Source organism: Pinus tabuliformis, chromosome 4_2 (assembly GCF_031772625.1).
Source record: "Pinus tabuliformis cultivar Carrire ecotype Pingquan chromosome 4_2, CPIR1, whole genome shotgun sequence".
NCBI classification, from domain to species: domain Eukaryota; kingdom Viridiplantae; phylum Streptophyta; class Pinopsida; order Pinales; family Pinaceae; genus Pinus; species Pinus tabuliformis.
The window spans coordinates 1,018,027,950-1,018,100,038 of record NC_142304.1 but is presented as its reverse complement, the minus strand read 5'-3'; the positions used below and the strand labels follow the sequence as shown (position 1 = coordinate 1,018,100,038).

The 72,089-nt window shown below is 38.2% G+C and overlaps 1 pseudogene; it reads left to right on the top strand.

Moving 5' to 3' along the window:
* Positions 1-48,293: 48,293 nt before the first annotated feature.
* LOC149173078 (aspartate aminotransferase, cytoplasmic-like) lies at positions 48,294-70,693 on the top strand (annotated as a pseudogene).
* The last annotated feature ends 1,396 nt before the right edge of the window (positions 70,694-72,089 follow it).

The window sequence follows — 72,089 nt, the reverse complement described above, 5'->3', positions numbered from 1 at the left end:
TACTTCCTAAATCAATCAACACTATTACCTTTTTCTTCTTGATTTGTCCTTCTATCTTGATGGTTTGAGGAGTGGTAATTCCCGCCAATGCATTACAAGATATGGTCGGATTCATTTCTTATTTATCTAGGCTTTGTTCCTAGAGTATATCCTCTTCTTTTGACCTTTCTTGCTCCTTTTCTTCTTCCTCTACGCAATCTATGTAGAATAATTTCTTCTCAGCACACTTATGACCTTTAGTGTATTTGCTATCACAACTGTAACAAAGCCCTTTTGTTATTTTTTCTTCCAATTGTTGTGGTGTCAACCTTATAGGTTGTGGAAGACTAGGGGCAACCACACTTCCATCTTTATAGCTGTGAGTGGTATGCTTCTTGGTTGCCATAATTTTGCTTCCCATTTTTCTTGCTAACCTGAATGCCTTCTCTAATGAATCAAGTTCCCAAAGGTGAACATCATGTTGGATATTACCCTTTAAAGTCCCTATGAACACATCAATCATATGCTCCTCTGGAATACTTTTTACCCTTATGTTCAATTTTTGGAAATCCCCAATGTGCTCCATTATTGAACCCTTTTGTTTGAGACTTATCAATTGGCTAAAAAAAGTGTTGCTTTTTGTATCCCCATAATGTGCTATCAATTATTCTGTAAAAATTTCCCAAGTGATAATTTGTTTATGAGAGCAAAGCCATTGATAACATACAAACTAATTTGGTTCCAAATATAAAGTTGCAATACGTACCTTTTGTGTGTTTTTCACATTATTGAGATCAAAAAATTGCTCCATTTGTAATATCCATGTTGCGGGATCCTTGCCATCAAACTTCCTCATATCAATTTTTGGAATATGGTGGGTCTTCAATCACACATTAGAGTCTAAGAAATCATGATTAACATTTCTTTTTTTCGCATCATGAGTTTCCTTCACTATCTTTTCACCATTAGTAAGTATTTCTTGTAGAAAATTTGTCAAATCTGTCTTCAAATCTGCCATGCTTATCTTCACATTTGTGTTCAAATCTATCTCCAAGTTGTCCATCTTAGCTTCCATGTCATTCATCTTAGCTTCCACGCCATTTATCTTAGCTTCTGTTAGCTTTTGTGAGAGTGACATTTGTTGCACTTGTTCTTGTAATTTTGATATATCATGTAGCATTTCTTCCTCTTCTTCATGAGTCATGCTAGAGCTTTCAAGTTGCTTACTAGGTGTTTGAATTGTCTTTCCTTGAGGCATTAGTTACTGATAATAATGCTCTACTATGCCCTTTGAATTCCTTCAAAATAAATTTTCAAACCAAGCTTAAGTAGAAATTTAAAAAATCTATACACCTTTTTTCACTTTATAGGAGCTCAATATTTCCTCTAACGTATCTCTGTACTTTCTGATCATAAATTTCTCAAATTGTGACCTGCAATATCCCTCTATGTCCTCTTTCCAATGCCACTAGTCTGATCCAAATTGGATTCTCCAAGGAAGAGTTATGTGAAATCTCCCACAGTGACTTGATTATAGACTAGTTCAGTTGAGCGAACTTGTACGACATGCCACGAGTCACTGTTTCGATCTATGGCTCTGAAAAATATCTAGAAGAAACTAAAGTTTGTCCTCTTTCTGTAACTTCTTACGAAATTTCAATCTGATGCTCAGAGAAACAGTTATGATGATTTTCCCCAAGTCACCTGTTTGGAATGTAATTCAGGAATCTGCAAAAAGACCAAATTCATTAGATCATATCTCCGCAAATATAACACGAAAAGCTCTGAAATTTGGACCTGAGGTTCAGCGTGATGTCTTCTCAAATGGGTTTGGTTTTTATCTTCTGAAACATCGCAGAAAAAAATTTATAGTGAAAATTCCACGATGACCTATTTGGAGCAGCGAAACCCTAGAATCCAAGGCTCTGATACCAAATGTTATGAAACCAGCTCAAGAAAAGATAGAAAAGATAGATCGACGCCTTAGAATTCAGCCTCTTTGAGGGGGAAACCTCCTTTACATTACATAAATGAACAATTTTTGGATGATTCAAATGATAAAACCTCCTTTCTATATATAGGAGTCCAAGGAGCCACAATATAGCCCAGCTGACCTAACAATAATAATATAAAGCCACAAAAATAACAATAGAGGGATTCTACGGGGCACACTAATAACAATATGGGGATAATAGGGGCACAACAATATTAATAAGGGATGCAACTACAATAGTAATGGGATAATCACTAGTATTATAGGGACCCAGCAGAGAATATGAGAGATTTAGGATAGTTGAGAGATTCAGGGATTTGAGAATTAATTGTAAAACTCAGATTAGGAGTTAGTTCATGATTTTGAGGATTGGAGATGACCCTTAAGGATGAGGAAAAGATTTTAGGATTTTGTTGAAGAGTTTATGGATCTAAACAAGGAATTGGTTTTAGAATTCCTTTGTATAAATGTAAGCCTAAAAGGCATAATTAGAGGTCAGAAAAGAGAAGAGAGGTTGGATAGGTTAGATAATTAGTGTGACTTTAAGCCTATGGGAAGATTGTAATAGAGGCCACTAACATTAAAAGATCAGGCCTGATAGAGAAATTGTGTAAATGTGTTTATATATATACATAGATTGATTCAAAACTATATAAGTGTGTGATTTGAATATGGAATGATAAATTTTGTGTGTATTATAGATTCTGTATAACATATGTATGCAGGCAGAGTTCGGCGAGCACAAAGAGGAGAATGGGACAGCAGATTGTAATGGAACTTTGAAACTGTTAGAGGAACCAAATTATTGTTATGGAGGGACTGTATTAAATAACATGCGAAGTTAAGCTCAGAAGGGAGTCGCGCAGTGGAACAGCGAAGGATGAAGGACCATGAAGTAACCCAAGCCACAGAGAACCATTGAAGAAATATCATAAAACCCAATTAAAAAGGATGAGTGAAGAAGCGAAGTATTAATGCTCAGGGGCCATTGGATTTATCAGATCAATGGATGAGATCAAGTCGCATGGAATGGAGTTATGAATATCGCATGGCAACTTATCAAGTAAGTGAATGAATCGGTTGTAAGTGAATGGTTATTGCGATATGCAAGACCATCACTGACTATTGGATCGAGTGATTGGATCGTTGTTAAACCCCGCATCGCAATGTTTTATTAGTGAGTGAATTAACTTCGGGCCTCAAGTAAGTGCGATATGTGATACGCGATGTCCGATGCGATCGACGATTAGATCGTATTGCAATATTCCATAAGAGATGGACCTTAACCCTTAACAATTTTGATATGTTGCATTGCGATGGGCGATGTCAAGCAGGCCGAGAAGGGATTATGATATGCGATGTGAGCGGACCCGAGAAGGTATGGACACAGTTTTATTGTATTTGGAATCCGGGTTGTTAATCGCATATCTAGAGAATGTATAAAGGTCATGGAACAGTGGAAAGTGTTATCGCTTCCCGCAAATTGGGATTTCCAATGCCAAGTTCTTAAGTTCTTGGAATCCTGCATTTGCAATTGTGATTACGGTGAAGGAAGGCCTTAATAAATATGAAAAGGTGAGGAAAAGCGAAAAAGGTGAATTTATGTATGATTTATGTGATTTCTATTATAAAAGGTACGCAATATAAATAGCACCAATAGAAGGCTTGTATGTTTAAGTCCGTAAATATACAATGAATAAGAGTGGGTTGGTTATATATGTGCGGGCTCAAAGTATAGAAGGTTTATGAGGTGAATAGAGTCCCGATGAATGGAGATGGATGAAGGGTAGACTGTGTTTAGTTAATAAATCACCGTTGTAGAGATTAGATAAAGGGGGCCTTAAAGCATTAAGAATTGAATATTTGACTCGGCAGAGAGTTGAATTTCCTGGGTCAAATCACGATATATGCATTTGACAGGCATACTATGGGTATACGTGGGTTTCCCTGCATCACATTGGTTCAATAGGAATGGGTTTTTCTTCTTCTTCTTCCGCTATAGGTTCTTCAAATATGTCACATTTCTCACTAAGGGTTCCTCCAGTTCACAGCCACCGAGGAAGAGAGAAGGTTGGCTGTTGGATGCAGTGGGGGTATTTGGCAAGAATTTTCCTAAATCTTCCCTACTCCTACGAGGCATGAAAGGAAATGTTTTTGGGTTGGTTTTTGGGAGATTTTTTGGCAAGAATGTACTTTGCAGAAATGAAATTGTTGATTGAATGAAAACTACTGACAGAAAGAAACTACTTGCTTAATTGAAATTCTACTTGCAGAATGGAAAGGAAAGCAGACAATGACAACTAAAAGAAATGAAGATACTAGATTAATTTTGTATAAATAAACTAATGGCAGAAGATTGGAGACTAGAAATAGAAGAAAAGAAAGAAGTACTCACATTCTACTCTGACACCTCCCCAGCAGCGGTGCCAAAAAGTGATGAACGCCAGTATTGTAGCAAGGATGCTGCAACTCCTGGGCTACCAACATTACTTATCAACTTGGGGTTCGTACAAACTTCGAGGTGACAGTGCTATATGCACAAGTAGAAGTGAAGGTCCTGCCTATTGTCACTTGTTCATCTGGCAAGAGACCCCAGGGGTTCCAAGCCAAACTTCTATAGAATCAGAAGAAGCTTCATTCTTTTATGGAAGAAAAGAAAATCTATTCTAAGAGAGCTACTGTACTACAGTAATGAAGAAAATAACATGTAATGCTAATATCACACCATATCCTATTTAACAATTTAAATAGCTATGCTAAGCAGAATTGTTAAATCAAGACTAACCTAATGCTACTATCTAAGTTGCAAAAGTAAAGAGAATCAAACTAAAATAATGAATAAGAAAAAAACTAAACTAAATATGTTTTCACTTTTTTGGTTTTTTTTGGTAAAATCAAGCATGCAAGGAGTTAAGCGGAGGAGCAATAGAATATTGAAATCAGTGAAGGGAGGACGTAATGAAGCAACAGGGCATAGGAACCGTTGGATTGATTCAGGAACGTTATTAATGGGAGATGAGTGACGAAAATCTTATTGCAGAAGATTACATGAATAGATGGATGAATAAGACTAACGAAAGATGAATGGCAAAGATCTTATCACGAGAGGATAAGTGAATAGATGGACGAACAAGACTATCAGAAGATGAATGGTAGAGATGTTATCACGAGAGATTTAGTTAATAGATGAACAAACAAGGTGAACGAAAGATGAGCGGCAGAGATCTTATCGTGGGCGACTTATTGAATATATGAACAAATAGGACTAACGACAGATGAGCGGAAAAGATCTTATCGCATAGGTTAAGTGAATAGATGGATGAACAGGGTTAAACGGGAGATGAATGGTAGATATCTTATCGCAGAGATGAAGTGAATATATGGGTGGATCACATCAAGTCATGTGGTGACAGAAGGGTAAAAAACGTATGAAATGATGGATCAGGTTTCCGTAGGTGGTAAGAACTTTCTCGCTCGCCCTCAAGGCTGTAAGCGAAATTCAAAAATTTTGTGTGAATAGCCTAAGTGGGTGACACGTAGCATGAGAAAACCACTTTTCTCACGTGCTCTTGGGCGGATATCGGCCATGAAAGAATCTGCGCGAGATTGCATGATAGCCGTTGGATTGGGCGGGGTTGATCAACGGTGGAGATCAGCCAAGATAGTTGGAAATCAGGTGACGTGATAGTCGTTGGATCGAGGGTGTGATAGATGAACGGTGGAGATTTGGAGCACATAGAGTAGGTGGAAGAATTCACGATAGTCATTGGACCAAGCTAGACAAATCGACGATGGAGATATGGAGCACATAAAATCAAGCTTTGAAATGAACTAGACGGTGATTTTTCATGTTTTCTGTGGATCAAACGGTAAGGAGATCTACAAGTATAATCTTCTTAAGACGTGATTTATTGGCTCCCGCTTAAGTATTTTTTACTTAAGGAAATGAGAATATGAGTGAGTTATATTACAGAAAGAGAGTGATTGAAGATGATAATGATGAAATGAACCAAGTACTAAATCAAGACAACAAACTCCAAAGCTCATGCGATAACTAGAAATCTGAAACACAACCTGTTAGGGTCCCACCCTAACCCCCTTATTTATGTCATGGGATCATGTCATAGTCAAGAGTCAATAAAGCCCATATTAATATTTGTAAGTGGTTAACCCGCAATTAATGACGGGACCACAGTTAGTTGCAAATGGGCCGTAGTATTAGATAGATGGTATTAATAAAACCCATGGTATTGGCCCGTGGTATTGCATGTATGAGTCATATATAAAGGATAGAGACTCCCTGCGAGGAGCATTGTGTCTTATTTTGTAGTCGAGCTCTGCTCTATTGGAGGTTGCCCCCTCGAAGAGGCAAGTGAACATTACTCTCTGAATAATAAAATCATTGCTATTCTGTGTTATGGGTATCTTTTCTTCGCATATTCTCTATTTGGGTATCATTTTGCAGGTTAAGAGCATAGCAATTGGTATCAGAGCACTTTCCAGGGCCGGTGGGATCTCCAATTCTTAGCAAAAAAAATTTTGGCTAGAGACGTGTTCCGACGTCTTTAAACCATGGGATCTATAGTTGAGCGCATAAACCTGCGGATTTGGGGAGGCATGCACGTAGGAAATACAAGAGGTGGTCACGTCTGTTGGACTCCCTTGTAACCCCTGTGGGTACCCCTTCGAGTAGTAGTGCATTAGACAGAACCGCGCACGGACTGTCTTCCACGTACCCTCTGGGTATATCGGAAGCCCCCTAGGCTCCCTTGCAACCTCACCATAGATAAACCGTCGGCCGTCTTGTGGCTACAGTACACCGAGAATAGCACTCGGAGAGATTACCCGCCCGTACGATAGGGAAGTCGGGTTGTACGGCTAAGGGTATGGTCGATCCTCCTTAGTTAGAGCCCTGAAACATTGGGCCGAGTACTACTGCCAGACCCTTATGTATATTGCGATCTGTAGCACCTGACACTCCTCACGACCATAGTTTCCTTTTCAATCGGGGGATCACACATCATCTATTCCCGATCCGCGTGTGCAAAGAGGTGCAGCAGCAGCAGACATCAATCCCGCAGATCCATCAGATCCGCCGCAGCAGTTGTTCAGCCATTCAGATCTCTCAAACCCACCAGATCGGAGTTGTCGTGAAGGGTTCCTGTACCAGGGTATAATTTTTGCAGGACTTTTGGCAGCATTGACATTTTGAGGATTTGGCGACTGCAGTATTGATCAAGAAGGAGTAAAACTCCGTTAGGAGTTTTCCGGAAAAAAAAAAAAAAAAAGTCTGAGATCTTCTAGGGCGCTTATTGGTGATCTAGCCCATCAGAATCAGGACGACGAGCTGAGCAAGGTGGTACCATTCAATTTATTAGTAAAAAATTTAGGCAGTCCCAATTTTTCATCAGGTTGGTGTATGGTAGAAACTAGAGCTCAAGCGATGGCCAATGAAAGGGTGGACAAACTTGAAGACACTGTGAACTCCATCCAAACTGCGATGAACTCCATCCAAACTGAGATTCGCGGACTAAGTCTCCAGATACAGCAATTCCTCCCGAAGGGCAAGGAGAAAGCCCACGAGGAGGCGTATAATGGCCATGAATACAATGAGCGTGAGTCTAGCCACTCTCCTCACGTCTGGCACACCCATCCACCACCCAGTCAGCGACCTCCCAAGTTGGATGTGCATAAATTTGACGGTTCTCACCCATTCGCATGGCTAGCACAAATGGAGCAGTATTTCAAATTGAATCATATCCCAGATGATGCTAATAAGCTTATGTTGGGGAGCATGTACTTAGACAATGAACGATGGCAATGGTGGGAATGGCATCAGCGTTGCAATGGACCTTTTAGGACCTGGACCCAATTTACCAAAGCTTTTCGAGATCGCTTTGAACAGGAAGACTCTTTTTTGGGTCGTCTCACTAAGCTCCGACAAACTGGTACAGTGGATGAATATATTAATGCTTTTGAAGCCTTAGCCTTCCGCACTAGGGGTCTCACAAATGAGTTCTACATGGAATGTTTTATCAGCGGTCTTAAAGAAGCCATCAAAGCTCAAGTTCTACTTCACCACCCTCCCACGTGGACAGAGGCTTGCCAGGTAGCTCGTAAGGTGGAACGTGCATTAGCAGCCCAATACAGTTGCCCAAATTTCCCCGCTAAAGGTCGTCCCCCACAAGCTCACAACACAACTCAAACACTTAAGGTCCAAAAGGTGTCACCTGTGGAAATGGCCGAAAGAAGGAAGCAAGGACTATGTTACTACTGTGATGAAAAATACGCCCCAGGTCATAAATGCAAGGAGCCCAAATTTTTTCAAATAGATGCCACTGACTACAGCTCAACAGAGGAAGATCCATCACTTGAGGAACATGAGGTGCTAGAAGAAGACAACCCAAAGGAGAATGTCTCTGACGAACCAGTTATTTCACTGCATGCGTTGGCAGGGATTTCTTCCCCTCAAACTCTCAAAATCTGGGGTTTTCTTAAACATCGCCCAGTAGTAGTCTTGATTGATAGTGGAAGTACCCATAATTTCATCCATCAAAAAATCGCAGAAGCAACGCATTGTTTTGTACGAGCAGTTTCTAACTTCCAAGTCCAAATTGCAGATGGGGGCACAATGAAATGTGAAGGCCGCTGTGAAAATGTCAAACTTCAAATGGGGGATTATCAGTTGAAAACCCACATGTTTGCCATACACATGGGGGGTTGCGACATTGTCCTCGACGCTGAATGGCTCCACACTCTTGGGCCAATCACAATGGATTTCCAAGAGTTATATATGAGTTTTAAGCAGAACAACTCCACACATACCCTCCGTGGACTCCAGGCAGGAGCCCCCTCTATCATCAGCTCGCATAGGATGGAAAAATTGTTAAAAAAGGGCCATCATCGAGTAGTAGCTCAATTTAATGCCATCCAGGTAGTCGAAACCATGTCTCTGCCAATTCATCAGGAGATGCAACAGATTTTAAATAACCATCAGACGGTCTTTGACAAGCCTAAGGAGCTTCCACCCTCGCGAGGGGAACATGATCATAACATCACCTTGGTTCCAGGAGCCCAACCCCCAAATGTGCAGCCATACAGATATCCGTTCACCCAAAAGAATGAAATAGAAAAAATCATCAAGGAACTGTTGGAAGCAGGTGTCATTCGTCCCAGCATTAGTCCTTATTCATCCCCAGTGGTCATGGTGCTCAAGAAAGATGGGCAGTGGCAGATGTGTCCCGACTTCAGGGCCCTCAATAAGTTGACAGTCAAAGATAAATTTCCCATCCCGGTGGTTGACGATTTGCTGGACGAACTCAATGGGGCTCAATTCTTCACTAAGTTGGATCTTCGCTCAGGCTACCACCAAATTTGCATGAAGGAAGTCGAAATTCCCAAGATGGCTTTCAGAACTCATGAAGGCCATTATGAGTTCCTGGTCATGCCATTTGGTCTTTGTAATGCCCCCTCTACTTTTCAGAGCCTTATGAATCACATTCTCAAACCATATTTCAGAAAATTTGTCCTTGTCTTCTTCGATGACATCCTCATCTATAGTGGCACTTGGGCTGCACATATTCAGCATGTAGATCTACTCTTGCAACTGCTCCGCAAGCATAATTTATTTGTCAAGATGCCCAAGTGTTCATTTGGCATGGAAGAAGTTGAGTATTTGGGCCACATTGTGGGGCGTGAAGGTGTCAAGGTGGACCCCAAAAAGATCTAGGCAATGCAAGAATGGCCTCAACCTAAGACCTTGAAGAGCTTGAGAGGATTTTTGGGTCTCACAGGCTATTATCGTAAATTTGTCCGCAACTATGGCCGCATAGCGAAACCCCTCACTCAACTCCTAAAGAAAAATTCCTTCTTCTGGAACGAGGAAGCACAACAGGCATTTACCGCTCTCAAAAACGCCATGTGTTCCACTCCATTCTTAGCACTACCTGACTTCACCAAATCCTTTGTCATTGAATGTGATGCTTCAGGTACAGGTATTGGGGCGGTGTTAATGCAGGAAGGGCGACCGTTGGCCTTCACAAGCCAACAACTCAGTGGGAGGAATCTGGGCCAATCTACCTACGAGAAGGAAATGATGGCCATATTACATGCAGTCGAGACCTGGCAACCTTACTTATTGGGGCGACGTTTCCAAATCCGCACAGATCATCACAGTCTTAAATATTTTTTGGAGCAACGCCTATCCTCCCCACAAAAAAATAAATGGTTAGCCAAAATGTTGGGATATGATTATGAGATCATTTACAAGAAAGGGAAAGACAATAGTGTAGCAGATGCATTATCTCGCCAATTTGAGGAGGAAAGTACTATGCTTGCAATTTCCCTCCCCATTCCAGACTGGATTGAAGAGGCTCGCAGGGAATGGTTTTCACACCCCGGGCTCTCCCAACTCATTTCTCAATTGCAGGTAGATCCTAATTCCACCAAGGGCTACTCATGGCAGAATGATATTCTTCGCTACAAGGACAGAGTCGTAATCTCACCAACATCCACCCTCAAAAGTCGCATTTTGGCAGAATTGCACTCATCTCCCATCGCAGGACATTCGGGCTTTCAGAAGACGTATGCTCGCACCAGAAGATCATTTTTTTGGACAGGCATGAAAAAGGACATCCTCACCTTCATAGCAGAATGTGATATCTGTCAACGCCACAAAGGGGAAAACGTCAACACACCAGGCACATTACAACCATTGCCCATTCCGGCATCAATTTGGACGGAGGTTTCTATGGATTTCATTACAGGTCTTCCAAAGTCAGGGAACAAGTCAGTCATCATGGTGGTGGTGGACCGACTGTCGAAGTATGCTCATTTCTGCGCCCTACCCCACCCGTTTACACCAACTTTGGTTGCTCAATCTTTCATGGATCAGATCTTCAAAATGCATGGCATGCCCACTTCTATTGTGTCCGACCGCGACCCGATCTTCACCAGTAATTTTTGGCAGGAACTCTTCATAATACAAGGCACTCAACTCAAAATCAGTACTTCATATCATCCGCAAACAGATGGTCAAACCGAAGCAGTCAACAAATGTCTGGAAACCTACCTTAGGTGTTTCACTTCAGAAAAGCAACACCTTTGGGTACAGTGGTTACCTCTGGCTGAATGGTGGTATAACACCAACTATCATGCCACCACCAAAATGACTCCCTATGAAGCAGTATACGGTCAACTTCCGCCTTCCCCTACTTCTTATCTCAAGGGGGTGCTCCAAAGTACAAGCAGTGGATCAACTACTACAACACCGCACAACCATGCTCGCCCATCTTAGAGAGAATCTTCATCAAGCTCAGAACCGCATGAAGCAACAGGTCGACTAGCATCGCTCAGAGCGCCAATTTCAACAAGGAGATCATGTCTTTTTGAGGCTGCAACCATATAAGCAAACATCACTCAAAGACAAGGGTTGTCAAAAGATCTCTCCAAAATTCTACGGACCATACCAAGTACTTCAGCGCATTGGAGAAGTGGCTTACAAGTTGGCTTTGCCACCTACGGCAAAAAATCCATCCAGTTTTCCATGTATCGTGCCTCAAGAAAGTGATTGGGAACAATTGCCGAGTTCAACCAGTCTACCTGAATTGGACGAAGAAGGGTCAATCTGGCTTCAACCCGAACAGGTTCTAGACACATGAGACAAGCACCTGCGCGGCCGCATGATTAAGGAAGTCCTCGTCAAATGGAAAGACACCTCTCTGGAATATGCAACTTGGGAACCAGCCACTATTCTTCAGCAGTTTCCGCAGCTTCAGCCTTGAGGACAAGGCTAGTCTTAAGGGGGAGGGCAAATTAGGGTCCCACCCTAACCCCCTTATTTATGTCATGGGATCACGTCATAGTCAAGAGTCAATAAAGCCCATATTAATATTTGTAAGTGGTTAACCCGCAATTAATGACGGGACCACAGTTAGTTGCAAATGGGCTGTAGTATTAGATAGATGGTATTAATAAAACCCACGGTATTGGCCCGTGGTATTGCATGTATGAGTCATATATAAAGGATAGAGACTCCCTGCGAGGAGCATTGTGTCTTATTTTGTAGTCGAGCTCTGCTCTATTGGAGGTTGCCCCCTCAAAGAGGCAAGTGAACATTACTCTCTGAATAATAAAATCATTGCTATTCTATGTTCTGGGTATCTTTTCTTCGCATATTCTGTATTTGGGTATCATTTTGCAGGTTAAGAGCATAACACAACCAATCTACTCTACACTGTTGTAATGAAAATGCAGCTACTTAAGAAAATGAACGATTAAACCATGGATCTATGCTAGCATACAGGTACAGTAAAGAGGAGCCTTAACTACTAGGGTTGGGCCCTAACCCAAGAGCTTCATCCCTCTGAGTTAACTCAATGTTGGGTTGAAACAAAACTCATTCTTATTATCAAAACAATGGATTACATCAAAAAACAGTCACAAGAATTGCACCTCGAAAATAAAGTAAAGTTTTACAATCAAAAGTATGAATCCTACTGAAGTCCTAGGCCTCTCTACTTATGCACCTGAAATCTCCAACGAATTCCTTGAAATTAGGGAGGCTCAGCTCCCAAACTCGAGATAACCGGTGCTTTGACTTTCACTTGCTCGGCTGCCTTCCAGTCCTCATGATTTGGTTGGTTGCACTTCAAGTTGATGAAGGAATATTTGAATGGAGGGGTAGTAAATGAGGAGAATTTACCTCCTATAATTCCTCTCTCTTGTCCTATTCGAGTTTTGACCAAGGTCTTTGCTAAAACTCCTTGCTTTTATCCTTTAATCCTGCATTACATGCACATTAGACCACAAAGCAAAATATCCAACTCTAACTCATCTCATAAGCAAAATATAATCAAAAGTATGCAATAAGTTGTGAGAATAGTTGGTTTGACTAAGATAGGAGGTGAATTAAGGCCCATATAATTACCAAATGATGAGGCTCATCAGCGATGGAATAGGAAATGCAAGGTCTAATATATTTTCCAACATCTCATTAGAATTTTGGACAATAAAGTACTTCTAGAGTACTACCACGGGTTTCTCCAAACCTAAGTGTCATGTGAACTGGCTATAATGCGACTTCCAAATTAACTTGATCACTCACTTGAAGGAATAAAATGGTGCGCTAGGTAGCATAACAAGATCTAAAATTAGAGCCCGTGCTTCACCAAGATTTCGGCTCAAATGGGTTTTGTTTTTAGCTTCTGAAACTTCGTAGCGAAAATGTTATAGCGAAAATTCCACGATGACCTGTTTGGAGCAGCGAAACCCTATAATCCAAGGCTTTGATACCAAATGTTATGAAACTAGCTCACAAAAGGATAGAAAAGATAGATCAACGCCTTAGAAATCAACCTCTTCAAGGGGGAAACCTCCTTTACATTACACAAATGAACAATTCTTGGATGATACAAATGACAAGACCTCCTTTCTATATATAGGAGTCTAAGGGGTCATAATATAATCAAAGCCGAGATAAGAATAATAATGTAAGGGCACAACAATAAGAACAGTGGGCTTCTATGGGGCACATTAATAATAATATGGGGACTACATGGGCACAACAATATAATAAGGGGGTTGCACTATTAACAATAAGGGGTTACACTAGTAGTATAGGGACCCAACATCAAGACGGGCAAGAGGAGGCTGTCTACAAAGATCTTGATGCTCTAGGGAAGGAGGCACTACTAGCTAACACAAAAATCTCATCCTTGGTGGAACCATCCAATGGTGTATGGTTGCGGGTTTGGTTTGGTCGACAGGCCTAACCACTTAAAAAGCTTAGCAAAGATTAGGTTCTTTTGTCTCCCATTGTCAATAATGAACTACATTGGAGAATCCTTTACCCACATCTGTGAGTGGAAGTGATGCTCCCCCTCCTATGCATATTCGGACCCAATATTTTGGACCTTGGTGGTGGAAACAGTGGCACTAAGTTATGCATCAATAATCTTCTTCACCTTCTCATTCCCCTTGTCAGGTTCTAGCTCAAATTCATAACACACATCTAAATCTAAAGCTCTTATCTCAACTACCAATGACTGCTTAGCGCAACACTCACTTGTGTTGTGGGTGGTGCTCTTGTGGAACTCACACCACTTTCTAGTGTCCCTATTTGCCTTCATGGTGCTATTATTTTCTTGTGGCTTCGATGGGTTGTCCTGGGTCACTCCACCTTGGCTCTATCCTTTTTTCGATGGTTTGGAGGTGCCTTTTCCTTGCTTCATATTTGTAGATCCAAAATCTCGATTCATTTGTTTAAATTTATGCTCGAAGCTCACATCATATTGGTATGTTGCACCAAGCAAGGATATGTCTAGGAACTCCTTTTTGACACATGGATGTATTCATGTATATAGCCATGATACTTCAGTATCAGATGTCACTCAAATCCTTGATACCAAACTTCATGCGTAGGGATGGAAAATGTTCGTGAATGTGCGTTATCTACTTATCTTCATATCCCTCAATAGGGTAATGTTGTTCCTTGATGACATGTTAGAAATAATTCAAAGAGGGTGGAACTAAAAATAGTGAGGGTTCCTCCTCATCTCTTTGCTAATAGTAAGTTTCCCACCAACCATTGACATGTGGGTGACTTTGAGGAGTGCAAAAGTAACATTTTCCCTATCAGAAAATTTATGGGCCAAACGTTATCCTTCCAGCATATTTAACAATTTATCTATGGCATCTGCATCTATATGGCCTTCAAATATAAAAATTTCAAAGTTCACTTATACCTTAAAAGGGGTGGCACCTCCGAAATGATTGTTGGATGAGGATGCTTTGTCTGATCATACCTGTCGAATGATCTAGGAAAATTTGTCCATAATATCATTCCTTTGTCACTTGAGGGATTCTTCGAGCAAAATTTTGGAAGGATCTCCTACTCCCTCTTCTTTCTTTTCTTCTTCTATGGGAGGCCATCACGGTTGGCAAGGTTGGTCTTACAAAGGCTCAACTAGTTCAAGTCCCAACTCCTTATACCCTGACCTCTTTAGGGACATGCATAGAAAGAAAAGAAAGAGAAAAGAGCTCTGATAACATTGATTTGGATTGATCAAGGAACAAAATGAAATAAAAAATTAAATAAAGACTAGATATATAATTAAACAAAACTTTAATTAATAAATAACTACTATTGGAAATTATATACATGTAGAGAAGAAACAAACTATCTCAGGTGATGGCATATTGTCTCTCAGAAAAGATGTGATAGCTATAGGCCCTTTGAAATGTGTTACAATGAGGCTCAAAGGCATTTTTATTGTCAATCAAAAATCGAAAAAGTATAAATATCCAATAACTTAACCCTACGAGATGAAGCACTAAAATCTTATGGGCCCCACCGGGGTTAGTTGGAATGTCAACTTCCCGACGTCGTAACTTTTGCATACAATTTCGATTTGGTGCACACAATACCTTGTTATAAGTATCTATTAGAGGAAAACAACTTTCAACTGCAAATGGATCTCGAAGTTCAAGACCCAAAAAATGGCTAAAAATAGAAAACTGTTGAAATAGGAAACTATGCCTGAAATTAAGAAACTAAAAGAAAACAACGTTGGGGGTCCAATTGGAATAGGTGGGTGGCCATCAATATCCACTTGGATCATCCTACTCTATCCCCTATCCATGGATACATGGAAATGCACTTCCCCTTCTCCTCTTCCATCTCAATGACCATATCCTTTATCCTAGGTGGAGGGCCTTCTCCATGTCACAATGCTCCACACCCAGTATAGGCACTCTTCCTCTATACCACTCTCTACTCTCTCTCACCCTCTATCTTTGTAGTGACCTAGATATTCTCTAGTTTTCATGCTTCAATTCCGCCTAACAAGCATCCTTTTGAATATTCTATCGGAGATCGACTTTATCATAATTCTCTACTTTCAGATGAACCACAAACATAATTGGTCCAACCGTGCAGAGTTACAACTGCATTTCTCACCTCACACACCCTTCGTTATGACATGGAGGTCTATGCCACTCCTAGACTAACCACGCCATTGGCACTTCTTCACCTTTCGAGGGATCTCCTTCCCCTATGAAATTACTCCTCTAACACTGAATGGACTACACCCCCCAAAAATGATCTATTTATTGGCATCCTTCCCTTCTATTCTCTGAACCCTTATCTCTTCGACTATGCACTTCATTGCTTCTCAATCTCTCTTCACACCCCTTGTCCCTTCTCTTCTTGAAGTCATCCCTTGTTTAGCCCCATTTGGTCTCCATATCATATATGGCTTTAACCAATCATGGTGACAGATTCTGGTGACATTACTCTGTTGTCACATAATAGCATTTTATTGCAAGTTAACAATGTCCTCAAATATCTGCCCCATGACTCCCTGAAAAAAATTATTTCCAATGCAATGAGGATTGGGTGAACTCTAGTGCAAATTCTACAATGTATCATTTTAGCATGCAAGTTAACCAAAAATGAAAAACTATAGATATGGAATTACTTACAGTATTTGATCCTCACAACAAATTTGGCATCCAATTGTAAGGTTCTGGTTGCATTCTCAATCCTCTTCATTCAACCAAGTATTTTCACTACTCTTACATGATTATAGGGAAATATGAAAAGAATATTTCATGGAAATGAGAAAATAGACATATTTATAACCAATCTTGTAGAGTAATATGTAAGTTCATGTTTTTCTCTACCTTGATTTATTATCATTTTTGGTCCAACCACCATTCAATTTCATCTTTCGTTAGCTCGTACATCACCAATTCTACTATATATGTTCAGGTCTTGGAAACATTATCATTTTTTTGCTCATAGGGGGAAGTTACCAAGGGTTCAAGAATGTGCCAAAGAAAACCCCTTATATACCAAAATTTTCAATGCTTGCAAGAAAATAAGGTATCGCCCAAGGTATGATAATGGGTTTGCAGAACCTTTAAAGGTTATCTAAGGAGACATAGAAAATGGAGACAACTCTGGCTCAAAGTAACCCAACCCAACTAAGTGCAATTTCCATATGTCACAGACAAATCCATTACACTGAAAGACATTCAAGAGCTCTTACTACACACATTGAATTATTTCCAAAATTTATAATATGAATTATTCATCCCTATTATATGGCCTAGATAGAATGCTAAACGTTCAATAGGCCTTCATGTCACCCACACATAACTAACTCTAACATAAAACTGTAAATGAGAGCATATCTCATTCATGTATATGGTGACATAGTTATTTACAACAAAAAAGTATCTATACAGAAACTTTACAAAAACCTCATGTAGACCCCAAAGTTCATTCAAAGATTTCACCATTGACATAAATAATTTAAATAAAATAACCATGAATCTATTGACAGTGTTGGACCCACAAACATGTTAGGGGATCTCTAAAATAAGAAGTCCCAACTAGATCTCATATTGTTTGGTGTAGGAGTCCCAACAGTGGGTCATACGGTATTTCCTTGACCACGTTTGCACATAAAGGCAAGTAGGATGTCTTCGTTTGTAGCAAGGGTGTGAGCAACACAACAAGCCAAGGAAGGTGTATGATGTGTTCTAACACACAGAAAGTGGAATGAGTGCACCCCTTGGAAACCTGCAAAAATACATGGCTTGGAAGGGAACACACGAGCAAAGATACATCACAAGCTGGAAGGCAGGTGAGCCAATGATCCAAAATGATGGTTAACAAACAACACATCCCAATAGGATTCATACATAGATATAAAGAAAGAGTCCATAAATACATGTGTATGCAAGAATCTAAATATATCATTAGAGTAACCAAGACAAATGAAATACAATAATAACATATGCATGAAATGTGCTAGCTCTGTTATATTAACAGTGAAAGATACAACCATAAATTACAAACATGGCCAACTACTAGTTCCACCAGCAGAACGTTACAGTCCCTACCGCCTGCTCCTCCAAAGAGATGTAGTATCATTGCAGTGTGGAGAAACCAAGGCTCGTTAAAATACAGTCCAAGCTTTCTCTAAGATACACCTATTAGAAGCTTGGCTCATAAAAGCCCGCATAATGAGTTATGAGGTTATATAAATATAAAAGGGTGGGATGATCCTTAACATTCCCCTTTGTGACTCTTCACCTACGCTCATGACTCTTCAACTACTACATGACTGTTACATTAGACTATCGACACATGGTATTTCACTTTTACAACATGTTACATTACAATCTACACATGTACCCATGTGAGACAGAATAGGCTTGAGTAAGCCATGCAAGACATCACTAAGACTCGGATAGTTGTGGGAAGACCAACTCTTTGACATCCTCGCAAAGATCGACGGTGGCAAACTCATTACAAGCTTGGTAGTCCATGATGGTTTCTGTGTACTATGTGGTGACATCCTTCTGGAAGTGAAATATTTTTAAATAATGAATCCATACAGGTGAGGATAGTTTTAGGTAGAGGAGGAATGACCTATTGTAGAGTTTTATGAACCAAACGTTTCGGACTACCAAGTGAGTCCATCATCAGGGGAGAATGCGTCAATAGATATTCTTAAAATCATAATGATGTATCCAAGAGCTATAATTAGGGTATATATATAAGTTATTAAACAAAAGAAATAAGAAAATAGGTCGGCTCTTTATCTTTTTATTTAATTAATTAATTAAATTATTTATTATTATTATTATTATTATTATTATTATTAATTAATTAATTAATTTATTTATTTATTCAAGGGGATAACTTAATCGAATAATTTTATTATCTATAGAATTAATTATTATGTTTATTAGTTCTATTTTAAATAATTGGTTCAATTGATTCATTAATTTGTTTAAATAATAAATTAATTTGTTGGATTAATCAAATTAATTAATTTAATTATTTATTCTTTATTAATATGTTTATTCATTTATTTACATTATTAATTTATTAATTTGATTAATCAATTCATTAATTAATAAGTTTACAGGGATAGATTAATTACTTATTTTTCTATTTCTTGAATTAATTATTAGGTTTAATAAATTTATGAAAAATTAATTTTTATTTTTTATTTTATTTTTATTTTTATTTTATTGATTAATTACTATGTTTTACTAATTAACTAATTTTTGATAGTTAATTAAACGAATAGATTAGTGAAATCTTGCCTATGTTGCATTCGGGTACACTGATTTGGCTCCTCTGTCCAACTCGTCTGATAACGTGTGCATGATATTCTTCAGTGAAAATGGACTAGCAACATACTGACGCATAGTGTTTGCGTTGATCTCCAAGTTTGTTCTGGTGGCTATGTGCATCAACTCGTTGAAGTACATATTTAGCTCCAAACGGACTTGGTTCTTTGTCTTCGCCTCGGTGAGTGTGATAATGGATGGGATTGCATGCATGTGCACAATGACATCCATTCTCTTGAACACCCGTGCATGTGATCGACAACACTACTCACCCGATCTTCTCTATGCCAGCTATTGGTATGGGTCTATAACTTGTATAGGTGTAATTTCACCAATTTGTTCATGTTACCCCTCCTACTATACTTTTTCCTGCTGTACTTCCTTCTCTTTGTTGCACAACTCCTATTCTACCCTTAGTTGTCATTTCAACTCCTACAACTCCTTCTGTATTTCCTCCATCCTCTGTTTCTCTCTTTTCCTTTGTGCAATCCTCCTTTTTCGTTGTCAACTCTTAGCCTCAATCTCCAAAGCTACTTTCATCATAAGTGTATCTACTTTAAACTCGCAAGTTTTCTCCACCCTTGTGTTGTCAACAACCTTCCTCTTGCCTTGGTCATGCACTGGTATGCTACCCTCTACTGATCTTGATGGTGCTGCTCTCTGCGATGCCATGACCATTTCATCTTGATATCCTTGTCTATGAATAACTTGGTGTCTTCATAGATAGGCAAGATCATAGACACTCGTTCAACTGCATCTCCAGTTGTGCTCTCAATTGTGTCCATTGACCTTGCTCCTTGGGAAGCCATGTACCTGTACTACTGAGAGGCATACAAACACCTGTGATACCTAGAGACATAGAAAAACTCATGGAAAGAAATATGTTAGTTGAAAACCAAAACAAAATAAAGGACTCACACACAACATACCTATGTGACTGTCTGTGAAGATTGCGCAATTTTCACCAGGAGGCTGGGAGACTGACTGCCAAAACTGCGCATGGCATATCCTGGGCTTTTAGGTGGCTGACTAACTGTCGGAACTACACAATGCATAGTCTATCTTGGCCTGATGAGGATTGAAACTGTGCAATGTCAAATTTCAGTCAACAGTGACATGAAAACCAACAAATTGCATTGTGCAATTTCTGGTACAAGCAAGGAACTCCCTCCCTGAATTGTGCAATGCAAGCCTGGAGGCTAGTGTTGGGCTAGATTTGCGCAATTTTTAGAGGGAAGGCAGAGCCTTCACTTCCATAAATGTCCATTTGCTAGCCGGGCAAGGCAAGGTCTAGGCCAAGGCAGCCTAGACCCACCGATGGGTGAATAAAAACATGAGAAGTCTAAATGTGTGGCGAATATGAGTGCAAATAAGAGTGAATTATCATGCATGAAAACAGTGAGTGTAAGATTCAGAAAATGGGAAAGTGAGCATGTGTGTGAAGCGAGTTGCACAACGACAAATGCTAATGCAGAAACAGTGTCATGCACGCAAAAAAAATGAGATGTAAAGAAAAACTAAAACAATGCTTCTACAAGCTAACATGCAAGAAAATGTTAGCAATCATTCATTGAAATCAAGAAGGCAACATTTACACAAAGAAAAATACAAAAAGCGAGAGGATCAGAACAAAAGACATGAAAAGTAAACTTACCCTGAAAAAGCTTAGTTGAATGTGACAAAGACTCCTAGATGCGATGTGGGATGTCAAAGCTGCAAGATCGATGTGAGGAATGAGTTCTACAGTGTTTGATAAATGAGTTTTGATAAGATCGAGGTTATGACATGCATGCCACAATTCTAGGATAAAGAGACACTTAGCAGGAGGTTTATAAAATGATATTTTCATGTAACCTCCAGCTAGTGAAAATAGATCCCTAAATCTAGGGACGCTTCTTTCTTTTGCTTTTTTGGGAAAGGCATACCATGCATGCAAATTAGGCTTGCTCAGTCCTAGAGGGAACCGACCAACCTGACAGCGCATGCAATAGCCTGCAAGCTTGAGGATGAAAATTGTGCAATTTCTGGGATGAGCAGGGTTGGTTTTACCTCAGGCATTGTGCAATTTCCAGGGTCAGTAGGTCACTACCTCGCAGAATTACGCATTTTCTGGGTTGAAGCCTAGTGTCAGGCTAGATTGCGCGATTACATGAGGGAAGGATTCTTAGCTAGATTGCACAATTTTGGAGCCCAGGAGGCAACCCAATAGGATTGCACGATTTCTAGAGGGAAGGTTGGTCCCCTATAGAATTATGCAATTTTCAAAGAGAACATCTCAACCAAAGATTTTCCTACATCCGGAACGCCAGCCTGCATTGGGAGACTAGAAAGTTGACATGCACAGGCGAGCAAGCTACTGAAACTCAGTTGAAGCCTATGTACTTGACAGTGCAAGACATTCTGCTAAGGATGGCTGGTAGGGAGGCTCCAAAAAGAAGATAATAAAAGTTTTGGAGGGTGGTTGTAGCCACTACAACACTTGGTGACACACTGGTAGAACTTGAGCTCTCTGCATGGAACTTGTTTCGTGAAAATCAAGTCTAACACCTCTGAGAGTATTGTTCAATTCTTTGATCATCTTGACTCCCACACTAGCTTGATTGAAATATGTAGCATCTTCCATGCTCTTGGTCGGTTAGCAAACATTCCAAGCCAAGTCAACACAATTTTTTCGATTGGGCTGAGTGCTATATTAGTACATAAGAAATATGATAGCCAGAGTTTAGGTTTCATATCTATTGTTCCTCCACTACCAGCAGTCATGGATAGTACCCCAAGAGAGTCCTGTAGTAACACTAGCATCGCTCCGCTACTAGTGAGCCTAGCCAGTACCCCGGCGGAGTTACTAGCACCATCTCTCTGCGCAAGAAGCCTTTCTCTTCTTCCACCTTATTCATTTCCATTTTTTCATTTTTTCATTTTTTCAAACTGTGAATAAAAATTATTCATTTTAGAGATGGAAGAGGTATCCCAACTTATTGAGAGTATAAGAGGTTGTTCCTTTATAGAAGTATTTTGTATATACCTCTCACATACTTGTAAAGGCTTTCCCCCTCAACTTACTCTACATGACTGAGCTGACAAGGGTTAACCCAAAACAACCGACTAGAGTAGGTGATACTAGTTAGTGCGCAAGCGTTGTGTTTTCATCAAGCTTCACTTCGAACAGAACGTATTTTCCATTTGTGTAGCATGAGCTGAAGATAAAAAGTTCTACATAAAGAGACAAGACAATAGATAACCAAGTATTGATAACTTCACAAGTCTTCTTGTACTTTACCCAGCTTGTTTCAAGTGTCACACACGGTTCATGTGAAACTAACCTACGAACATAAAAAAGCAATAAACAACAAAAGAGCGAAGAGCAGAAGCAAATTCGAAAGCAAAGGGAGTAAGAAAACAAGCAAGCGAGCAAACGAAAAAATAAGAAAGAAAACATGCATGCAAGAAAACCAACAAGAAGAAAACACTACTCCTACTCCTAAGCTAATAGCACATGGGTATACTCACGTGAAATGATACTTCCAATGCAGCCACCGACGCATTGGTCAACCCATCTTGGTGAAGGCGTGGTTCCCGAAGAACACAGTCGTGTGAACCAGCAAATGGGAAAGATATAACGCTGAAGACAACCACACTCTGAGTTTAAATGCGTCCATAGAAAAGAAATGGGTGAAAGTGCACGACACACACTCTTTGGACTTTCCATGGTGTTGTGCTACAATGTGTGCAGCTGTTAAGCATACACATTCTCACGACTGTGACATGCAAGAAAACGTGAGAAAGGTAGACCACTTATGTCGCACAAGCATGCTTGTTGTGTAAGATTCCTCAAATGCAAGAGCGATGGGATCATGTGATGGGAAACAATGTCATGCATGTGATAACAATGATATGCAAAGAAAAACTGAAATAGTGCTTCTACAAGCTAACATGCATCAAAACAACAACAAGCATTCACTGAAATCAAGCACACAACACTTACACAAAGTGAAATACAAAAAGAGACATAAATGCAACATAAGACATGAAAATAAGAATTACCCTAAAAACACTTAGCTAAATGTGTCGAAGACTCCTAGATGCGATTTCGGATGTGAGAGCTACAAGATTTCTATGAGGAATGAGCTCTGCAGCATCTGAAAAATGAGTTTTGATAAGATTGAGGTTATGACACGCATGCCATAATTCTAGGAAAAAGAGACATTTGGTGGGGGGTTTCTAAAATGATATTTACATGTAACCTTCAGCTGCAAAAAATAGATCCCTAAATCTAGGGATGATTCTTTCTTTTGCTTTTTCGAGAAAAGCAGGCCATGCATGCAAATCAAGCTTGCTTAGTCCTGGAGGGAACTAGTCAACCTGACAGCACATTCAACAACCTGCAAGCCTGAGGATGAAATTTTCCCAGTTTCTGGGTCGCATAGGGCTGGATGTCCATCAAGCATTACACAATTTCTCTGGTCAACAAATCACTGCCTCCCAGAATTGCGCAATTTCTAGGTTGAAGCCCATTGTCGAGCTGGATTGCGCAATTTCCTCAGGGAGGGCTACCTGGATGGATTGCGCAATTCTGGAGCCCAACAAGAATGCATAATTTCTAGAAGGAAGGTTGTTTTCCCTCCAGAATTGTGCAATTTTCAGAGGGAACATCCTAGCCAGAGGTTTTCCTATGTCTGGAATGTCGTCCTGCGGTGGGAGACAAGCACGTTAACATGCACAGGTTGGCAAGCCACTAAAACTCAGCAGAAGCCTATGTAGTTGACAATGAAAGACATGTTTCTAAGGATGGATGGTACAGAGGATCCAAAATGAAGCTAAGGAAAAAATTTGGAGGGTGGTTGTAGCCGCTACAACAAAATCTAAAACTGAAACTTTGGATATCCCATCTTATTATTAAATATCAAAAGGGAAAATATAAAATAGGTCCATTTGTCTGACTACAAAGACTTAGAACATAATAATTTATATGGTGCTATTGGCCAACACCATTACAATACATATAGTAGATAATATCCACAGATTGAGATGCTATCAGAGCCTAAACACTATCATTCACAGAGTCAGACAATGGAACAAGGACAATATCACTAGTAGTGCATACCAAAATCGAATAGAAAACAACAGATAACATCAACCACCGATCAACCAACTAAACCCAAGATCATCAACATTGACCCTTTATATAGTGTCCATCTTCCGTATTCGGTTTCATGGAACCTCTAGCCAACTCACCTATCCAAATCACCTTGATGAGTTGTCCTCATATGTGCAAATCCTCAACCATCCACCAAACCATACCCAGTCGAATCACCACCTTTTCCCATGTATAAAAAACCTACACATCTATAGGATAGCTAATCGGATGAGAAATATTTCAGTTACTATGTGGTCATATTGGCCTCTATCGCTCCTTTATGTGGTCTGTTCAGCATATGTGAGGCTTTTTTTGAAAAATATCAAATTTATTCAATAACCAATCACACAACCATATCAAAGAACATAATACTAGTAATTTTACGTGGTTTAAAACACTCTAAGAGGGAATTGATCAATGACCCGAGCCAACAAATTGACTTGGGGCAATTTTATTAATGCAAATACATAAGGGAGTTCTCATAATTAATCATCAACGATGAATTTCCATGCTCTTTAAATGGAGACCATGAACCAATTAGGTGTTAAGCCATGGATCAATAGTGGTTACTATCGATGAGAATAAAACTCATTAGATTACTCCATATATATAACATATTAATTATAATGCAACTAATGCACACTAAAGAAACACAATTTTAAAAAATATTCACCTTAGGCCAAGTCCACTTGGACCCCCACCATTGTTTCTTTTAGCATTTTAGTTTCCCCTATGTTCAAAACAACTACAATCGGGCTCTCCACAGCTCGACTAGCCATAACTGTTTTCAGGTGGGCTTGGGATTCTAGCCACTATGTCTCATTGATGTGGCCATGCCATCTGCAACTACCCAAATAGATTCGGCTCATGTCAATTCCGAAACAGATAAGGCAAAAAACTCCATTGAGAACATCCAACATATTCGCCAGTAGGTCCATGAAATTCTGGAGAAATCAAATGCCAAGTACAAGGAGCGACATGATCAACATCGGGTGCCACACAAGTTTCAGGTGGGCGATAAAGTCTGGTTGCATTTGCAAAAGGAATGCCTTACCGGAGCCTATCAGAAACTCAGACCACTCAGATATGGTCCTTACACCATTACCAAGGTTGTGGGAGACAATGGATTTGAGCGCATCATTCCCCCATTCCTTGGCCAACACCCAGTGTTCAATGTGGACCGCCTTCAATCATACTTTCCACCATTACTAGACACATCTGACATTGCAGAATAGCTCACACCCACAAATTTAAATCCAGATTGCATGGAAAAAGTTGCAACTGATAGAATCATGGACACACAAATCAAGCACACTCGCTAGCAGAATATCCAACTGTATCGAGTTGTCAAAGTAGGCCAACTCCTTCACCAGGGCAAGTGGCTCACCAGGGACCAAGTTCAACAGAAGTTTCCTCATCTCATGCAGGAACTCAACGCAATGGGGACCATTGCTTCCTAAGGGGGGAGGAATGATCCAGGTGGATATTGGTGGCCACCCTCCAAGTCCACTTGGACCCCCACCATTGTTTCTTTTATATTTTTAGTCTCCTTAATTGTAGCACATTTTATTATTTTTAGCAGTTTTTCAGGTCCTGAACTTCCAGAGCCATTTTTGGGAAAACTTGGAGCAACATGGGTCCATGGGCCGATGTTTCTCTTCCCAAAGTTGTATTTCTCGGATAGATCTTTCTAACGATATACTGTGCGCATCAAAAGGAGATTGTATGCCAAAGTTATGACCCCTGGAAGTTGATGTACCAATTTACCCAAACGGGGCCCATAGTTTGGCATCTCATCTTCTAGGGTTAGTTTTTTGGATGTTTAGGGTTTTTTCATTGTTTCTCAACAATAAATAGGTGATTTCCCTAGATGGCTTATTTCCATTGCTATTTGTAAGCATATTTCAGTATTTTACATTAATGAAATGAAGTATTATTTCCACTGCATCTCTACGTTTATGGTTATCTCTGTGATTTGTTGCATTCCTATTTAAATCCAGATCATGAACATAACTCGCTTTTGAGTGCCTAAATATCCCGAGAGAGTCTCTCAGTAAGAAAATAGTGGAGATAATACACATAACCACATTCTATTAAGAAGACTAAATTTCTATTGCCAACCATTAATTTATTAGACATTGTTTCATTAATTTCACATTTTTTAAGAAAAAAGGTATTAGTTGTACCGTATAAAATAAACATGGGGTAGTGGATGTGAAAACAAATGGGGGAGGGAGGATGTGGGAAAATGATAAAGAAGAATGTTAAGAGGGAAGAATACAAGGGATTTCCAATAGCTAAATTATGATTTTTGAAGCTTTAAAATCCATGAAATGTATAATGCATCAAATTACTTGATAATAAATCTATATTATAGCGTGGAGGCTTTGACATTCCCTTGGCTCATTTTCATTCATTGAGGTTTTTCTTTCAAACTCCTAAGATTTCTAAAAAATAGAGATTAGTTCTATGTGTGGCTCTTACTACAGCACAAAAATATCTAGTACTTTAATCAATATATCAAAATGACCCATATCAAATAAGTAAATTGAAATAATACGAATTTTGAACCAATAAATAATGGAAATGTGCCTTTGGTAACTCTTTAGCAATGGCACCAAAATGAGAGGTTTTTTAATTACCTTTCTAATTTCTTGGAGTATAGTTAGTGTTATCTAATCTTTGCTTCATGGATTTAAGTTCAACAGTGTGATTTTTTATTATTTGACAATTTTTAAGTGCGCTGATAGTGGGATTGTCAGTGGCAATTGTAAAATGTTCAATAAAGGCGTTGAAATATGGATTATCAATGCCTATTATAAATTTGTAAAATAAAATGTTGACAATTACGGTATCAACTCCAAATGTAAAATTAAAATTTTTAATGTCAAAATCTAAGTGTTGACAGACAACGCGTGAGCAAATGAGCAGACACTTGATCAAGCGAGCACTAACTAAGAAAATGGTGATATTTCGTTTATTGATTTTACATGGGATTTTTTGGTCGCCATAGGGTAATATTAATGGTGAAAGAGTGATGTAAATAATCATTTTATTGTGTTATTGATTGGTTGCCATGATTTAATCTTATGTGTTTTGGATTGTGGAAGTAATTTTTTATTTTTTTTTTGCTCAAGCAAGAATCGAACCTTCTATTCAACTAAATCAACAAAAAAGTTACATAATATACATGAAAGCAAATGTCACATGCGCACTCACTTTACAAACCACAAAGCTTAGGAGTGTCACCCTTAGAAGTACAGATATATCTGCAACTCTGAGCTAACAATCTTCGTCCATGGAAGTCCGTGGAATTGATGGGAGTCGGCTGCCCTAGATGCACATCAATCCTGGATCCATTTGTCACTTGGTCATTGGCTTTACCGAAAGTACATTTGTGGTTGATTTGATACCCAATAACGTGGGAAACAATGGCCACACCATCTCGGTCATACCATTAACTAGCCCTATCAACCTCAGCCCTTGATCTGCTGCCTCCCAATCCGACGGCAGTGAAGAATATCACGCGGACTACTTGCACGGCCATTACTCACGTGATGAAGGCAGTATTTCCTTTGTGTCTGGAGCCACGTGTTGCATGATCAATGGCATCGCATGCATTTCTTAAAAACTGCTTAAGTAAATAGAGCCGCCTGATAACCTGGGCTACTATAGTAAAACTGCCCCGGTCCCACTGCCAACAAGCACGACCATTCTTAGCCCTAGATCTCCTACCACCTGATCCGATGGCTAAACCTGATATCAGGTTGAAGAGATGCGCAGGATGTACCAGGCCAATGAAGGCGATATTCTCAACCTGCCGAGGGCCACGTGTAACTCCATTTTTGGCATCGGAGGCTTTCTGGTGAAACTACTTCCGACACCTTCGAGCTTCCGATAAGTTTGGTAAAGGCTGCAAAATCCCCCTTCTCTTAGAAGAAGCCCTAGATCCATTTTTTGGTTTTCCTCTCTTTCTACTCTACCTACCACTCCTCTGTCTTCATTTCCTATTTAAGGCCCAGAACTTAGCCTATCTGTCATTTGTGCCTTTAAATTTCATCATCTGAGATTTATGTTAACTAATTTCCTTTGGTGTTTTGGTGATTCTCCCTATCTTCATGTGCTAGAGTACTACAGTCCTCGCGAAGCTGTCCAGTCTGGACAGTCTCCCAAACTAGGTACTTGTTTTCTTGTGTGTAGATCACTCCTTCATTGGCTAATCTGTTCGCCACTCTGTTGGCCTCTCTTTGCACATGAACAAAGCTCAGAGTTTTTTGTGTTTTGAGGTGAGATTGGAATCTATGAAACACTTGCGATAGTCTCCAGTTCCTTGAAACTTTATCTGGTGTTGAGCAAGTGCTTATTCTTTTAACTGAGTTAATCATTAATTCTGAGTGTGCCTCTATAATTGTATTGGGTAGATTGTATTCTGATAGGATTTCTAAGCCTTTCTCAATGGCCATGAGTTTCGCCATATTGTTGGTGGCCCTACCTAAATGACTATGAAATATAACTTGCATATTGCCCTCTTCATTTCTAATGGCTCCTCCATAACTAGCATCCCCTGGGTTCCTTTTTAAAGCTCCATCAATGTTTAGCTTCATGAAGCCATGAGGGGGAGGTTTCCAGAAGGCTTTGTTTTCTATTCTTTGCCTTGCTTTCTTATTGGTATCTGTTGTATCATAAGCTTAAAGACCTAGCTGTTCAAGGATGAGGGTGTCTCTTTGAACAGGGGGTTTCCCAGGAGGTTACTTCTTAAAGACTTTAACTGTTTCTCTGAGCTAATTAAGAATCTGAGGCACAATACCTTGATTTGAGCTTGATTTGTTTTTGAAGATTCTATTGTTGTGTTCTTTCCACACATCCCAGATCAAGAAGCCTGGGATCAGTGTTCAAGCCACATTGACTGTTTTATTTTCTGAGAAATCTTTCCTCCAATTCTTTCAGGTTTCCATAATGTCATTTTCCTTTTTGTCTATTTGGTTGAAGATAGAGGCTACCCAGTTCCAGATGGAGGAGGTGAAATCACACATGCTGAGAAGGTGATCTGTGGTCTCCTCTTGTAGACCACATAAGTGACACTTAGAAGGCCCTACAAAACCTCTTTTTCCAAGGTTTTCCCAGGTCATAATTTTTTTTGTGTAAAACTAGCCTTATGAACATTTTGATTTTTATCCAGTGAGGATTGCTCCAAATGTTTTCCCAAGTCTTGTCAGCATTTGAATAGTCAAATCTTATGATTATTCTTTTGGCTTCTTTGAGGTTGAAATTACCTTCATTATTTCTTCCCCATCTAAGAATATCATCCGAATTTGAGGTTAGAATCTGTCTCTTTTCTAAGATCTCTTCAAAAAAATTTACTTAGGTTCTCAAAGGGGCTTCTACACTGTAAGATGGTACTCTCCATAATCTCCATTTCCTTTCCCCTCTAGACTGGTCCCAGAAGTCACTTACCCTCTTCAGACCCTTATTAAGGGTGTCATTTTTGATGATGTCTAGACTATCTCTGCATAGATTCTGTTCCCGCTGCCAGTTGTCCTCTGAGAACTAGGCCATGTTCCCATTTCTAATCTACCAGAACCTGTGATTCTGAATTAAAGTTCTATTCTCCCACACCTTGTTCCAAATATGAGAACCCCTGATGTGCCCCGACATACGAATGTGGTCCTTTTCCTGCCAATTTGTTGCATACTTTTGTTTCCATAACTTGGTGCAAGGATTGTTGGACTCTTTTAGCCATCTCCATCAAAGTTTGGCCCCTAGGACCTTGCTCAGGGTGTATGGGTCGTGGAGACCTAAACCACCATGGGTTTTGGGTTTGCAGAGTTTTTCCCACACTACCAGGGCCCATTTCTTTTTCTCTTCCCCTTTACCCCAAATGAAGTTTCTTTGAATGTTCCTAATCTACTGTAAAACTCCTTTAGGGACTGGAAGGGTAGAGAACATGTAGATTGGAATGGTTTCAAGTACTACCTTTGTAAGAACTAGTCATCCTGCTAAATTCAAGGACCTATTAGTCCAGTTGTTGACCTTGTCCTTAAGCTTATTTGTAACTGCCTCCCATACTGCCTTACTCAGAGGTTGTCAGTAAGAGGCATACCCAGATATTTAGAGGGAAGTTTCTCTCGTTGAAAACCAAGAATTCTAGAGTGATGACTTTGGATTGAAATGTCCATATTGAAAAAGAAAACTTTAGATTTTGAAAGTCTTACCTTTGTGCTTGCAGCATCGGCAAAGTCATTCAGGATTTTCTTAAAGGATTTGGCTTCCTTGATAGTGGGTGTGCCTTGCAGCATTGTGTCATCCACAAATTGTTGATGCGTCAATGCCTCCCCATTCTGAGTTAGTTTTAACCCTTAACCCCTTGATTCTTCCTTCCTTCTTGGCTGCATTGATCGTTCTACCCAATCCTTCCATCATGAGAATGAAAAGGAATAGGGAGAGAGGATCACCTTGCCTAAGGCCTCGTGAAGGCCTAAAAGTGTTGGAAGGTGAGTCATTGAGAAGGATAGAGCAGCTTACTGTGGTGACCAGTGCCATGACCCAATTTATCCAGTTGAAGTCAAAGCCATAAGCTTTAAGGATTTCCTTTATATATTTCCAGCTAAGTTTATCATAGGCCTTCGCTATGTCCAACTGTATTATCATTCCTGCTTGCTTATAGGTCTTGAGGGAATGGACCGCTTTATGTGCTTGGATGATGTTATTAAGGATTTGTCTACCTTCCACATACCTAGTCTGCTCCTTTGAAACTAGCGATGGTAGTATAGGTTTGAGTCTATTAGCGATAACTTTGGAAATTATTTTGTACACCACATTGCAAAGAGCTATTGGTCTAAATTCTTCTAGAATCATTTCCTTTTCCTGTTTAGGGATTAAAGCTATAAAAGATTCATTAATTGCTCTGAGAACTTTTCTTGATGTTCTCGAGTCCTCTACCACATCAAGAATGTCATGTTTGACTATTTCCCAACAAGTTTTCAAGAAATCTACATTGAAACCATCCGGGCCTGGAGCTTTCCCGTTGTGCATCTCTTTGATCACTTCGTTGACCTCTTCTTCTGTCACTGACCTATTGAGATTGTAGTTGTCTTCCCTAGTCACCAAATTGGGAATATTCTTAGTGAAGTTCTTAATGGAGTGTGATCTATCTACCAAGGTTTCCATTGCTATGCTTTTGAAATGTTGAAGCAACACCAATTCCATTTCCTTATGAGTCTTTAACTCCTTCCCTTATGTATCGAGTAGCTTCGTGATTCTGTTATGAGCCTTGTGTTTCATAGTAGATTTATGGAAGAATCAGATGTTTCTCTCCCCTTCTTTAATCCACTTTACTCTAGATTTTTGTTTCCAAAAGATCTCCTCCTGCTGACATCTATTGTCCCATTCCTGCTGTAGAGAGTCTACCAATACCTTCCTCTCCTCTGTGAATCCTTCCTTGATGAGAATTTGATTGATTTCTTGTAATTTACTTTCCACTTCTCTCATGGCTTTGAAAATGTTGCCAAACTCATTTCGATTCCATTCTTTGAGCCTTTGTTTGATATGTTTAAGGCGCTGATGCAGGATGCACATTTTTATGCCTTGAGTGGGCTTGTCTTCCACCCACCACTTTCTAATGTTATTGGAGAAGTTTGGATGAGTGAGCCAAGCATTTTCAAACCTAAAAGGTTCATTTCTTTATGTACCGATGAAAGAAGCATCCAACTGAACAGGCCAATGATCCAAAGCCCCAAAAGGAAGAATCCATGCGGTCATGGAGTGACCTGATAGAAGGAGATCCTCCAAAACTATGAAGCGATCTAATTTGGAAGAAACTTGGGTTGTTCCCCCTCTCTTGTTATTCCAAGTGAAGATGCCATTTATTGTCTCCATGCTCACCAGTCTCATGTAGTCTAAGAAGTTCTAGAATATGAGTGAGTCTCGCCCCAACATTCTGCTTCCCCCTTTTTTTTCCTGAAAGTGATTTGATCATATTGAAGTCCCCCCCCCCCCAAAATCTAGGCGATGCTTGGATGTCTTCCTCTTAGTTCCTCTAGTGAAGTGAGTAGTCTTAGTTTATCCTCAAGCAGTTGAGGACCATAGACATTTGTAGTCAAGTAACAATCTTTGTCCCCCAGAGGTTGAATTATAATAGAGAGATGATTTTTGGATTCTTTTGCATCTGTGATCTTAATTTTTTGAGGATCCCAAAGGGTAAAAATTCCCCCCATTGTTTTGTTGGCTTTGACCTCCAGGTACTCATAGTTGTTGAGCCATTTGCAGTGAAGGTCCCTGATCTTTTCTATTGAGCATTTGGTTTCCTATATGAAAACCATATCTGCTTTTTCTTCTTTTATTCTATTACCATGATTTCTTTGCTTTCTTTTGCTGCCTAGCCCTCTAATATTCCAGGTTGTGAGCTTCATAATGAGGTGTTTGTAAAAGAGTAACTCATAAGATCTTTCATCTTACCTGAATTAATCAGGAGTTTCCCGCATTCTGATAGGAGATCATTTTGTCTTCTTCTTCCTCTTTTTTTTCCTGGATTTTTGGTGGAGCATCCTGGTGTGATCTCCATCTATTTGACCCCTTTATTCTCGTAGCTATCATAGTTCTGTTTGACTCCAATAGCCTTTTGTTGGGATCTACTGAGGTAGAGTTGTTGCACTCTGTCAAACTTCTCTTGTGGCAGAGAGTCAATCCCTTTGTTAGAGCCCTGTTCTAGAAACTACTCAAGTTCCAGGTTCTCCCTCTCAAGGATCTTCTATAGGTTTGGATCTTTCATTCCTACTTCACTGGGGGTCATATCCTAGTCTTCTCCAAGTCCTGTGTTGTTTAGTAGGTCCTCCTTCCTTTCTTTGTCATCCTGTATTATGCCCATGTTATCTTCTCTTTCCCTTTTGATTGAGGTGTTCCCCATATCTTTACTCTTTTCATCTTCTTTCCCCTCCTCTTCTAGAGTCTCAAAACTGTTGTGACTTGGTAGGTTGTTCTCACTGGGTTTCTTTTGGTGCTTTTTCCTCCCTCCTTTCCCCTTGCCTGCAACTTTGGTGTAACCTTCAGGATCTTTAACAATGTTGCCTTTCAGATTATTCTCTGTTTTGTTGAGTGGGCATTCTCTGAAGAGATGTCCATGTTCATGACATTTACGACATCTAAATGGATGTGTTCATAGTTGACTACCTAGACCCATTCCTCATCATAAACTTCCAGGATGACCTCATCCGAGAGTGCTCCCGATAAGTCCATTTCAAAGCATATTCGCACAAAGGAAGTGTATTTACCATGCAGAGTAGTCTCTAATATTTTTATAAAATGTCCTAGTTTATTGCCTATAGCTTTTAAGGATTCCGGTAGCCAGTAATCTAAAGGTAAGGAATATAGTCTAATCCATACCGGGACCGAAGTGAACGTTTCTTGCTCTGGCACAAAGTTCATCATCCAAGGTCGCATGTAGAGACCCGTGGCAACAAAGAAGTAAGGTCCTCCTTCAAATGTTCTGAATTTATCCTCCAAGTTCTTGAAAAGCACGGTGAAGAAACCCTTGGAACCTGGATGTATAGTTATATCTCCTTTCGATTTCCAGGTGTTTCTTATCCAGGTGTATAGTGCTTTCTCCATGGGCCAAATTCCCATGAACTTACATATGACTGCATAGGTAGCGATGTGATCTTTGTGCTCCTGTAGAGCCGGATCACTAAGGACCACCCATCGTTTAATAATAGCCTTGGGCTTGCAAGGTCCCGTTGGAGTTCTACTTTCCGACCTCTAACCTCTGTCTCCTGCTATCACTTCTTCCCGAGCCTCCTCGTGGGTCCCTCTCTTGTCCTGGGGTCCGCTACCTTCTAACACTTGTGTCTCAGTGATTCTTGTCTCTTTCTCCATGGAGTTTTTTTGCTTACTCTGACTTGTTCCTCTACCTTTGTTCAAGACCACGTTACTGTAGGAGGGAGTGGATCTCCCTCCTCCTTGTCCGTCCATGGTTACTGGTTTGCTGATGTCGCCCCCTATTTCAAACCATAGCTTCCAGTTGCTCTATGGTGGAAGTTATTTTATTATGCAAGGGTAATCCATTATATTGTTTTATTGGCTAAAGCAAATAATTTTTTATATTGCAAGTTGTGATCAAATCCCACTCCCATCTCTTTTGCATGTTTTCTGGATGGTGGAAGTTATGGGGAAGAGTGGAAGGTTGCACAGAGGGGAACCCAAAGGACTTGAACTTCTCGAGGCATATCCAGAGGTTCTAGAGTGTTTTCAGGAGGATATATGGGATGAATGTTTCTTATGGTGTACAAGTTACCATGACAAGGTTGCTAGGGCTTTCACAAAATGATTTTATGGCTAACGGGTTACTTTTGGAGGCATTTCTTTCCCTGTCATAGACGAGGTGGTTTAAAAGGCTATAGGCTTCCCTGTGGATGGAGAACGATGGTTTAAAAGCCATATTTTGGCTAGAATTGATGTGGCTTTTTTTCCTAAACGATGAATATAAGGGTAGGCCCTAGCATTGAGAGATACAAAGTGACTAATTAAATGACAAATGGCACCTGTTCTTGAGGATTACATAGTTGTATTTCACTAGTGAAGGACGCTTTAATAGAGTAAATATGTATCATTTCTGTTTCCTCGCTCACATTTCAAGACAAGTCAGGATGAATACCCCTTTTTTTATGACTCTTAAACAGATGTTTGCAAGAGTTAAGGAAAAATGAGATGCGTCATCGCAATTTATTTATCACAAAGGCTTGATTACATTGTTAATTGGAAATTATTTTAGAAAAATCAATAGGACATGGGAGCACTTTCTATTTTGGGGAGTTTCTGTAGAGCCCATCTTACAAAAATCTAAATCCAATGACAAAAAGAAAAGGAATAAGAAAATTGTTGAACAACCCCAAACCCTAGTGCAGGGGACTTTAACTATCTAAACCATAGTCTAGAAGAGAAACTTGATGACTGAACCTCCCTATCCTCTATTTCTTGAATTGGAAAGGGTTTATACGAGAAGAAGTGGGAGACTTAGAGAAAATAAGAACTTTTCCCCTCATCTTATGCCCTTTCCTGTAGAGGTTGAATCTACTGAACCTAAGACAAAGAAAGAAAAATCTCATAGGGAGCCTACTTTAGCTGAGATTATAGAGGAAGAAGGACACATACTAGACCTCTGAACAAACCAATGTTGAAATTTAAGCTTAAAAAAACCCCTAAGCTAGTAGAGAAGGTCATTGAGTTAGATGATACACCTCAAAAATATTTAATCATAAATAGAGAAAAACCTGCAAGTTTTAAGAGGTCTAGGGGTCAAGGTAAGAAGCCTGCTAAAGAGGCTAAGAAAACTAGGAAAGGGAGACAAAGTAAGGTTGACATCTTGTTAAAGGAAACCAACAGACTTGACTAATCATCTTTAGAGCAAAGTTTTGTTTCGTTCGTAGTTTTCAAGGGAATTTTGATTTGGCATTGATAGTTAGCCTGTCAACGTTTTTCCTACTTCAATTTTCATGAGGACTAACAGTTAGATTGTCAGCATGATTTTTCTTAAGGTTTTATAAAGTTCTAATAGATATTTAATCAATGGTCCCAGTTTTTCTTTCGATTTGAAGTGTTGCAAGTGAATCCCTCAGCGTTGGGAGAAAACTATTTCTAGAGGTAATGAAGAACAGTTTGGACCAAATGCAGCCCTGAATGAAGGATTTCAATTCTAGATTCATTTTTTGGTGGGTCAAGGCCGTATTTCAAGGAAAAGATTACCATATTAAGCATGATTATGAGGTAGGGATTTCAAAAAATCTGGGCAAGATATTAGTCATCAATTTGATCCTTATTTTTAGCCATGTCTCCAGTAAAAACAAGATATTTAGATACAAAATATTATTTATTTTGTTTTATGATGGAACGTTGTAATGTATTTGGTTTTAATTAGATATTTTCTCATTTATTTTAAGACTTTTTAATTAAGTTTTTGCTAAAAACTTGGTTATAGTTCTATAAGTACTTTATAAAGGCTGTAATTATTAAGGTGGAAGGGTCGCAATGTTCTTGAAGAAGAAGTATTGTCTGTTTAGCTCTGATATTAATATAATCCATTATCGATAGGTTTACATGTGCAAATTTTCTAAGATTCATGTGGGTGGTTTTCTGTCAGTGTTTCTACTGTGTATTTTTATTCTAAGCCATAAATTTGATCAATAAGTCATCAATGTTTTGAAAAAAGTGTTTGAATTCTAATTCTTTCTTAAAGACCAGATTTAGATTTTCTAAATTACTTCTATGTTGTTCAACTTAAATATCATTAGAATAATTATTCTGGATTTATTTTTATTTTTTTATTTTTTTCTACTTTCTCTTATCATACCTAACTTATGAATTGTCTAAAAACCTATAAGTTATATTTCCTTTGTTACATTGTTTATATATCTTGTTGTTAACAAAATTTATACCACACTCCATTCCCAATGGTCCTTGTTCTGTTCTTTCCAAACCAATCTCATCTCTTCAAGTAAATATGGCCAATGAGCTTATAAACCTACTGTTAAAGTGACAGTAAGTGGTAGAGTTTTAATGAGATATCCCTCTCCAGCTTGAAGGTCCATATTTCAATCTAAAGTTGTTAGAGGTCACTTTAGTTTTTTCCCTCTACAGTCGGGTTTTTTTCTTAGTGATAACAATTAGAAACATTGCATTTAATTATCATCCTAGCACTTATCTGAAACTTGTGAGTTACAGTGCATTATATATCCAGTTCATACTTTCTACTTTCATTAGTTTATTTTTTAGTTGTAGTATTACTAACTATTTTTTCATGAAGAGTATCAACAATTCACACGTTTTGACAAGGTTATACAAACTTTTGAAATGAAACCACATTTGCAGAAAAGTAAACAATCTTGTAGAAAATAAACATATCTGCAGATAAATTGTGTGGATTTTGTGAATTCTCTATTCTATGTGTGTTGTGTATTATGTTAGTTCCCTATTCTCAATCGCCTGCGGGGATCATATGGAAGCACACTACACAAAAACAGAGAATATTAGTGAGTTATGTTATTTCCCTACTCTCAACCATCTATTGGGATTGTACGAAAGCACACTTGTAGAACAAGAAATGCACTTGCAGAAAATAAAACACAACACAAATTCAAATCAAATCAAATAACTAAGCTAGAAGAATTGTAATGCTAATATAGATCTTAGGAAAATGACTACTTAATCTAATTCTTGCGAAAGTGGTGTCTATTGTTACTTAGAGTAAACAATGTAATCTTTGTGTTGAACACATTTATTCCATAACCTAAATGAATGCCACTGAATATGAAATAGAAATTATAGAAATAAATAAATAAATCCTACATGAATAGATAATTACATGCAACAAGAAATTAAATAAGCTATTTAAAATACATGCACTTTGTTCTATTATTGGAGTGGGTCCTTCCTCCATAGAATGTAGCACTTATATTATTCTATATTAATACTTTATACATCTACAAAATAAATTAATTAAATTAATCAAGTTAATTAAAAGAAATCAATCTACCATAATATACAAAATAAATAAATTAAATGACAATAATTTTTCTAGAAAACTACAGTTAAGATAAAATATCAATAATTAAAAAATATTCTATTATTGCTGCGATATGTGCTCTAAGAGTCATTCTCGAACAATGGAGAGAATTCTCTCTTTCATATATAAATTTAATAGAAACTAAAAGTAACAAATATGTAAGTAATCTCATTTATGAATTCAATAAATCCATAGTGGTTACAACAATTTCCTAAATAACTAATGAAAACGGTTTTCATGATCTTAGTTAAAAATAATCAATATTATTTTGTATTAATGGAGAAATGGTTACATAGTTGTAACATATCTCCTTAGTTTAGGATTTGTTCCTAGAGTTTAGGAGTTTGTTTACAACTACCTGATTTCTAGTGATGTATTTAATATTGTAATATTCATTTGATGTAATTGAGAGTGAACGGAGAGAGAGTCTCTTCTTTGTTTGAGTGCAGTCTCCAAGTGCAGTACTCACCTGTGAGCTGCAACTCCTTCTTTTAATTCAAGTCTGATTTTTATCTTGGTATCAGAGCTTAGGCTAGAGATAGCCTCAATTTTTTTAGGGATGCATCATTAATTTGTTGGAAATAATACTGAGAGGGGGGGTGAATCAGTATTATCAGATCAATAAAACTTTTTCAATACTCAGAAACATATACGCTACTTCAGTTAAGTGAACCAGCGTGTACACGCTACTGTATCTAAAGCAACCAGCGTATAACCAGAAATCTTATGATTCAGTTAGTTTATCTTCAGCATCAGAACATTATTAACCATATTATAGATAAATAGATGCAGTATAACAGAACAGATCATCACACAAAAGCCACACACATGAACACCATGATATAAGGTGGAAACCCAATGTGGGTGAAAACCACCTGCTGCAAGTCGTCTCTATCTTTCTTTAATAAGAAACTTCAGTTTACAATCTTTTGTACTGGTGCAGCCTTATACCAGTACGTAGGCTACAACCTGCAGAAGGCTACAACCTTCTCTCATTCTCCAAACTCTCTTGGATGGGAGCTCCAACCCCCTTTGCTCTTGTACTAGCTAAGATACTAGTACGTAGGTGCTGCCCTACAATCTTCTTTCCTTCAGGTACCACTTTTCATCAATTTTTAGACTGGATACTCCTGAAGCACAACATTACAATCTGAAGACCACAATTCATTCACAAGTCATTGAAGCTCAAAACACCCAATACTAGCATCATCAATCTTTGAATCACTGAACCACTGAAACCCTGTCAACACCCAGTCACCAGAACACAGAGCAGACTACAAACCCTCTGAAATAACAGTCAGATCCAACTGCAACCCCAAAAATTAAGCTTCAAAAATATATACGCTACTTCAATGAAACCAACCCGCGTATATATGCGCTTTTACCAAAGACAACCTGCGTATAGATCTAAAAATAATTTCTCATAACTTGCAGCTGTACCAGACATTAGTTATACTTCAGAACATAACATTGCGTCAGTATGCAGATCTAAAGATATGCGTAATCAACCATATACCGATAGTTAATTTCAAACCATTTGATCCCGATCTATCCTTAGATCTAGTCTTCCATCAACCGGTGTGATCTCTCCTTAGCTTAGATCAAGCAACCCAGAACCTGCATACAAGATCTCTTTCTTTATCAGATATTCAAGACTTTTTCAGTTGTACTTGCCTAATGATCTTCTTCTCCTTATATAGCCTTAGGCCTTGCTCAATACCAAGGGCCAAAACCATAGAAATCCAATACCATCAACTTCAAAACTAGGGATCAACACGTCTGTCGAGATACTTTGGTCCAAAGACATAGGTTCAAGTACCGAGGACTAACTACCACGGACCAAAGGGAAGCTTCTCGACATGTACGCACTTTTCTGTTCATGTAGCTGCGTGCATACGCGACTTCGTATATAGCTAACCAGCGTATCCGCGACGTAGTGTATAGAGGACCTGCATGTATACGCAACTTGGGCTTAATGAACCTGTGTATATGAAATTTCTCTTCATACTTGTAGTCTGAACTGAGATCTGTCATCAAAGAGAGTTGCCATCAAGGACAACACCTGGATCGTAGCGCCACACCTGTGCCAAAATGCCAACAATCTCCCCCTTTGGACTTGATGGCAACCCCAAGATCCTTAGAATCATTCTCCCCCTTTGTCATCAAGGGCAAAGGGCTGTGCTCCCCCTGAGTACATGCTGATATCTCTGCTTGGCTGTGCTGAAACATGCTCCCCCTGACTGTAGGCAAGATCTGCAAAAGATGTTCTTCAAAAGAACCAAGACTTATACACCATAAGGGACCTTCCTATCACCAAAAGACTCAATACATACATCCATACTCCCAACCAAGAGGGGATACATCAGAAACAACAAATTATATTACATCATTCATCCCAGGCATAGTGGGGAAACCAACATAGGCCGTTACATGACCTTGACACCATAAAAGAGATATCACAAAAAAAAATACATGACATAGAGACACAAATCTAGACCAAGACTTATGAAAGTCACAAGCAGCATCTGATAAACATCTTTTAGATCAGCAACCAAGATTTCCTTCTGAGCTCCTTCTCCTGAAACCAACAACAGTTGTGTACTAGAACCAAAGGCATCTAAATGCCAACAATGCTTTATGAGACTTTAAGTTGTTCCCCCTGAACCTGTGCCTGCTGCACCTCCTGAAACTGTGCCTGAAGAATTCTGGCATACCCATCTCAGACCTTCTCTAGCCAGAGTCTGCCCTTGCTGTTCAGAACTCCATATACGCGACTTATCCTGCATAAAACAACGTATGTACGCGGATATGCTTTCTACAACATGCGCACATTATACACGCGACTTTCCCAGCATAAATCGGCGTATATACGCGGATATCCCTTATGTAACTTGCGTATACCAACTTTTCTGTAGAACAGACAAGCTTCAACAACAGGATGAAGCATCAACTACTCCCAGCTTTTGTCTGAGATATTCAAAAGTTTCCCTGGGCAGTGGTTTTGTGAGAATATCAACAACTTGTTCCTTAGAAGGAACATACTCCAACTTGACCTTCTGCTCAAGCACTTGTTCCCGAAGAAAATGGTACTTGATTGGTATGTGCTTGGTCTTTGAGTGCATGACTGGATTCTTTGAAATGCTGATTGCACTTGTATTATCACATAAGATAGAGACTGGTGAAGTGCAAGTGATTTGAAAATCCTGCAAGGTCTGCATCATCCAAAGAAGTTGTGTGCAACAAGATGCCGCAGCCACATATTCTGCTTCAGCTGTAGATAAGGAAATCGAACTCTGTTTCTTGCTGAACCAAGATACTAATCTGGAGCCCATAAAGAATGCACCACCACTTGTGCTCTTCCTGTCATCCACGCTTCCGGCCCAATCTACATCTGTATAAGCATGAAGTGTGAGATCTGTATCTCTAGGATACCATAAGCCATAATTTTGTGTCCCTTGAAGATATTTGAAAATCCTCTTCACTGCCTGAAGATGAGTCTCTTTTGGATTTGCCTGAAATCTTCCAACTATTCCGACTGCATGCATGATGTCTGGTTGGGTACCTGTCAAATAAAGCAAACTCCCAATCATGGATCTATAAGTTGGTTGATGAACTGCTGCTAATTCATCATTTGCACTGAGGCTGCATCCTTTAACCATGGGTGTACATACCGGCTTTGAATCTTCCATGCCATACTTTTTCAAGATCTTCTTGAGGTACTTGGTTTGAGACAAGAAGATGCCTCCTTCATTTTGTTGGATTTGCAATCCAAGAAAGTATGTCAATTCTCCAAGTAGTGACATTTCGAATTCTTTCTGCATAACCAAGGCAAAGTTTTGACTCATAGTCTCTTCATTGCTGCCAAAGATAATATCATCTACATAAACAACAAGTATTAGCAATTTGTTATTTTCAACTTTTATATAGAGATTGCTATCTGCTGATCCTTTTGAAAAACCTTGTTGGTGAAGATATTTGTCCAATCGATAGTACCAAGCCCTTGGAGCTTGTTTGAGACCATAGAGAGCCTTTTTCAATCTGCATACAAGGTTTGGATCATTCCCAAGAATGAAACCATCTGGCTGCTCAATATATACTTCTTCTTCTAAGTCTCCATTCAGAAAGGCTGATTTCACGTCCATTTGAAATACCTTGAAGTTTTGAAAGCTTGAGAGAGCAAGGAACATTCGGATGGCCTCAAGTCTTGCAACAGGAGCAAAGGTCTCTTCAAAATCTATTCCTTCTTGCTGCGCATACCCTTTACAAACAAGTCTGGCCTTGTTTCTAATTACTTCTCCATTTTCATTCAATTTATTTTTGAAGACCCATTTTGTCCCTATGACATTTTTATCTTTTGGTCTAGGAACCAATTCCCAAGTGTTGTTCTTTTCGATCTGCTCAAGTTCTTCATCCATTGCTTTGACCCAGCATTCATCTTTGCATGCCTCTTTCACATTTTGTGGTTCAGTGGAAGAGAGTAATGCCAAATAGCTTGAAGCTTCTGCAATTGTTCTTCTTGTTTGTACTCCTGCTTCTTTCTGCCCCACAATCTGAGATTCTGGATGATTCTTTTGAACATATCTGGATGGAGTCTTCTCTTCTATTCTTGTCTGCTCCTCTGGTTCTTCTTGAGGTTCTTCTTCTTCTTGAGGTTCTTCTTCTTCATCATTCTGCCTTTGAGGGTAGCCTTCATCTTCTTCAATGTCTTCATGATGAACTTGCCTAGGAATATATCCCTTCTCATCAACCACTACATCAATGCTGTCAACAATTCTGCCAAGTCTTTTATTGTAGCACTTGTATGCTTTGCTATGTGGAGAATAACCAAGAAGAATGCCTTCATCTGCTCTTGGTTCAAGTTTGCCAAGTTTCTCATCAGTATTCTTAATATAACATTTGCTCCCAAAGATTTTGAAGTGCTTCACCGAAGGAGTCTCACCACTCCAGAGCTCATGAGGTGTTTGAGTGTTGTTTACTCGGACATTTGTTTTGTTAAGAATAATAACTGCAGCATGTGCAGCTTCACCCCAGAAAGTTGCGGGAGTACCTGATTCATCAAGCATAGCACGAGCCATTTGTTGGATTGTTCTGTTCATTCTTTCCACAACCCCATTTTGCTGAGGAGTTCTAGCTGTAGAGAATTCTCTTCTTATCCCATGTTCTTCACAGAAATCGAAAAATTCGTTTGAGGTAAACTCCCCACCTCTGTCAGATCTGAGGCACTTAATTTTGTGTCCTGATTCATTTTCAACCAAGGCTTTGAAGGATTTGAATTTTTCGAATGCTTCATCTTTGTGCTTCATAAGCCCTAACCAGACAAACCTGGAGAAATCGTCAATGAATAATATCAAATATTCTTCTCCTCGAGGTGTCCTTTTCCTAAAAGGACCACATACATCTGTATGGACTAGCTCAAGAGGTATGCTGGCTGATCCTTCCTTCTCTGGAAAGTTAGTTCTGGTTTGCTTTCCAAACTGACAAGATTTGCATATAGTGTTGTCTGGAATTTTGATATCTGGAAGACCACGAACTGCCTGATATTTGCATGCTTTCCTTATTTGTGAAAAGCTTAGATGCCCCAACCTCCGATGCCATAGCCAGTGTTCATCATCCTTGCTCAAATAGCATTGTTGTGGTCTTTCTTCAAATATGTATAGATTATTTGGAGTCCTTCTTCCTTTGATCACTGTTTTACCTGTATCAAGATCACGAACACAACATCCATTTGATCTAAATATTACCTTTGTTCCTTGATCGCACATCTGACTGACACTCAGAAGATTATGCTTCAATCCATCAACATACAAAACATTTCCAGCTTTGACCTTCTCTTTCAATGGAGCAACACCTTTTCCTTTAATGGCTGCAGAGATATCGTTTCCAAAAGAAACTTTCTTCCCTTTTTCTAATGCGGTATATAACTCAAGCTTTTCTTTGTCCCCTGTCATATGCTTTGAACATCCGCTGTCAATGTACCATATAATTTCTTGACCTTCTGCATAAAAGGCTATCCCACATCTTTCTGGTTGCGGTTCCTTTATTCTCCATGTTCTGACATTCGATGTTTGTTCCTTCTGAGTTGTCTTCCGGAACCTGCTCCTGCATTCAGAGTCTTCATGACCAAAGTTATTACAAATAGAGCATTCAACTTCATTTTCAAGAACCGAAAAGTTGTTATAAGTCCTTTTCATGGTTCCAGTCATTCTCCCTTGCTTTTGAGCTTCTCTAGTCATGATTGTCTTGTAGGCAACACATTGAGCTGCTTTGTGACCGAAGTTATGGCAAGAAAAGCATTGGCCATTAAAGAAATTTCTTCGATAATCAGATCTATCATCCAACCGATTATAGCTTCTATTGACATCCATTCTTGGGGCAAATTGGGAAGATTTTACCTGTGGCTGATTGTAGCTTATGTTTGTCCTTAAGGCTGCTTGTCCCCGAACTTCTTGATAGTCTTTATTTGTTCTTGAGGTAAACTGTCCCTGATTCACCTGATGACTTTTATTTGGTCTTTGTTCGCTCCTCCTTGCTGCATCAAGATAACTTTTAGAGGTAGAAGCTTGAGATGTTTCTCCATTATATCCCAGACCTGTCTTGATTAGAGGAGAACGCTGCACATTGATAATCTCATCCAAGGTTTCAGATCCTTTAACAAATTTAAGATTAATTTCTTTTGTTTTCTCAATCTCCTTTCTAAGACAAACAATCTCACATTCCAATTTTTCAAGATGTTTTTCCTTTTCTGCCAGTTGACATTGTAGAGAATCAATAATAGCACTTTTCTCTTCTAAACAAACTTTGAGATTATTCATTTCTTCATAAAAGCCTTATACATCTATAGCATCCATGTAGTCATCATCTTCAAAAGCCATTAAAAGTTTATATCTATAACACTGTTCATCTTCGTCACTATTTGAAAGACCATCACTATCTTCATGAGTGTAATAGCTTTTCTTCTTTTCATTCTGTTTCTTGTTCCATTTAACAGGTTCCTTTCCCTTGTCATTCTTATCTTTGTGAGGACATTTGGCAGCATAATGACCTACTCTTCCACAAGCAAAGCATTTAAAAGGTAACTTACCTCTGAACCTTCCAGAACCCCTTTGAAGATTTCTGACAAAATTTGATTCTTCTTCTTCATCTTCTGGCACGTGACTTGCTTCATAATAATCTTCTTTGCCTGAAGCCTTGAAAGCAGCTTCTCTTCTATCTGATGGACCTCCTTTTCTCATTTCATAAGCAGTTAGAATTCCGTGAAGCTGAGACATATTAAGAATCCGTAGATTTTCTTTTTCTTCTATTGCAGACCCTTTAGATTCAAATTTGGGGGACAATGATCTCAAAACCTTTTCAACCACAATAGCCTCTTTTATTTCTTCACCCAAGTTTTTCATGCAATTAACAATCTCATCTACCCTAAGGAAATAGTTAGCCACACTTTCATCATTATACATTCTGAGAGTCTCATACTTAATCCTAAGAGTTTGAAGTTTAGCACGCTTTACCTGTTCGTCTCCTTCATAGCTCGTGACAATTTTGTCCCATATTTCTTTTGCGGATTTATAATGCATTACCTTCATGAATTCCGATTGGGATATACATCCTAATAGGGTACTGACTGCTTTCGCATTTGTTTCATACTTCTTTTTCTCGGCTGCATCTGTAGGAGTAGTTGAAGGAAAAGTGTAGCCTGTCTCTACGATGTCCCAAACTTCTATACCAAGAGATTGAAGATAGGCAGTAACTCTTACCTTCCAATAATTGAAGTTTGTCCCATCAAAAACCGGTGGCCTGATTGATGCTTCTCTTTCGTAGTTGCTCATGATGAACGATCTACCTTCAAGCGATCAAGCTTCTCTGAAGGACCTGCTCTGATACCAATTGTTGGAAATAATACTGAGAGGGGGGGTGAATCAGTATTATCAGATCAATAAAACTTTTTCAATACTCAGAAACATATACGCTACTTCAGTTAAGTGAACCAGCGTGTACACGCTACTGTATCTAAAGAAACCAGCGTATAACCAGAAATCTTATGATTCAGTTAGTTTATCTTCAGCATCAGAACATTATTAACCATATTACAGATAAATATATGCAGTATAACAGAACAGATCATCACACAAAAGCCACACACATGAACACCATGATATAAGGTGGAAACCCAATGTGGGTGAAAACCACCTGCTGCAAGTCATCTCTATCTTTCTTTAATAAGAAACTTCAGTTTACAATCTTTTGTACTGGTGCAGCCTTATACCAGTACGCAGGCTACAACCTGCAGAAGGCTACAACCTTCTCTCCTTCTCCAAACTCTCTTGGATGGGAGCTCCAACCCCCTTTGCTCTTGTACTAGCTAAGATACTAGTACGTAGGTGCTGCCCTACAATCTTCTTTCCTTCAGGTACCACTTTTCATCAATTTTCAGACTGGATACTCCTAAAGCACAACATTACAATCTGAAGACCACAATTCATTCACAAGTCATTGAAGCTCAAAACAACCAATACTAGAATCATCAATCTTTGAATCACTGAACCACTGAAACCCTGTCAACACCCAGTCACCAGAACACAGAGCAGACTACAGACCCTCTGAAATAAAAGTCAGACCCAACTGCAACCCCAAAAATTAAGCTTCAAAAATATATACGCTACTTCAATGAAACCAACCCGCGTATATATGTGCTTTTACCAAATACAACCTGCGTACAGATCTAAAAATAATTTCTCATAACTTGCAGCTGTACCAGACATTAGTTATACTTCAGAACATAACATTACGTCAGTATGCAGATCTAAAGATATGCGTAATCAACCATATACCGATAGTTAATTTCAAACCATTTGATCCCGATCTATCCTTAGGTCTAGTCTTCCGTCAACCGGTGTGATCTCTCCTTAGCTTAGATCAAGCAACCCAGAACCTGCATACAAGATCTCTTTCTTTATCAGATATTCAAGACTTTTTCAGTTGTACTTGCCTAATGATCTTCTTCTCCTTATATAGCCTTAGGCCTTGCTCAATACCAAGGGCCAAAACCATAGAAATCCAATACCATCAATTTCAAAACTAGGGATCAACACGTCTGTCGAGATACTTTGGTCCAAAGACATAGGTTAAAGTATCGAGGACTAACTACCACGGACCAAAGGGAAGCTTCTCGACATGTACGCACTTTTCTGTTCATGTAGCTGCGTGTATACGCGACTTCGTATATAGCTAACCAGCGTATCCGCGACGTAGTGTATAGAGGACCTGCGTGTATACGCAACTTGGGCTTAATGAACCTGCGTATATGAAATTTCTCTTCATACTTGTAGTCTGAACTGAGATCTGTCATCAAAGAAAGTTGCCATCAAGGACAACACCTGGATCGTAGCGCCACACCTGTGCCAAAATGCCAACATAATTACATAGCTGTAGTGGCAGTAGAGCATGCTAGGAGTATCTGTAAGATCAGGTGGACTGCAGTAACACCTGGAGCGAAGGGTCTCAGATGACTGATCATCTGTGAGCCGAAGAAAGGGTTGGCATAGGTTTTTTCGCGCACAGTCGCGCCATAGAAGAGCTGAAGCACGAGCGGGCGCGGGTTTTTAAGGAACAGTTGCGCCATTGGCGTGGATTCGACGGAGATAATCGCGCCAGTGCGCCAGAAAGCTCCATTGGCGTGGATTTTTAGCTGATAACCACGCCAGAAAACGTGACACACATGGATTTTTCCCTGGCGTAGATTTTTAGCTATTGAGTAGTGCCTTTGACTAGAAAGAAGCGCCAACCTCTTTCTCTTTGAGAAATCTGCAATTTTTTGCAGATCAGCCTTGCCTGGTGGTGGCACGTGGAAATTTCTGCTCAGTGGTAGCAGATTTGATTTGCCCGGTGGCGGCGAATTGGGGTTCCTTGATCCGCTCGGTGGTAGCAGATCGGACCTGCCCGGTGGTGGCGAATTAGAGCTCTATGATCTGTTCGGTGGCAGGAGATCGGATTTGCCTGGTAGTGGCACATTGAAGTTCATGATCTGTTCGGTGGTAGAAGATCGGACTTCCTCGGTGGTGGCACGTTGAAGTTCCTGATCTGTTCGGTGGCAGCAGATCGGACTTGCCCGGTGGTGGCCGATTGAACTATTCAGTTGGATAGAAATGAATAACAGTATAGAATCATATCCCCACGAGTCTGGCAAACTCGGTGGAATGAATTTCTCCAACTGGAAGTTCAAAATGTAAACTTTGCTAGAAAGTATAAATGCATGGTCGATCATCATGGGAGATGAGCAGAGATCTGGAACAGTGACACAAGAACAAGACTGGGATAAAAGAGAAATGAAAGCAAAAGCTATACTAAAGATGTCCGTTAAGGACAATATTATCCCACATATCAGAGATTCCAAGTCGACCGTTGATATATGGACAACGATCAAGAACTTGTACGAGACATAGAATACAAATCGTGTTCTGGCACTCAAAGGCAAGCTGTTTGCATTGAAGATGGAGGAGAATGAGTCCGTTGCTGGATTCATGGCCAGAGTTAAGGACCTGAGTGAAAAATTGGGAGCTATCGGAGAGAAGGTATCCGACTCAGATCTGGTCACGCTCACATTAAATAGAATGACTGATGAATACCAGACATTCATCACAAGGCTGTCAGCAAGGGAGAAAGTCCCTTCATTTGACGAGCTAACATCGATTCTGCTCCAGGAGGAGGAGCGACGACAGAATTTAAAAACTCAGAGCAATGACCTTGCTCTGATAGCAAAAAGGAGACAATACAGAGGGAAGCAGCACCAGCAACCGCAACAGCAGCAGCAGCAAAAAGGAGCCAACACATTTCTAAAGAGATCATTTAAAGGTATGACTGATAATTATGTTAAGAAATGTTTTTACTGTGGAAAACCTGGTCATCAGATTAAAGAATGCTATAAGAGGCAGGCAGATGAACGAAGAAGCAAACATAGAAAACATCAGGGTTGTTTTGTTGGGGAAGAGGAGGACCACAACCACAAACTTCAACTATTTACAGCTGATTGTGCTCTTTCAACTTCAAAGGGAGATGAGGACGACATATGGTATGTCGACTCTGGCGCATCCTCACATATGACTGGTAAGAGGGACTGTTTTGAATTTCTTGAAGAAAATGCATGTGGATCGAAAATTTATCTAGGAGATGATAGTGGGTATGAGATCAAAGGATATGGAGACATTCCTATGAAGCTACCTAGTGGTGACATTAGACATCTTAAAAATGTATTATATGTTCCAGGAATTAAGAAAAATTTGGTCTCTGTCTCAATGATTACTGACCAAGACATGCAATTTCAATTCTTTAAGAATAATTGTGTCATTAAGGATAGCCAGATGGAAACAATTGCAACAGGAGTGCGGGTGGGGAGCTTGTACAGATTAGATGCAAAGAGTATGCCACGACAAGAAATGGTTGCAACTGGATCAACAGTCGAAAATCTCTGGCATCAGAGATTCGGCCATCTCAATTTGCAAGACCTCATCTTACTTCAGAAGAAAGGTATGGTCGATGGACTCCCTGTTTTTCATAATGTTAAGCTGGAATGTGATGGATGTGCATTAGGGAAAATGCATAGAGAAGAGTTCCCTTTGCATGTTAACGGAAAGGAAAGAGACATCTTAGAACTGGTGCATACAGACATTTGTGGACCTATGCAAACTAGGTCTTTAGGAGGAGCATATTACTTTCTGTTATTTACAGATGATTGCACTAGATTTTCATGGGTGTACTTTCTAAGTAAAAAGAGTCAAGCCTTTCACTAATTTAAAGAGTTTAAATCTATGATAAAGAACCAGACAGGAAAAAGGATAAAAATTCTCTGCTCAGATCAAGGGGGAGAATACAGGTTTGGAGAGTTCATGAATTTCTGCAAGCATCATGGGATTGTGCAGCAATTTACAGTGCCACACACTCCACAGCAGAATGGAGTAGCAGAATGGAAGAACAGAACTCTTGTGGAGTGCGCAAGAAGTATGCTTCAAGGTAAGGGTCTATCAAATGGTCTTTGGGCAAAAGCTATTAACACTGCTGTATATTTAAAGAATAGGAGTCCTACTAAATGTCTAGGCTTCAAAACCCCTTTTGAAGCATTGTTTGGACTCAAGCCAGCAGTTAGTCATTTAAGAATATTTGGGTCAAAAGCTTATGCTCATATACCTAAGGCAGATAGGAAGAAGTTAGACCCCAAAGCCCTGAAATGTATATTTGTTGGATATGGCACTGAGTTCAAGGCATACAAGTTATATAATCCTGTGACTCACAAGGTTTTTGCAAGCAGAGATGTTATTTTTCATGAACAGGTTGAAGAAGGAAAGGAGGATTCTAACAGTGATAGCCACATTCCATTGCTAATAGAAGTAAACAGTGAGGAAGATGAAGAGCAGGAGCAGAAACAAGAAGAAGAAGTAGCAGATAATGTAATAAATGATGATGCAAGCCCAGAAAGTGCTGAAATAGATAGAGTTGAGGTAAGTCCCCTACCTAGGAGATCAGGTAGAAAGACTCGACTACCTGCTAAATTGAGAGACTATGCTTTAATGTCTAAAATATTAAACATTGTAGAACCTGCAAATTATGAAGAAGCAAGCAAATTTGATGCATGGAGGGCTGCAATGCATGAGGAAATTGAATCAATATACAGAAACCATACTTGGGATTTAGTTGAGTTTCCTAAAGGTAAAACCACCATAGGATGTAAGTGGCTGTATAAACCAAAAATAAATGCAGATGGGAGTATAGAAAAATTTAAAGCTAGACTGGTAGCAAAGGGTTACTCACAACAAGAAGGAGTAGATTTCGATGACACCTTTGCTCTTGCAGCCAAATTAAACACAATTAGAATGCTAATTTCTTTAGCAACAAAACATAAATGGCAGCTACACCAGCTAGATGTTAAGTCTGCATTTCTGAATGGTGACTTAAAGGAAGAAATTTATTTAGTACAGCCTCAAGGTTTTGTGAAAAATGGATGCTAGGAGTTCAGGATAACCCATTCTCCATTAAGGGGGGGAGTTAAAAATAATCAATATTATTTTGTATTAATGGAGAAATGGTTACATAGTTGTAACGTATCTCCTTAGTTTAGGATTTGTTCCTACAATTTAGGAGTTTGTTTACAACTACCTGATTTCTAGTGATGTATTTAATATTGTAATATTCATTTGATGTAATTGAGAGTGAACAAAGAGAGAGTCTCTTCTTTGTTTGAGTGCAGTCTCGAGGTGCAGTACTCACCTGTGAGCTACAACTCCTTCTTTTATTTCAAATCTGATTTTTATCTATCTTTACTAACAAATAGAAATCAATGAATGATTCTATGATTTTTTTCATAATAGTTACAGAATAATAAATAACTAGAAGATCTTTTATCTAAGAATTTCAAGATTCTTGGTTAACCACACAAACTAATATTTTGTCTTAGCATTGCAAAATTTTCTTCATATCTTTTATTTGATTAGATTAATATTTTTGTTGCATAGATCTGTAATTTTCATGTAGAGCAGTGAAAAATATATAATAGCGTAGCTCATGGTTCCGATGGATCAAGGTTCCAATAGCTCATGGTTCTAGTGTTAACTCATGGTTTTGATGGCTTAAGGTCCCAATGGGTCATAATTCTGGTGTTGGCTCAAAGCTATAGTGTTGTAGTTTCTATGAGACAATAATTGTGTCACAACAACTATGTGATAATGATTGTGTTGCAGCAATGAAAATTTTTGTTTCTGCAACTACAAATTGAGTGTTGTAATAAATCAAACCAAAATATACTCTATGGAAACATTACAAGTTGCACAACAATCTATTTAGCACATTGTTTTTGCACATTAAATCAAAATTAATACAAACATTGTCTTTTTATAATGTTTATATCGGCCTGGAGTATGCCGTAAAACTGCTTCTGCTTGGCTAAGAGCTCGTCTTCCTCGGACGTAAGGAAACAGGTTAACGGCCCAAGACCCAGAGGCATCTGGCAGGAGTGAAAGCCTGCTCCCTTACGGACCACCAGCGGGTTATTACAGGTGGCATGGTTTTCCTTGATAACGGTGATGAGTCAAACCGACATTCGCGGATAGCAGCCAGAGATGGCTGTCCTCACTGTTGGTTTGACACCTGAGTTTGATAGGTTTTGCCACCTTCGAAAAAAAAAAAAAAAAAAAAAAAAAAAAAAAAAAAAAAATCATAAATTCACACAAAATATTAAAATATTAAATAAATATAATGGTAACACATTAAGCCTAATTCTCACGCAATAATGAATTAATACAATGTCTATGTTAATAGAAAGGGGTTAAAAATAAAGAAAATATGTTATTTCTTGAGCCTATCAAAAACACCGCTATATAAAACACACCAATACCTTACAATGAAATATTCAAATTCTAATGCATTAGAGAAAGTGAACTTATTCATAGCTCTCATCCATACTCAACATTCTTGGTACTCTAACCATGGACGGTTTCACCAATGTATATTGGGAAGATGATGTAAAAGAAATATATAATTTAAGCGTTTTTAATGGGGTCATTTGTGTAAACATGTTATATTTCATATTTTCTTTATTTTTTTAAATTTCTCATGATTGTTACCATTTTCTTTCATTAAGTTATGGTAATTTTGATTATTGCAATGATATAATGTGGTTTTCAGTGGTTTCCATTATTAGATTTTGAAAAAAACATCTATATTTATTATCATCTACTCGAGTTAGAACATTCAGTTTTCAATCATTCCATATAACTAAGGGCTAAGAAGCCTTTATACAACATTGAAGACTATAGGTTACTTAAGATTACTTTAAATATGGGTGAAAACTACTTTTTCTTCATACAGGGATAACACAAGGATACCAAATTTTAACTAAACAATTTAGGGATAAAAGAAGAAATCATTTCAAAAAAGAATAATATTAAAAATATTATTCAATTAAAATTTATGTATTCTGGTATATATGATACAAAATTAGAAATATAAAGGAAATTGAAGTATTATGAGGAGGTGATTACCCCAAATATCAAACATCAAAAGTACTTCTCACTGTTACCATTTTTAATCTTTTAACGCAACAATGTTATGGTGATCTTAGAATTGTTTTTTCAATTTCCAAAACAAATCAAGTAATTCATATTCAGTCTAAAAGAGTATGTTCATCATAACCTTTATCATAAAATAAATATATTTTGCACAGAATTGATTGATATGTAAAAATATTTTTACATATTTATTTAATATAATTTACTTATAAAATATTTAAGGCTTTGGGTCTAGTGTATGTCATAAAATTATCTTTGGTTGGCTAAGAGCTCATGAAACAAAGTGAAAAGATGCGCTTTTATGGACCATCATGAGGTAATTCTAGGTGGCATGATTTTCCTTGAATAATAATCATTAATTAATCTGAATTAGTGGATAGGAGTCAATGATAGTTGTCCCCACTCCTAATTTGACAACTAAATTGTGATAAAAACAAGAAAAAAATGTAAGTGCATGTATAATTATTAAATATTTTTTCCTAAAAATATAACAATTTTTACTAAAACTGTGAATTGTGAATTTAAATCATTTGATTTTTGAGTATATAAAAAAATTCAAGAATCTGATAAATTGTTTGAAGATTATTTATGTGATGAAAATGTTGAATTTGAGAATTCTAAAGCCACAGTAGCTATATTTTAGAGCGTTTTGAGTATATAACAAGACTCTGATAAGCTCTTAAATCTCTTTAAATTACATTACTAAAACATAAAATTGAAGGAAATTCGCACGAAAATTTTGAAAAAAAATAGCATCTTAAACTACAGCAAATTTTAATTTAATATATATATATATATATATATATATATATATATATATATATATATATAATTTTTCACTTTTTAACTCGCCGATAGACGCTCTGATTTGAACCTCGAGTGGATGAGGGCTGCAAGAATTATATTTTTTTTAATCAACGAACCAGATTGATTTTTGAGTGAATATGATTGTCTGAGCGTGTGTGATGGACGTCCGCGATTTCTATGAGTATAAATGATCTTGTATGTGGTGCTTTTGCTCTTGCCAGTGGTAACGTGGTGGTTTCTCCATCTCTGCTCCAAATGATTTGGTTTATCGCCTGGTCCTTTGTTCCACCTAGCCCATTTGCATTACCAGGGCGACAATCCTTTTGATATCGACCGCTGGGACAGGGTGTATATCAACCCTGGATTTGTTATTAGAGGGATCAACTCAGAGTTTGATTTTGAATAAGAATAAACAATGAAAGATGAGAGGGAGGCGTAATCTATGTTCCTAGTATGGATTTTAGAGAAGTTGTTCTAATGTGGAATCTGGTGGGTTGGTAGTAGTGATTTTGCAAAGCACTAGGAAATCCCTAATGTGGAATCTGGTGGGTTGGTAGTAGTGATTTTGCAAAGCACTAGGAAATCCCTAAAATCGTCAAAACTTTTACATTCCCGTTGGAAAGCAAATAAAGAAATCAGACAGATTGTTTTGCTATGAGGAACAACTCGAGGTGCCAAGGGAAAATTGCACAACTATCTCTGATTTTTACTGTTAATCACATATTCGTTTATTACATTACCTTCATGAATCAAAGATGATTCCAGTTGTTACATGGTATCATATTTTTATTTAGGGTCTTTACATAGTGTTAAGTTTGATTTGATTTCAAGAATTACACATTTTTTCAAATCAAGTAACTATTCATGATCATAATGCATGTTCTATTGGAAATAATAATCCCAACCATAGTGTTAAACACACTCCACTCAAGCATTGCATGGTTGTAATTTTGTTTGTAGGCGAAAGGATTGAAGTGAGAGCAGAAGTACATTGCTGATTATTCCACAACACAAAGAGAAGTTAAGGCATTTAATGAATTTTGGTAAATAGATATGGGCAAGAATTCACTCCGCGAGAGTTTCCTACACTCCACAATGCCAATAAGTTCAAAAAACCGATTACTATGTAAAATCGCTCATGCTGAGTATTAATTATTTGCTTTTTCATGTATTAATGTCAAATTTTTCTGTTGAGATAAATATGGATTTAGAAGTCATTTCTGTTGTTAGGCAAGTTAGAGAGCCAAAGAGGGTGAAAGTATCCGAGGTAGCGAGGAGAAAATCATAGAGGAAATATTGGTGGGCAAGTGAAAACGGTTTTACAGAGTTTAGACATTTACTCAGCAACCCAATGATGCAAAATCATAGAGGAAATATTGGTGGGCAAGTTAAAACGGTTTTACGGAGTTTAGACATTTACTCAGCGACCCAATGATGCGTAAATGACAATAAGTCTTTTGTACTTTTTCACTTGAAACTCTAGCCTCCATTTATCACGTGACTGTATTTCCTTATGTTTTAACATATAATATAAAGTGTGGCTTGTTGTGTTATGATATTAATCTTTCACAAGTAGATTTATTGCAACCTTTTTTCTTTTACTTTGTTTTGTTGTGAATGAGTTCTGTGTTTTATTAAGGCTCATTGTAGTTGTGATTTCTTTGCCGCAACATAAGACATGAAGTTGACTTCGCCCCAACTGAATTTTGTGCTAGACTCCACTTTTCTAACATGGTATTAGAGCGAATTAAACTCTGTTAGAGTAAAAGCATGTGCTTTTACATGTAAAAACAAGTGTTTGTACTAGCAGTGAAAAAATTGTTTTGAGAGAATAATTTTTGAAGTGTATTTACGAGTAGGTAGAAAGTTTTTTTTCTTTCACTCAGAAATGGAAACATAAGTACAAACTTGACTAATCCTCAGATAACTCAGTTTAATGGAAAAAAATTATGACTATTGGGCTATTAGAATGAATGCCCTCTTTTCATCTCAAGACATATGAGATTTGGTGGAGAATGGTTTTCAAGAACCAGTAGATGCAGCAGCATACAATGTGTTGTCTCAAGAAGAAAGGGATTTGTTGAAGGACAACAGGAAGAAAGATTCAAAAGCCCTGTTCTATATTTTTCAAGTAGTTCATGAAAGTATTTTCCCAAGGGTTGTAGTAGCAACGAAGTCTGAGAAAGCATGGGACACCATCAAGACAACCTACCAAAGAATGGCAAAAGTCAAGACAACAAAACTACAAATGTTGAGAAGAGATTTTGAGACACTTTGTATTAAAGTGTCTGAGAATGTAGGCTCATTTTTTACACATGTAGTCGAGTTGGTTACTCATATCAGGGCTCATGGTCAGTGTTACAGGGAAAAGTGTCTATGCGGAACTGCTAATCCCACTAACGTGTGGTAGCTACCTTAGAAACAAACAAAGTAAAGCTACTTTCATTTTTCCTTTATCAAAGATAGATGAGAGAAGAATAAAGGAGACCAACCTCTATCTTGCGCTTGGCTCCTAATTCGATTCCTCTCTCTTCTGATAGTCCTTTGCTACTTGCTTCCTTGTACACCCAGCTTCACAAAGTACCTGTAGAATCAAAGTAGCATAACACTATATAAGAACATTGATCTATTATCATAAACAATCTAGGATCAGATGTAAATTGACCATACAAATACATAAAACATAAACGACACAAGAGTATGGAGGAAAACTTGAATAGCTTTTATTGATAATCAAGAAAGAGCCAAGAGAGTTACAACCAGTTGTTCTGACCCAGCATCATCCTCTCAGCAAGTAAGCCCTTCTTCACCTCATGCAAAGCTTAGATCACCCAACACTATGATGTTGCCTAAAAAAACCAACAGCAATTCCTTACAAGATACAAAATTCTAGCCTCTGGATCTCTGGGATGAGGGATCCATATATAGATATATGTAAGGGAGATGAGTCAGCTTGTGATTTGATTAGTGTCTTCCCTCTTGATAGTTCTTGCTTCCACTTGGAGATTGATGATCTCTTACTCATCCTTGGTCGAATTCAGACAGGCAAGTGTCACAGGAGAAGTTTCTGGAAGATTCCATGCCTCTCCACCTCGCGGATTGACACTGCCATTTGTCACTTCTCGCCCATCATACCCCATAGAAGGGCTTTTTGAAATGCAATGCACCCACAGAGTGTACTTAGGTGAGATGAAACGCACTTTGCCTATGGAGCAGGTGAAATGATCCTGTTTTGATCAGTTCTGAGTGGTTTTTCATGGAGAACTTCTGGGAGAAGCTGTAATCAGTTGACCTTGTTCCTTTAGGCGTTAGAACAAAAATTTTAGGGACTTAGGAGCCCTTGGTTTATGGACATTTTATGCTTGGGGTTGCAGTGCCCAAAAATGTCTATAACAGTCAGGCACGTGAAGAGAGAAGAAGAGTTGAGAAAGTTTTGAGAAGTTTGCGAGCAAGGTTTGATGCCATTGGTGTGGCCATAGGAGAGACAAAGGATCTCCAACATTTCTCAGTGGATGAGCTTCATGCATCACTGATTTATCATGAACATAGACTGAATAAAGCAACAAGCTCTTCATTGGAGCATACCTTCAAGACACAAGTTTCCTTTGGTCAAGGTCGAGGCAGAAGAAGATCATATGCTAGAGGAAGAGGAAGAAGCCCACACAGAGGTGGAAGAAGTAGCCCTTCAAGCTCAAGTGGAAGGGGAAGCAATCAAAATCCAAGTCAAGGCCCAAACCAAAATCAAGCACAAGGTCAGAGGTATGATAAATCTCAAGTCCAATGTCATTACTGTAAGAAGTATGGTCATTATGAAAATGAATGTAAAAAGAACCAATATGACATTAGTAACAAATCAAGTGTAAATTTCACAAAATATTATGAGAACCATGATAGCATGTTTTTAGCTTGTAATGTTGCACAAGAAAAACAAAGTGATATATGGTATCTAAATTCATGGTGTAGCAACCACATGTCAGGGAACATAGAAATGTTTTCCAATATAGATGAATGTGTGAAATCTGAAGTGACATTAGGGACTGATAACAAGGTCTTTTTCATGGGAAAAGGAAGAGTTAATATCCTAACAAAGAAGGGGGAGAAGAAGTACATCTCAGATGTTTACTTTGTCCCCGGTCTAAATCATAACCTCATAAGCATTAGAAAACTCTTGAAAAAGGGCTACAATGTTTTCTTCAAAAATGATGAGTGCACAATTTTGGATAGGCCTCCAAGCAGACAACTGATTGCAAAGGTTTAGATGACAAACAATAGAATGTTTCCCCTAAATAAAGGATCAGTTTTGAAGGAAGAAGGTGCACAAGCACGACTATCAATGAACTCACAAGAGGATGGAAGAAAAGAGGCAACTATCACACATGTGAACTATCAAGAAGAAGTCAAAGATGAAAACTGGTTATGGAATTTGATATTTGGACATCTCAACTTTGGAGGTTTGAATTTGCTAAATAGGAAATGCATGGTGAAGGGTTTGCCACTCATAGAAAAACCGAACAGCCTATCTGAAGGATGCATCTTGGGCAAGCAACATAGAGAGATATTTCCAGTAGGAAAGTCAGTAAGGGCAAAGGCACCTTTGGAGACTGTCCACTCAGATTTATGTGGACCAATGTAAACACCATCAATTGGTGGCAACCACTACTTATTGACCTTGATAGATGGTTGCACAAGAAAGACATGGTTCTATCTCCTAAAACAAAAAAGTGAAGTGTTTGAGTTCTTTCGCCAGTACAAGGCTCTTGTTGAGAAGAAAAGTGGACACTACATCAAAGTCCTCATGGCTGAAAAAGGTGGCGAATAGATCACAAATGTTTTCCTTCAATTTTGCAAGGAGCATGGAATTCACAAGTAATTTACAACAATATATACACCTCAACAAAATGGTGTAGAAGAAAGGAAGAATAGGACCATTATGAAAATGGCAAGTATGTTAAAGGAAAAACATTCTCCAAATGATTATTCGGCTGAAGTTGTTGAATGTGCAACATATATCTTGAATAGATGTCCAACCAAAATCATCCAGAACGTGGTTCCTGAAGAGGCATGCAGTGGAGGAAATCATAGTGTCAGTCACATGAGAGTCTTTGGATGTGTGGCATATGCACATGTCCCGAATGAGTTGAGGAAGAAGTTGGACAGCAAGGGGGAGAAATGTATATTTGTTGGATACATTAATGAATCCAGGCATACAAGCTTTGCAATCCATCAACCAAGAAGGTCATAATCATAAAATATGTGCAGTTCATAGAAGAGGAAGCATGGGATGGAATTTTAGAGAAGAGAGTCAATGTCAAAGCATGTATATCACATGAGGACAAAGAGGAATTCACAACAACAAGTAATTCCTCAACAATGACTCCCTCTACACCTATTCAAGCGCAACAAAGTAGACATCAAGGAACACCGTCAACAAATAATAAGACAGCGTCACATAGTCAATCAAGTGCTTCTCCAAGCATGCAGCAAAGCACAACACCAAGTGACATGTCAAGCTCATCTTCAACAAGCACAAGAAGACCAAAATTTAGAAATTTAAATGACATTTATGAGCAAGAAGAAGTTGATAGCAGCATTAGTATGAATTCATTATTTTCTTTTTTTTTGTCATGTGGATGACCCAATCGAATTTGAAGATGTAGTCAAAGAAGAAAAATGGCTTGTGACAATGGAGGAAGAAATAAAGGCAATAGAAAAAAATGACACATGGGAGCTAGTGGACTTGCCACAAGGAAAACAAGTCATTAGAGTGAAGTGGGTATATAAGACCAAAAGCGACATTGAGGGAGAGATTGAAAGGCACAAAAAGATATTATTCGGAGACATTTGTGCAATTTGCGAGGATGGAGATAGTGCATACAGTTGTGGCAATTTCTGCGCAACATAAATGGAAAGAGTATCAAATGGACGTAAAATCAATGTTCTTGAATGGAGTGCTGAAAGAGGAAGTATAGGTTGTGCAACTACCTGGTTATGAGGTAGAAGGCAAATAATACAAAGTGTATCAATTGACGAAATCTCTTTATGGGCTGAAGCAAGAATCGCATGCATGGTACAATAGGATAGATGCCTACTTGTTGGACAATGGTTTCGAAAAATGTGACAGAGAGCCTACCCTCTACAGAAAAGAGAGTGATGGTAAGATTCTTGTTGTCGTATTTGTAGATGATTTAATTTTTACAGGAAATGATGATTTCCTCATCACTAATTTCAAAGAAGTCATGAAGAGTGAATTTGAAATGACTGACTTAGGGTTGTTAAGGTATTTTTTGGGCATAAAAGTAAGGCAAACTGGAAATTACATTTTCATCTCTCAAGCAAAGTATGTAGCAGAAATTTTGGAGAGGTTTAAAATGAAAAACAACAAGCCCGCACCGATTCCAACTATCATGGGGTTGAAGTTGAGCAAAGAAGATTGCAATAGAAATGTCAATCCGACTTTATACAAAAGTATGATAGGCAGCTTGAGGTATTTGACTGCCACTAGGCCAAATATAATGTATGCAGTGAGCTTGGTGTCGAGGTTCATGGAGACACCCAAGGAGACACATTGACAAGTAGTGAAAAGGATTCTAAGGTATGTCAATGGGAAAAAACAGTATGGCGTTTGGTACAATGCAACAAATGATTTCAGGTTGGTTGGTTACACTGACAGTGATTGGTTAGGAAGTGTCAATGACAGAAAGAGCACATCAGGATATGTTTTTCATTTGGGTTCCAAAGCCATTTCATGGGCTTCCAAGAAGTAGCTGATAGTTTCATTATCAACAGCAGAAGCTGAATATGTCGCTCAACAAGTGGAAATGTGTCAGGCAGTTTGGATGAGAAGGATGTTGAGGGATCTTCACCATGACCAAGAGAGAACGACAATTATTTTCTGCGACAACACATCATCAATTGCATTGTCAAAGAATTATGTATTTCACAAGAGGACCAAGCATATTGATGTTAAATATCATTTTATCATAGAGTTGATTAACAATGATGAAATTGTGTTGCAGCACTATAGGTCACAAGAACAATTTGCTGATATTTTCACAAAACCATTGGCACGTGAAAGTTTTGTTTATCTCAAAGATTGTTTGGGAATTGCCAATGGCAGTATTTATGATTAAGGGGGAGTGTTGGAAATAATAATCCCAACCACCGCCTTAAACACACTGACAAACACCATGCTTTCCTAGTCAACTACTGCACGGTTACGATTTTGTTTGCAGGCGAAAGGACTGAAGTCAGAGCAGAAGTAAAACATTGACCATTCCGCAACACAACAAAGAAGTTAAGGCATTTAATTAATTTTGGTAAATAGGTATGGGCAAGCATTCACTCCGCAACTGTTGCCCACACTCCACAACACCTGCAAGTTCATAAAACCAATTACTATGTAAAATCTCCCATGTTTCGTATTAATTATTTTCTCTTTCATGTATTAATGTCAAATTTGAATGTTGAGATAAATATGGATGTAAAATTCATTTACGTTGTTGAGAAATTTGGAGAGTGAGAGAGGGTGAAACCCTGTGAGGTAGTGAGGAGAAAATCATGGAGAAATATTGGTGGGCGTGTGAAAACTATTTTACGGATTTTTACAGACCCATGCGTAAATCGCACTAAGTCTTTTGTGTTTTTTCACTAGGAGCTACAGTGTCCACTTATCAAGTGAACGTACTTCCTTATCTTTTAACATATAATAGAAAGCGTGGCTTGTTGTGTTATGGTGTTAATCTTTCACAAGTAGATTTACCACAACCCTTTTTATTTTACCCTGTTTTGTCATCAATGAGTTTTGTGTTTTATTAAGCCTCTGTGTAGTTGCGATTTATTTACCGCAACATAATAATTACCTTCCTGCAACTAAAGTTGACTTCGCCGCAACTGAAGTTGACTTCCCCGCAACCAACTTTTGAGCTAGACTCCTCAACTCTGCCCTGTGAAATTTTATAGCACGTTCAAGGTAGATGATTTCAATTTTTTATTGCAATCATGGGAGATTGAGTATTGCATAGTGTCATACTCCTGCGTTGCAGCTAAGTTTTCATAACATCTTTATATAAATGTAAAATATGATTGGTTTTGAAGCAGTGTTACAAATCTTGGTGGGGTTTATCTAGACCCCTGGGTGAAATTTGAGTACTCGTGGTTTAGCTGAGTTTTCCCAGAGTCTGAGTTTTCTCCATTGATGTTATATTATTAAAATTTTCTGTATTATCGGAGTTTTTTCTATGTTCTTTTCTGAGCCAGTTTCAAGCCCTTACTCTTTAGCCTTGCTGACCTTTTTACCAAACCAATTAAGGATTTTTAATAAATATAATTTCAATTTCCAACATTAATGTTGAGCTATTGAAGGTCAATTTTTATCAACATTTCGTTGTTAATTCCAGGAAGGAAAACCTCTTGTCTGAAATGTTGTCAGACTAGCAGAGGAGCTCTTAATTCAAAATAGGTATACAGTCACTTAGAAGTTAAACATGTTTGTAGGCTGAGCTTTTATAAATCAATCCATGGTTTTATGCAGATCTCGATATAAGAAGTATTTTCACATAGCTCGTCTTATGGGTTCAAGAAACTAAGTGTAAAGTTGATTCTTAGTGATGGAAGGTATAAACGCTAGATTATAGGATGATTTATAAAAAAATTCTAAATTACTTCTTGATGGCATGTGTGGAGAAAGTAAACTATGTTTTCATCATAAATGGGATTCCTTCCCCTTATTTTCTAGCAGGAAGAGGACTGCGTCAAGGTTGTCCCCTATCTCCTCTCTTGTTTATCCTGGCAATGAATTCATTAAGTCTTCATATTAGCAAAGCAGTCAGTGAAAATAGATGCCGACCTATGAAAATTTGCAGAAACAACTACATCTCGCATAACTTATTTGTAAATGATGTGCTCATATTTGCAATGCTATGCAGAATCACTTGGATTCGTCTTCATGATATTCTAAAAAGATTGGAAAATGCTACTGGTCTTCAAATAAACAAATCAAAATCCATCCTCTTCCATAATGATGTCAACATGGAAACAGTAGATTGGATATCTATGCTGTTTGGGATAGAGACGCGGTCCATCAAGAATGGATTAAAATATCTGGGATTTCAGCTGAAAGAAAAGGGATACTCTAAAGTGTACTCGCAATGGATAATAGACAGGTACTATAAAAAGATATTAGCTTGGGAATATAAGTGCCTATCATTGGCAGGAAGAATTATTCTAACACAAGCAGTATTAACACAACTCGCTGTATACTGGGCACACTTATTCCTCCTCCCTACAAGTATCATCCAAAAAATGAACAAGATAATTGCAAACTTCATATGGGGCAGCAAATCAAAACGGAGAAAATATCATCTTACTACAACGGAAAATATCTCTATGTCAAAGAATTCAAGTGGATGGGGACTATTGGACTTGAGGACTTTTGGCAAGGCACTCTTGTGCAAATCACTGTGGTGAGGGATTTATGGAGAGGGTCCTTGGAGCATCACAATAAAGAAGAAATATATGGGCGTCAAAGATATAGCACACTGGTACAGATTAGGGAGGATCAGAGCCATGTATGGATCAGCTACATGGCTAAGCTTCTGCAAGATCGAGCATTATTTTCTAAGGAACTTGGTATGGAACTTCCAATCTGGTAGCAGGATCCTCATTGGAATAGACCCTTTCATGTGTGGTCGAGAGAAGATAAGTCTTCCTGAAAGACTCCTAAATTTCTTCCATAGGAAAGGCTTTTTCACATGGGATAAACTCATAGCAGCATGGCAGGGCCCTATCCCTCTTTGGAAAGAGGCTGACAATCTGGGAATGTCTGAGTCTTTGGCAAGGCAATGGAACATAATCAGAGATGGCTTGAGAAGCTGTGGAATACATCGTTCTATGCTAGAAGATTTTCTTATCTGGAAAGTGCCAACAGCAAGTGCTCAGGTTTGTTAAAAGACATTTACACAAACTTGATTGGTTTAAAGACCACACATTCTAGCCCAATTTTTCCATCAATTTTTTGGAAGACCGAATGTCCCCCCAAATTAACATATTTCTCATGGTAGGTCTACCATAATAAAAACCTGTCTTGGGAAAATCTAGAAAAAAAAAGAAATTGGCACGGGCCGGGCTTTTGCTTAATGTGCAAATCAGCTGAGGAAAGCAACTATCACATGTTCTTCCACTGCCAAAAAACTCTACAATTATGGCATGAACTGGCAGTTTCTTTTGGTTTCCCTCTCATGAATTATGCATCCACGCAAGAAGCTTGTGACTGGTGGAGTGGACAAAAAGATGCATGGAGACCAATAATTATCATAGTTCTGTGGTGTACATGGAAGTGGAGAAACAACATAATTTTCAAAGCCAGAAAAGAGATTTTCACGGCAATTCAACAAAATATTGTATCCATCTATGATTCCTTGCCGGCAAAGAAACACAAACGGAAAAATTCCAATCGAAATGAGCAAGAAGACAGTCACTCAAGGGTCCCGAGAGTGTATTTTGATGGCGCTGCTTAGAAAAACTCTTGTGGTTGCGGGGTACATATCATAATGGATGAGAACCTCCAATATCTCATTTCATGGAATGGGGGAAAGGGCTCTAACTGCATGGCTGAGGCAATGGCTCTAGGGGGTCTTCTTGCCTTCTGTATCTTTTTTGATATTCAGTTTGTTACAATCTTTGGGGAATCCAAAATCATGGTTCATCATGTGATGGGAAAATGCCACACCAGAAGCCCACACCTTGCAGGATGGATGGACAGAATCATGTATCTATGGGGAATAGTGAAAGGATACACCATTTAACACATTTATATATCCCAAAACCAACAAGAAGATATTTTATCAAAGGAAGGTTGTCTATCAAAAATAGGTACCTGGAACATGGAGGTAATAGTATGCGAGAAATCCTTCTCCATCCAGGATTTCTCCATCCTTGGTTCTTAATTCTCTTTTTGATACTCTTCGAGTATGCACTGTTATTTTTTCCTTTTGTTTAATCTCCTCGAATATGTATGGTTTATGAATGGTCGAACTATCTCGGCAACAAGTTTATACTTCAGAAAATATCATGTGCTGTGTTAAAAGTCTTGTATATGTTAGCTATGTAACAGCTCAGATCACTTTCATCCTAGATGGACATCTCATCTAGTTTTTTTTTTTCTTATTCAGACCTCTTCAGCTTTTAAGAGCTTTATGATGTACTATCTGTTATCTTTATATTGTCTCAATATAATACAAATCATTCTTTTTCGTTCTGAAAAACAAATCTGGAAGTGTAATTTGATGATCTTTTGTGTCACTAGTCCTACTATTGCGGAGAAAAGGGCTACCACTGCACAATGCTCGTCTCGAACAGGTTCACTCAGGGTTGGAGGTGAGTTTCTCGTGAAGCATTATAGCCAAATAAGTTGTTTTGTCAAGGAATTTTGAGCTCGCTTCTATCCTATGAGATATGCAGAAAGTGAATAACAATTCTATGATTTTTTATCTCATAGGCATGTTGATAAATTTTCTCATTTCACTTAATAAAGTTTATTGGAATCTGTGTACCTCATAATTGCTTAGAGAGGCATTCTGAGCTCCAGTATGACTCCGATGTGTAAGTATGTCTATGCTCAATGTTAAATTTTAGGTAATTCCCGCCAACATAAAAATAAAGAATTAGAAATATAAATAATGTTTATGTTCATCTCTCCACTAAATAATAATAACTAGAATAGAAAACATTTCAATACAATTATCTCACGGGTTTAATAGTTCTTTTATCATATACGATGAATTTGAATGGATCATAAATTTACCTTCAACAAAAAATTTTACCACATTAAAATTCCAAATTAGGTAAAATTTTAAACATCTTTACTTTTTACTAAAGTCACTACCATTTTGTAAATCAAAATAAAAAGGTTAATTCAACAAAAAAATTCAAAAACTTGCCCTAAAATCTTTTAATATTTCTTTTAATTAATTATTTGTAAAATTATTCTTTAAAAGGAAAACCATATCTTATGGATATATTAAAAATATATATATATATATATATATATATATATATATATATATATACACATAAATATTTCCATGTAAAGTTGTAATATTCCAAAATATTCATTCGATGTAGTTTTATTATAAATTTTCTTTTTATGTGATGTAAAACGCATTATTAAATCTACTATTAATATTGAACATATTAATATTACTATTAAATCTAATATTAATATTAATATGTTATAATATTAATTTTATTCAACTTAATAACTTTTAATTAGTACAATGTTAGATTTAATGTAATATTATAATGATATATATTAACTCTAGATATATATGGGAGGGAAGAACAAAGACATACAGTGATAGAGGTGGAGAGGTAGAGGGAGTGAGAGAAATGAGGAGAGAGGGAGGGATAGAGAGATCGAGTTGGAAGGAGAGAAAGGGAGGGAAGAAGAAAGACATAGGGAGAGAAAAGTGGAGAGAGAGAAGGAGTGACAAGGAAGTAATGGAGAGAGAATGTTTATACTTGGGGTGAGATAGAGAGACAAAGAAGGAGATATGGAGAGAAGGGGGGGAGAGAGTGATAGGATTGGAAGGAAAAGAGAGAGAGAGAGAGAGATTTGAGGGGGAGAGATAGAGGGAGGTGGGAGAGAAAGGGAAAGAGAGGAAGGAAGAGAGTGATGACTTGAGAGAGAGAAGGAGAGAGGAAGGGAGAGAGAAAGGAAGGTGAGAAGAAAGAGACATAGAGAGAAAGGTGGAGAGAGTGAGAGGGAGTGATAAGGGAGATGGAGAGAGAGTGAGAGAGGAGAGAAAGAGGAAAGGGAGATTGAAGTGGTTAGAGAGGGAGAAGAGCAGAAGAGAGAGAGAAAGTGAGGGAGAGAGAGATAGATAGATATCGAGAAAGAGCGTGTATTTTTTGGGGGTTATATAGAAATACCAAAGAGGGGCAGAGGGAGATATAGATATAGATGGAAGGTGAAGAGAGGGAAGAAGAGAGAGATAGAGAGAGGGAGAGATAGATAAATATGGAAAGAGAGAGAGTTTGTGTGTTTGGTGGGGGTGACATAGAGAGACAAATAACAAGTGATGGAGGGAGATATAGATATAGATGGAGGGGAAGAGAGGGAATAATATTTCTTTCACTAAATTCATTGATTTCAATGTAGATGGTGATTTCTAATCCCATTTTATTGCTTGGATTGAAGGAGATAAACTAAATTAGAGGGGAGTGGAGGAATGAAGAGATAGAGAAGGAGAAGAGTGAGAGAGGTAGAGAAGGCTAATAGAGAGAGAGAGAGAGGAAGATACAAAGATTCACGGGGGAGAGGAGGAGAGAGAGAAGGAAAGAGTGAGGGAGAAAGTGATAGGGTTGGAGGGAAGAGAGAGAGAGAGAGATAGATGGGGGATAGAAAGGGATAGATAGGAAGGATGTGAGAGAGGAGGAGAGGCAAAGGGAGAGAGGAGACGAAAGAGGGATGCCCAAAGATATGGCGTCAAAAGGGTAGTGAGGGAGGGAAGAAGAAAGACATAGAGAGAGAGAAGTGGAGAGAGAGAGAGAGAGAGGAAGTGACAAGGGAGAGATGGAAATAATGTGTGTATGTTTGGGGGTGAGATAGAGATACAAAGAAGGAGAGATGGAGGGAGATATCACTATCGATGGCGGAGAGAGAGAGGGAAGAATATTGGTTACACTGGCTGCATTGATTTTAACATACAGGGCTGATTTCTAATATTATTTGATTACTTGCACTAAATGAATTTATTTTAGTGTAGATGTTGATTTTTAATGATATTTGATTGCTTGCACTAGATTCATTGGTTTAAGTGTAGATGTTGATTTATAATCTTATTTGATTGTTTACACTAGATGCATTGATTTCAGTGTAGATGTTTTCTAATTCTATTTGTTTGTTTGCACTAAAGGCATTGATTTCAATGTGTATGGTTATTTATAAGCCTATTTGATTGTTTGCACTAGATGCATTGATTTCATTTTTTATGGTGGTTTATAATCCTATTTGATTGCTTACACTAGATGCATTGATTTCAATGTAGATGTTGATTTCTAATGATATTTAATTGTTTTAGAGAGAAATTTATCCGAAGAAATCACATCAAATAATTTATTGGAGCCAAAATTTCGAACCCTCCACTATAGTTCATCATGAGGGCAAAGGTGGAGTATCTGATCTAAAATTAACAATATATATATATATAGGTGGAGATGCTTCAGAGAAACAAAAATTATCAATTGATCCTTTAGAAAGTCAAAAATAAAAATTATTTTTTTTTGAAACGTTATAAAGTCAAAGTAAAATGAAAATGAAAATAGTAATTACAAACGCCCATAGGGCTTTGGATTAATGGTGAATGGGTGCACTGTTAAGGCACTCCTTGTGATAGGTCACTGGTTCAATTTCTAAAGCCTCTCTGAAATTCGTATGATGGAAGTGATCAATTTTGGCTAAAACCCGGGAATCCTCAATACATATGTGGTGTTTAGTATTAGACGCATGCATTGATTGTTTTCACTAGTTGCATTGATTTCAATGTAAATGTGATTTCTAATCCTATTTGATTTCTTGCACTAGATGCATTGATTTCCATGTAGATATTTATTTCTAATCCTATTTGATTGCCTACATTAGATTCATTGATTTCAATGTAGAAAATTTATTCTAATCATATTTCATTGCTTGGATTAGATGCATTGATTTCGGTGTAGATGCTTATTTCTGATTTGATATAACTGGAGGTATGATGGTATGCTAATTTTAGAGTGATTAGATTAATAGTGTGATTGATTTTAGTGTAAGCACAAAAAAATTATTGACAATGTGCATTGATTTTTGTGTTATAGTAATTCAACATATTAAGCTTAGAGAGAAAGAGAGAAAAGGCAAGATGCTTACTACAATAGCTCGAGATAAAGACTTGAATGGTTTATGATTTCAAAAACTGTGATACCTAAAATTAAATGAAATAGATCCGCAATATCAATGCTGCTACAAGCTATTTACAAGATTTTCTTCCTTCTTCATCACCAATTAATTACTAATAGAAAATTACATACACATATATAAATATAACACAAAAATGATACCATTCACAAACATTACCATAAAAATCCAAACACATAAACACACAAACCACTCAAAGCATCCAAACAAAAACACACACAAGTCACTCAAAACATCTAAACACAAACATACAAAAAATTCAAGGCCAACAACAGAGGCTAAATTAAAGAACAAAAATATATGGTCATGTCAAGAAAACAAAACATAATGTAAATTTCAAAGTATGAAGTTTATCTCAAACATACACAGAATAATGATAATCTAAAAATATGACATTGCTGCCCTCAATTGGATCTAGCCTAGATCCATCTAACTCTGCATCTATCATGCACTGAGAGGGATCGAATCCCTCGAGGTGCAACCCTTTCCTCAAATTATACACTCCAAAAATAATGTTTTCACCTCGAGGGATTTGATCCCTCTCGGCGCGTGATAGATCTGACGTTATATGGATCTATTTTATATTCCAATACCCACATGGGGTAATCATCCTAAGATATTTACTCTTGGAGGATTGAGTATGAAGACGTCTCAATACTATTGTCCCAGAAGATGTGGGTTTGTTTAACAACGTTAGATAATATACCTTGCTTTTATTACTCCCATGGTTTGTTTCCTAAATGGATTCCGCATGAAAAAAATACGACATTGGACATAAGAAAATAAAAATGCAAGTATGAAATAATCCCATAAACATAAATAATAAGGGAAAGGAAAAATTGAGGTTAAGGATTGAAAAGATTATGAAACCATTAAAACAATTCAAATTGTAATGAATAAACACCAACCTTTCACCCTTGCAGTGAATGCTTCAACTTGAACTACCATTACACCATTTAAACATGGAACCAACAAAATAACGGAAAATAAGTGTTTGTTTTGAAATTCGAAAGTATCTTGTGTTTGTGCATCAAATGATTACACAAGGTTTCTTGGTAGACAATATTTCATTTTTCTTTCTGTATTATAAACAATAGTGCTTGAAGATCTAAATGTAGCTCCAATTAGAGCTATAGTGCTGCTTCATCCATGCGCACATAATCCCACTAGTATAGATCCTACACAAGACCAATGAGAAGAAATTCGACAATTAATAAGATCAAAAGGTCTGCTTCCATTTTTTAATAGTGCTTATCAGGTTAGCTAATATCAACACAATGAAACTTTCATTCCTATATGATATTTTCCCTATCATGTATGGTGAAATTAAAGGATATATTTTTTTACCTTTTTTTCATCCATACGTTATGTATACTGAAGGTTTCTTTAAATTGTGCAATAAAGCATGAACATTCACTTAATTTATTCAAGGATTTTCCAGTGCAAGATTTGATGCAGATGCATACTCTATTCGTTTGTTTGTAGGACATGGTGGTGAGTGTTTTATTTCTTAGAGTTATGCAAAGAATATAGGGTTGTATCAGGAGCGTGTGGGTTCTCTTAGTATTGTAAGGACAAATAACCTCAAAACCCTTATGGTTTCAAGGATAAGTTTTATTTGTAAAATTATTGTATGTGTCAGTTGAAATAAACTATTTGAACTTGTCATATGCTTGAATATCACAATTCTTGAATATCCAACCCTCAGATTAATTTCTTGAAGTGAAAACTTTATTGTTACAATGATATTTTGTTTAATATATTTTAAATAATTTGAATGATGTTCTTTTAGGTTTGCAGGAGTGCAATAGTGGAAACTAGAGTTGAAAGTCAGTTGAAATTGGTTATTCAACCAATGTACTCAAGCCCTCCTATTCATGATGCTTTGATTGTGTTAACCATTCTCAGTGACAGGAAAGTATTTAATATCTACATTTCCTCTAGCATGTAATGATAGAAGTGTCACTACTTAATGTCTTTTTCATATTGACAATATTGTACCTAATGCAAGAATATTTCTTATAGTTGGATTGTTGAGTTAAAAAACATGGCAAATCACATTATCAACATGCGCCATTAAGCATTTGCTGTGTATTTTTGCCAAACACTTGTCTTAGGCTAGAGAGAATCTGTAAAGGGAGGAGTCCCCTGAAGTATTGGTGCTATTCATCCATAAGACAAAGTCAGGCCTTCGAGCTCCTTATTGGTCATTAGGCATCATAGGAGGTTGAGCCCCTGACCTGTGTCGTCATCCGATTGGTTTAAAATCACGTCCGTAGTACCCATCTAGTAAAATACAGTTGAGACCATTGTGAGCTAAAAATAATCAGAAGTCGGATTGCGAGCATAGTATTCGATTTTCACAGACAAAACAAATCACCAACCCCGACCTCCGATGAAACCCTGTTAACTAATCGACCAGAAGACAAAGTCTGGCCTTTGGGTTTCTTGTTATTCACTCGACATCAAAGGAGTTCAAACTCCGAACAATAAGTCGGGGCTGACACCCCAACCTACATGATCATCTGATTGGTTGAAAAGCGCGCAAGAGATACCCATCAAGTAGACTGTAGTTGAGACCATCATGACCTGAAAATAATCAAAATTTGTGTTGTGGGCATAGTATTTGACTTTTGCAGACAAAACAAATCGTCGACTGTGACCTCCAATGGAACCTCATTAACTTGTTGGATAGAAGACAAATTCAAGCCTCTGGGCTGCTTATTGGTCGCAAGGCATTAAATGAGGCCAACCTCTCACCAATAAGTTAGGGGCGACCCCTTAACCTGTGTGGTCATCAAATTGGTTGAAAAGTGCATGGGTGATACTTGTTGAGTAGACAACACTGAATTGAGGAGTTGCTACGAAACAAGAGGAGCGGGGGAAATGCAGTAGGAAGAAAACCAAGGCTTTGAACTGCCGCTAAGACAGACCTCCATGAAAGGACACATAGGAAGGAGCTCCACTCCCTCCTTTAAGCAGATTGTGCCTAATAGTGGAAAAAACGAATGGAAAATGACAGAGAGCCTCCAGATGGAAAGGATAGAAATAATGAAGAAGAACAGGAGGGAACTAAGTCAAGGGAACATAATGATGTATTGGAAAATGAGGAAGGAATCAAGGAACAAAGCACTAAAGACAAAACTCACATGGGACCATGCAAACCCAAGGCGACAGCAACTCCAAGAGTCATTTTAAATGATCTAGCGATGCAGTCGCATAGGGATCACATGCAAACTTATGCAATCATTTGTAAATTCATGGGGGTGTGGCCCACTGAAAAAGCTTTACAAACATGGATTAAATACCACTGGAAACCAAAAGGTAGCATTGACCTACATCTTGGGTCCAAGGGATTTTTCACTGTACTTTTTACAAATATTGAAGATAAGGACAGAGTGTTTGAAGGAGGACCATACTTTTATGCTGCAGTTGGCCTCTATATGCGACCTTGGACCATGAGCTTTGTTCTGGAG